General features: G+C 41.7%; 2 protein-coding genes across 7 annotated transcripts; one reads left to right on the forward strand and one right to left on the reverse strand.

Annotated features, from left to right (window-relative positions):
• Positions 1 to 13,379: 13,379 nt before the first annotated feature.
• LOC133897417 (type I inositol polyphosphate 5-phosphatase 2-like) lies at positions 13,380 to 23,545 on the forward strand. Of its 5 annotated transcripts, XM_062338149.1 has the most exons (11): positions 13,386 to 13,695; positions 13,810 to 13,909; positions 14,004 to 14,075; positions 20,100 to 20,169; positions 20,290 to 20,377; positions 20,466 to 20,570; positions 20,801 to 21,563; positions 21,663 to 21,847; positions 22,505 to 22,613; positions 22,729 to 22,877; positions 23,069 to 23,545. In XM_062338149.1, exons 2-11 carry the CDS (start codon positions 13,865 to 13,867, stop codon positions 23,277 to 23,279), a joined length of 1,797 nt encoding a protein of 598 aa, XP_062194133.1. In that variant the 5' UTR covers positions 13,386 to 13,695; positions 13,810 to 13,864; the 3' UTR covers positions 23,280 to 23,545. The 5 variants fall into 5 exon arrangements, with proteins under 5 accessions (XP_062194134.1, XP_062194132.1, XP_062194133.1 ...); XM_062338150.1 differs by lacking the exon at positions 20,100 to 20,169 and having other exon boundaries at positions 13,380 to 13,695; positions 22,988 to 23,128; XM_062338148.1 differs by lacking the exon at positions 20,100 to 20,169 and having other exon boundaries at positions 13,385 to 13,695; positions 20,466 to 20,558.
• Positions 23,546 to 27,654: 4,109 nt separating this feature from the next.
• Positions 27,655 to 30,091, reverse strand: LOC133897932 (uncharacterized). 2 transcript variants are annotated; one of them, XM_062338764.1, is made up of 7 exons: positions 29,911 to 30,091; positions 29,698 to 29,830; positions 29,413 to 29,498; positions 29,246 to 29,324; positions 29,049 to 29,158; positions 28,689 to 28,753; positions 27,655 to 28,007 (listed from the first exon to the last, which is right to left on the reverse strand). In XM_062338764.1, the coding sequence occupies exons 1-7, from the start codon at positions 30,007 to 30,009 to the stop codon at positions 27,914 to 27,916; spliced, it is 666 nt and encodes a 221-aa protein (XP_062194748.1). In that variant the 5' UTR covers positions 30,010 to 30,091; the 3' UTR covers positions 27,655 to 27,913. The 2 variants fall into 2 exon arrangements, with proteins under 2 accessions (XP_062194748.1, XP_062194747.1); XM_062338763.1 differs by having other exon boundaries at positions 29,049 to 29,167.
• Positions 30,092 to 72,089: the final 41,998 nt, after the last annotated feature.

A 72,089-nucleotide genomic window follows, 5' to 3' on the forward strand; every position in this document is an offset into this window, starting at 1 on the left:
CACCTCGGCCCGCCGCCCGTTTCCCCTTCGCTCGTTGCTCCCCTCCCAGCTGTCGTCGGGCACCGCCGCAGTCTTGGCCAGCTGTTGCCCATTCACCCCTCAGCCGCCTCCGCCACTACCAGATCCTGGATGCTGCCACCATATCCCAGTGGGTGTGGGTAACCTGTCGGGTACTTGTTACCCACTCAGGTACAAGTATGGGTAAAATTTGTACCCATGGACGGGTATGGGTATTGTAGTGGCTGCGCTTGTTTGAGGCGGGTACGGGTATCGGGTGCTATTACCTGGCAGGCTTGTACCCATTGCCTTCCCTAGTCCAATCTGACCAGATGCAACCTGGGAATCCGAGTATCTAACTATCAATTTCTTTTGCAACAATACACATTAGAGCTGTATATTTTTCATATTAAGAAGAAAATTGTTCGTAAAACTGCTAGCGCATGTATGCGTACTTGGATTACAACGTCAAACCAGGAAAGAAAATAGGCTGTACTGTAGCTAGTGCGACAAAACAAACTGAACAACTAAGTCTCTAACTTAGATTGTGTCACTTCTTCTTGACAAACTACTCTATTGTTTCTCTCTTTCCAAACGTGCCAACTGACTAAAATCACCACTGTATCAAAACCCTCTCTCTTATCTCTTGGAATATGTCTGACAATCCTTTTGGCTGTTTCATGCTGAGCATCTAGTTGGTGTGTAATACTGAAAGAACTGATTTGACCACCGAATGATTTTCAGTAGATGTTCACCTTGGTTTCGAACCAGGCAGCTTCCTTCCATATGTGTCCAGGAACATTCAAATACTTAAATACCAATGCAAACCAGGGGAAATTAAAGGTCTTATGGTCCTAAGTAAATATAGTGGTGATTTTGTTTTGTGCAATAATCTATCTTGGGTATCACCATGACTTTTATATTACGATGTTTCAGGACCATTTAGTCGCTTACAGACAAAGATGATAGCAATGTTGATACTGGCACAATGTAGCAAATTGAAGAATGTAAACAAACTGTCATGACATATCTGATGTTTTGCTCTAAACAAAGACATTGGATCATTAATGTATGATTATGGTTTCTGTTGTCTTCCAGTTGACAATGCATATGCATGTTGTGAAACTCTTATTTCTAACACTTGCACAATGCATCAAACTGAAATATGTAAACAAACTGTCATGGTGAAATCTGACGTTTTTCTCTAAACAAAGACCATGGGTCATTAATATATGATTACGGTTTCTGTTTTCATCTAGTTGATGATGCATATGCATCTTGTGAAATTGCTAAATGGGCTTGATGTGTTTTGCAGCTCCAAGAACCAGCAGTGGATGAGGCACCGCCAGAAAACAACATGTTAATCTTTAGAGGCACATAATGGGGTACCAGCTGAGTCTGAGTCACTAGATGAGGAAGTGGAAGACCCTATGATCATCGAACCACCTGTTCTTGAGACTGTAGTGCCACTTCCTGTGGCTACAGGAACTGATGGCACAAGGCACCCATGTTATGATTGGCTTAGTGAATCAGAAGATGAGGAACAACTTACAAGTCAACAACATGAGGTGCATGTTCTGAGTCTAGGAGGAGACTTGCTTTGTAAGAGGAAGCGGCCCGAGTAGATGGTATGTGTACCCTATTAACTGGTTATGTGTCCGATCTCTGATCTCCCGTACTTTGTTATCGTTGAGTTGTTACTAGCAACCAAATTACTATAAATAGTCAGTAACCTCAATTTTATCGTCATTATTGCGCTTTTGATCTGCCTGATGGCATTTATGATTTCCTCAGTTATGAACACAGATATTGTATAGATCCAATAGTGAATGCATGACTTGTGTGGTGAATTGCTACATTCATTCATATATAAAACTACTGTAAAGAAGGATGTTCTCTAATTTTGGGTGAACGAAAACACAAATACAATGAAAAAAACTCAAGAAGTTATTTATGGCCTTTTCGGCATGAACAAGGTAGTAGCCCATAAAGGTTATATGCATCCATGGACTCTTAACTTGTAATTCAAGAAGCTATGGGATTTGACAGCATGAGCCTATTTACCTTATAGCAACTACAAGTTCTTTTTTGGGGGCAAAGGCAGGAGCACATAGCAGCTACAAGATAGTCAATTAGGTTCTAAGTTCTCACACAGAAACTTGCCAGTATAGTGCCTAATAAGGCTCTGGAAGATGCTGCTGCTGTGGTGAGAATGAGTACTGGAGGTGAAATTATTGGATAGAGAAAAATCACACACTAGTGGTATCGCTGAGAAAAAGAGATTGTGATGATTTTTCATTCTATGCTGTAGTAGTGCAGGACGTATTCCGGAATTTTAGAAACCTTATTGAACCTCATCGGAACCTGGCCTTGAAACCAAAAGCCAGTTTCCCTTATGTTGCTGATCCCCCTAAATCAGGATTTCTATGTCTTCTTGTGTTGACGCGCAAAAATATCACATCAAACACTGAGCACCTCGTGTATAATTTTTCGGACCGAAACTTCCAGCTCGTATCTAACGTGTAGCGCTTAGGAAACTCTAGTTGTGACGCCACACCGTTGGACTTTCATCGTCATCCACGTTTGGAAGGGACCTGTCTGAGTGTAGATGGATAAGAGAATTATAGCAAAAAGAGATAAAAATAAAAGATAAAGTAAATTATGTTTGATTGATTGGATGTTGGATGATCTCAATCGGTCATGGCCCTTTATATTTATAGAGAGAGTTGGTCTTGCCCTATTTTGAGTTGAAATCTTTCAAAACTTATCTTCAAATCCGACTCGATCTCTTCCAAAAAAAATCTGGATCCGACTCAGATCATATCGGAAGGTTTGTTTTTTTAAAACATAGACCTCTCGGTTGGCCAAAAATATTTAACCGAATATTCCGATCCTAACATTGGATGTTTCGATGCGATCGGAAGGTCCAATTTTTTCAAACATGGATCTCTCGGTTTGGACAAAAATATTTAATTGGAGGTTCCTATCTGTTGAAATTTCCAGATCTAAAACTCCTAAAAAGATGTCAATTTTTATCAACACATGCCTCCCTATTTTTTTGATGAAGTTTGCTTACCAAAAAATATATGATATCCCCTTCTACCTTCTTAGGGCGATGATCAAAACATCGGCCATAAATCTCTCTTAGGATGATTCTAACTAATACATCGGCCATGTTTCTTTAAGCATCCTGCCACACAATAGGATAAGATTTCTTCAAATATCATCTATTAATAGCTCTAGGCAATTTCTCTCTTTGCAAGGTTTCTAACAAATAAGAATTTCAGGAACAATACTTACCACTCTGTACGGACCTTCCTAACTTGGAGACTATTTGTCAAACTTGTTGTCCTTTGATCCGACATGCAAGATAGTTTCCCATACAAGATCGCTAATTTAAAATAACTTTACCTTTACCTTCTTGCTGTAGACCTTAGCTACCCTCAACTTGTCCTTCTCAATCTCCCTCAAAGCCTACAACCTTTCATCCATCATTTCATTAATCATGTCCATCATTAGATCATAATAATCTACAGCTGACAAGTAACACAACCTACTGCCCATAAACAAGTTCATATGGCGTTACTTTAGTAACACCATATCTAGTTATGTGGTGTGCCCACAAAACCTCCGAGAAAACTTCATGCCACCTCGTAGGATGTTCCTCTATCTTTTTCTTGATAAGTTTAATCAAAATGTTATTACTAGACTCAATCTAACTGTTGTCTTGAGTATAATATGGAGATGAATTAAGAAGTTTAATTTCCAATGATTAGGAAAATTCACGTACCTGATATGATATAAATAAAGTATCTTGATCTGTAGTTAAAGTCTACGGAACACTAAATCTTTTAACAATATGCTCTAACATAAAATCAATCACCTCCTTATGTGTGTCATGTTCCTGAGAGGAACATCTTCAGTCCATTCGGTAAAGTAATCTGTAGCAGCTAAGATTAAGCGATGACCTTTAGACGATGAAGGATGTATTTGACTGATGAAATTCAAGCCCCATCCTCAGAACGGTCATGGTTTGATAATATGATACATCATAGCAGTAGGAACCAATTGAATATTACCAAACTTTTGGCATGCCTCACATCCTTTATAACACCTAAAGCAATCATTAGGTATAGTAGGTCAATAAAAACCAGCTCTTTTTAGTAACCACTTCATTTTGCACGTTGATTGATGCATGCCACATATGCCTTCATGTACATCTCCTGTAGCAACTCTTACTTCATCCGAATCCAAGCACTTGAGAAGCAAACCATCCATAGTTCGGCGATATAAATCATCATTCAACAATTTATATTTGAATGTTTGTCGCTGAATCTTTCTATCAACACTTTTACCTGGATCCTTCAAGTGATCAATTAAAGGCCTTCTCTAATTCTTAGATTCAGACACTTCAACCTTTTCTCCCACTAGAGAAGACACAACACTTTCAAGCATCAGTCTTTTAATCACCAAGAATTTACCTCTATTAACTTGATAACCAGATGCTTATTGTGCTAAGTCATTCACTCTAAAATTATCATCTTAAGACACATGATTGATAGCAAAATCATCTAAGATGGCAATGATATCTAGGCACTTATCAATATAGCTATTTAGCGATCCGTCGAAACATTGAGAATTATTGGAAATCTACTGCACAACTAGCAATGAATCACCAAAATCTTCTATATTCTTTACACCCATGGAACTTAGAATTTCTAATCATAACAAGATAGCTTCATATTCGGTTTGATTATTAGTACAAAAATAATCTAGACGACAAGATGTTTCAAAAACAACACCTCTAGGTGATATGAAAACAAGACCAACACTTTGTCTAACATCGCAAGCTGAACCATTAAAATAAAGCTTCCATGGTGTAATATATATGTAGCCGACATCTAAATTATGCTTATCATCAATCTGATGGTTAACAATAAAATTAGCTACAACTTGACCTTTCATAGATTTCAAAGATTCATAAGTCAAATCATACTCTATAAGCGCATAAGCCATTTACCAATTCTACCACTTAAAATTGACCTTTGCAACCTATATTTAACCACATTGGCTTACCATCCTACTATACAAACACTAGATAACAAATAATGCATCAACTTGGTGCAAGCATAATATAGCGATAAGCATAATTTTTCAATGAAGACATACCTTGTCTCCGCCTCCAAAAGACATCAGCTCAAGTAGGTAATTGCATGCGCCTTGCCATTAATTTTTTCTGTCAAAACAACACCAATCACATTCTCTCACGCAGCAATGTATAGCCGAAACGGCAATCTGGTTCCCAAAGCACAAGAGGAGTAAACAAATTATCTCTTGATTTCATCAAACACAAGTTGTTGTTCTGTCCCCAAGTAAATTCGGTCTCATTCTTTAACCAAAGTATGGTTGTAAAAGTGTTAACTTTCCTGGACAAATTTGATATAAATCTTCTCAAGTAATTTACCTTACCTAATAATTGTTGCATATCTCTTATACATGCAGGTACCTGAACCTTTTGTATAGCCTCTATTTTAGTAGGATCTATCTCTATGCCTTTTTTCATGTATTATAAAATCTAAAATTTTTCCAACCGATACACCAAAAGCACATTTGAGTGGGTTCATTTTCAGACTATACCGACACAACCTTTCAAATGCTAAACGTAAATCGGCTAAATAAGAAGCATTGCAACCCGATTTAACAACTATGTTATTAATATATACTTCTAGTATAACACCAAGCAAATCATGAATAATTAAATTCATAGCCCATCGATAAGTAGCATCAGCAATTTTCAACTCAAATGTCATAACTACCCATTCGAATAAACCAATAAAGCTAGAACATCAAAAAACCGTTTTAGATAAATCCTCTTCGGCCATAAAAAATTGATTATAACCAGCATTACCATCAAGAAAACTAATTATTCTATATCCTGAAACATCATTAATCAACATGTTGGCTATAGGCATATGATACTCATCTTTAGAGTAGCTTTATTCAAATCTCTAAAATCAACGCAAACTCGTAATTTACCACTACTCTTCTTCTCAATCGGGATGATGTTAGAGCTCCAATCTGCATACCTGTATGGCCTAATAAACCCAACTTTCAACAATCGGTCTATCTCTTCTTTAATCTGATCGTACATGCTAGGATTAAATCTCGTTGGTGGATTTTTATAAGGCCGAAATCCTGCTTTAATAGGCAACTGATGTTCTACCAACTCTTGGTCAAGCCCCGGCATCTCATGATACTCCCAAGCAAAACAATTGAATATTCTTTAAGTAACTCAATTACTCTAACCTTGTAATCAGCTTTCATATTTTTGTTTACAAACGTCGGCCTTAATGTAGTACCATCAGCTATATCAACCTCTTCTAATGGATCGACCGATGAAAACCTTGACCTAACTTATCTAATTCATCTAAATCCTCAATAACCTCACAAATATCGTTCTTATCTGACCAGTATTGCTCGATACGCTTTTGTAACCATTCTAAATTATTATCTCTACTCATTGATACATTACATCATTGAGCCGATTGTCACAAGTCGACTTTACAACCATAGATACAAGTCCATCCTTAGAAACACTAAGAAAATCATAATATGAACGATCAAGCCCCGATAAGCACTTAGCATCGTCATATCTCTAATCGGTCGAAGCAACCTAGGCCGAAGTGTCTGCATGTATTATTTCCACATCATCATCCACCCATTGAATTAAAAACTAATGCAAAGTAGACATAACATAACTATTTGTATGAATCCAATGACGTCCAAGAATAACATTATAGTTACCTTGCACATCAATGACGAAGAAGGCGGTGGAGAATGTCTTGCTTCCAATAGTGAGCTCCATAGAGATAACACCTTTAGCCTCATTAGAATCATTCGTAAATCCATTGAGCACAAAATTAGTCTTCATTAATTCATCATCACGGCTACCAAGCTTTTTAAAAATTGAATATGACATCAAATTAACTGCAACTCCACCATCACAAGCATTCTTGAAATCGGTTTCTCATTAATATGACCTTTTACATATAACGGTTTCAAGTACCAGTCCGTCTCCTTTGCCTTCTAAAATATAGCTTCTTTTGGCCCCAGATCCAATTGAGCCACTTCCCTTCATCCATAGCATGAAATTTTGAAGGTAACATAAAAACCATATTGATATCCATACCTTTGGTCGGTGAAGCATCATTAGTATGCACCAGCAAATCATCATAATCAAGCAATTCTTCATCTTCCTTGTCATCTTGCATAGGCACCGGCATTGTTGTTGGCGAAAGGACTGTTGCCGGGGCTATTATGACATCTAGATTTGGTTTTCATATTTGCTTCACGGGTTGCATCTATTTAACCTCATTGAAAGTAGCATCCTGCGAAATGTCAGCTTGTTACTCTATCAATTCTTGCTTGCGCAACTACTGGAATATTCTCTTCTTTGTGTGAGATAAGCTCAAGGGACACCACTTCGGTTGTAGATACTTAGAAAGGAGCTTGTTACTACATGCTTCCTTATCATTGGCATTTGGAGTAACTTGGAGAACAGTAGGTACATGTTTAGATTTAATCGGATCATCATCAAAGACAATCGGTCCTTCGCCAAGTTCTTTGGTGACTACTTTCATCGAACCAATCTCAATAGTATCAGCAACAATAGTCCTTATCTTATCAATATTATAATATGAAATTTGAGTAGAAACCCCATCCTCCTTGACTCGGTATACTTTCTTCCTAACTTTAGCATGTTGAACTTCACTAGGCCGATTTATATGCCCCAATCGGTCATAAACAGGACGTCAGATTCTATCAATTACTGGCCTTTGTGGTGCTGCCCATCTCGGATGAAAAGGAGGAAATTGTATAGGAGGAGGAGGAGGCATCCATACCATTATAACCCCACGTTGGGCAAGGAGGGAATAGCATAGGAGGGGGTGCCCATAGCAATGGCGTTGATAGCCCAAATGGTGGGTAGATAGCAGTAGTATGATCTTCTCTTGATTGATGATGATTACGCACTTCTTGCCTTAAAGGTGATCTTGGTCACTTGAACCTATTTGGCTGACTCATATGAGTTGGGACGGCCTTGTCTTTTTCATATTTAGACCAAAGTTGCTTGAATTTCTCAACCTTGTCATGTCTCTTCGCTTCATTGATTTTCCACTTGCCTACTTACGGGCTTTTTGGTTTGGTCATATTTGGCTTAGCATGGTGATCATGCCCCCCGGTAGCTAAAGTGTGCACCACAATCTTAATTGGTTCTTTGCCTTCGAAAGTTTTCTCCAATAACACCTCTCTTAACAAGTTTTTGTTCTCTCCCAAAGGTTTATGTCTTTCTTCACCAACGATTACATTTTTCCCTTTAGCTGATTCGGCTTGAGTAGGCTGAATTAGGATGCTCTTGTCTTGAAGATCAACCACATAAACTGGGAACGGTTGCTTGTCCACTTGCATCTCTGTAAATTTTGATTGTCCTTCATTGATGGTCGATTGAATCTGTCGACAAAAATCATTGCAGTTGTTAGTAGCATGAGAATACGAATTACACCATTTGCAATAAATTCACCTCTTTAACTCATCTAATAGTAGAATTACATGACCATGAGACAACTTAATATGTTTTTCTTGAAGCAAGGAATAAAAAATTATATCACACTTTGCTACCTCAAAAGTAAATTTAGTTTTTTTCTTGTCAACTCTTAGGAGGCACCGGCTTATGAGCAAAGCAAATGAATGGTTTAGATTTAGAAGATCAAGACCATTCGGCCACTCATACCGCAGCATCATCATCGTCCGAACTTTCAGATTCATATTCAAGCATATGAGTATTAGAACGATCGAGTCTTACTTTATCACTTGACATCTGAAAATTTCTAGACTCTTTAGCTCGGTTTCTCTTGGCAGAGTTTTCTGCAAAACTTGACTAATGTCCTAAAAATCATAACCTTCTAGTTTTTCCTTAAGATGAGACAATAAGCCCGAATAAACTAATTCAACCAAATCCTTTTTCGAAAGCATCAAGTTAAAATATCAGTTCTTTGTATCTCTAAACCTTCTAATAAAATCAGCAACATGTTCATTATATTTTTGTTTAACCGATGTCAAATGTGAAAGCCTCAATTCAGTATCAGCACTATAAAAATACTCCTGAAAATTTTCTTCTAGTTGAGACCACATATATGCAGAGTTGGGAGCAAGAGATATAAACCATGTAAAAATAGTTCCAGATAATAACAAAGAAAACAATCTAATTTTCATAATATCATTGGAACTAGCTTCGCCCAATTATGCAAGAAATTGACCCACATGCTCCTTAGTTCTTCTATTATCTTCCCCGATGAATTTCATGAAATCTGGGACTTTGAAACCATGGGGGGTATGAGATTGTGTCATAATACTCGGGCACAATAGCTACTTGCCCTCGTATAATTTCAGCATAATCGGCCACTGACAAAACAAGGTTAACTACTGGCTCAGGCTGTGGTGTATGCATATTCGGCACATAATATGTAAGTGAAACACTATATGCTACAGTTTCGTAATAAGGTGTTTGCACATTAGGATAACTTTCGGCTTTATAAGCTTGAGCCGAAGTCGAAGCATGGTGCTTAAAATATGGTGTTTTTTGTGCCACATTAGTTATAATAATTTGAGCGGTAATATAATTAGGTGCAACACTACCCATATAATTTCGGCCATCACGAGGATTATTTAAGTACGCATAAGAAGCACTAGGTAATGTTCTAACAACATGAGGAATTGAGCATTGACATTACCAGTAATAGGCCTTTTCAAGTTTTGTTCATCATGTATTTGTAAAACTAAAGGCCGAATCTTATCAACCAATATATCCTCAACCATCTTTTGAATACTATTAGCCATAGTTGCACCGACAGATTGATAAATCATATTAGCAACATCTTCGTGAGAGAGAGGGAGTTGAGTGCTTACATTGGTTAGTACCTTAGGTTTTTGGTTGGCAGGGGTGGAGAATCTTCTTTCTTGAATACGCCTTGCCGACTTTTCACATAACAAAAGAGGAGTGGCTGCCGACGTTGCTCCAAGTCGGCCTTGAACGCCAAGCGCGCTTCTTCCGACAACTCGTCGTAGGACGTCATGATGATATTATCCTTATTGATTTCCCAAGTAGACAAGTCTAGGGTTTTAGAATTCGGCTAGAAGATAGTCGAAAAAACTTCATCTCCAGTGGAGTCACCAAAAAATGTGTTGACACGCAAAAGTACCACATCAAGCACTGAGCACCTTGTGTGCAATTTCTTGAACCGAAACTTCTAGCCCAGATCGGATGTTCCGATCGGTGTATCCGATGGGCAATGCCTAGAAAATCCTAGTCATGACACCATACCATTGGACCTTTGTTGACCCATCTGAGTGTAGATGGCTGGCAACTTGTCCTTGGTCATCAAGATCAAGAACAAGAGGCAATGGAGATTGGAAAAGGGAATTAGAGCAAAAAGAGATAAAAACGAAAGATAAAGTAAATTGTGTTCGATCAATTGTATGTTGAATAATCTCAATCGGTCATGGCCTTTATATTTATTGCTAGGGTTGGTCTTGCCCCGTTTTGAGTCAGAATCTATCAAAACTTATCTTCAAATCCGACTTGATCTCTTCCAAAAAATTCCGGATCCGAGTACATCCCTGATTGGATGCTCCGATCATACTGGGAGGTTTGGTTTTTTCAAACATAGACCTCTCAGTTTGGTTAAAAATATTTAACCGAATGTTCTAATCCTAACCTAGGATGTTTTGATGCGATCGGAAGGTCCAATTTTTTCAAACACAGACCTCACGATTTTGACAAAAATATTTAATCAGATGTTCTGATAATAACATCGGATGTTCCGATAATGACATCGAATATTCTGATATGTTGAAATTTCCAGATCTGAAACTCCTAACAATATGTCAATTTCTCAACACCTTCTTAATATAAAATCAGCATTCTGAACTATGTTGTACTGATCTCTGTTTCAGAATAATTGACAAATTTGACTTTTATTCAACAAGCTTTGACTAACCATATCTGTTTAATATTTAGCTAAGTAAAGTGAGAAAAATATCACTAGATTTGTTATTAAAAGTACTTTAAGCATGCCATATATTCTAACTATTCGATTAAATATCAGTAGAAAAGACGATGGTCAAACATTGAATAGTAACGTCAAAGTTGCCAATTATTATGAAACAGAGGTTAGTAACATTGTTTTGTTTATTCTAATTGCTAATCCTGGTTTCATGATTTTGACAGAGTGGTTGATATCACCCTGACGAGGACAGTAGTGCTCTGTTATGACTCAGGAGCCGTAATACTGGGCTCAAGTGTCCACCAGAACTGACTTACACTGAAGGTAGCAGTCTAGTACAAGTATCAATATAGAAACATGTAAAATAATTTTGAGAAGTGCTGTTTGCTACTTTAAATACTTGGATTGTAGTAACATGAGATGATGTTTGACTAGGCGCTGAAATGTTTACATATTTTTGAAAAATATCATGATAGAAGCATCGATTAAATATTTTAGGCTTACTGGCTGCGTGAAATGTTGCACTCGCCCGAAAGAGACGTTCATAAAAAAAGAGTAAATTCCGTTGCCTGGACTCAAACCCGGGTTTCTCGGGTGAGAGCCGAGCATCCTAACCAGCCAGACTACAACAGATGATGTTTTACAGCTGAGCTGGAAGTAATTGTATCGGCCGCAAAGCCCCTGTCATTCTGGCATGACAACGATGAAAAATCCAATCCATTTTGCATAAAATATGCACTGATGAAAATTGTGAGGAAAGTTCGATTAATTATTTACACAAGATACGGCAGAAAAAGCACCACTGAAACACACACAAAAAAAGATTTTGTGTTGCGATGAATTTGTTCGGGAGCTTCGATTTTCATCATCTTTAATTCATGCAAATGTGCAACACCAAGTATTGACATGATGTCCAGCGTCAATGAATGAACATACTTAGCAGTAGCACTCCACGACCGCTTCCGGCGCCCTCGCTACTGACCCCTCCACCATCGCCAGCTCATCCCTCCTACTCCTTTGGCTCATGCCTCCTTCTTCCGGTGCGGCCTTGAGTTCCCTGACTATTTGCTACATATGGGCGAGTAGACTCGTTAATAGTTGAAATATATAAATTTTCTTCTCTATTCCTAATCAAGAAAGTAAATTATTAAATTACTGAATAGAATAAGAGACTTGATAGCTTCGATCTCGGCTCATGAGCTTTGAGCTAGGCTCGAACTCGGCTCGAATCTTAGACGAGCCAATCTTGAACCAAACTTTTAATGAGTTGAGTTCGAGTAGTTCGCGAGCTTGAGCTTTTTTGACGGACCTATTTGTAGGCTTGAGAAACGAACCTCGTGTGTACAGTGGGTTACCTTTTCTAAAGGATTCTTGGTCATCCATACAGGAAAAGTGATATTACAGATAACAACATCGCCCTTATTGTTCTTTGTCACCTTTATTCTTTAATACATAGCAAAATAAGCCAACCAATCATTCATTTTAATGATAAAAAGTCACTAGCTTTGATGTCTTAGATCTTGATCGCCGTACTTTTGTCTACTCTGTGTGGCATCTTCTTGTTAGTAATGCATGATTGGTTGTGATAATTCCCTTGTGGAAAACAATACGTATCAAGTCACAGTCAGCAATCTGAAAGCATATTTTTTAATAAAATATTAGAGGTTTACATGTCACTCCTGATGTGTCCTGTGTCCATCAAATACTTGATAACATTACATCTTACCACCAGTCGAGGTATTTAAGTTCCCATTGCAAAAAAGCCAACAACCCTGTTTTCTATGTGCCATCACCTTCTTCTCCACTATCACTTTGATGTTTCACTATGATATAGATCTTCTTCAACCCTTCATCTCTCAGGTGTCCCATTCCTTTTCACTTTCGGAACTATTCTCGCCGTCCTGGATTGTTATTTGAGGTTATCCTATTTTTTGCTTCAGAACCAAAAGCCTACCATCTTTCTATTTGCTAGAGTAAAGTGGACAAGCCCAAGGACCACACACGGTGCCCATGTCCACCAATGCTTTGATTCGAGTAGTCTTATCTTTTTTCCTGAAGCTGTGCCTGATAACGATTAATGTGTAATGGTTGCACTTCACCCGTTCATGTCATATATGCACCGGTCCATCTCTTTCCAACAGTTAGCCGGTGCTAGTGCTGGTACATGTCACTTGGGTCATGTCTTCTTGGACCATGTCACTTGGTAAGAGCTCATGCAGGACAAACGTTGGTTCTTGTCAACCAGTTGTATCGATTTTTCGCATCTACCCTTTTCTTAATTTTCTTCTTCTGAAAAAGGACAGGTTCTTATATTGATGTTTACTCCACATATTCTCCATGACCAAATGGACAGCGATGGAAGTATTCACTATGGATCTTGCACTACAAAAGTTATTCTGCAATTTGAAGGACAAGAGGCAATGGCGAACTAGATAGAAACTTAATGCCGACTTCCACCTTGACTACTTGCATCTTCCTATGTGTACTTATCTTTCACCCTTTGGTGCTTCCTTCCTAGCAGCTGTTTGGAACATACAAGCCTGCCTTTTCTTGAAGTCCAGGGAATATTGGAGCTTTGCTCGTTGCCTGCCTCGTACCATTGCTGATCATGAGAGCCCAAAGAGGAAAGCAGTCAGAGGTAATGTACAGAAATCAGTAGCTTCTGTATATGTTTGTATGAATTATGTTAGATTATTTGTGCCCTTTACTGTTCTTGGTAATGTTGAGGTATCTAACCTGACATAAACTACAGCCGTCTTGGCCATCAATGGTGATGAAAAAATGGCTAAAGATTAAGCCAAAATTAAATGATTTCAGTGGAGACGAGTTTGATACAGAGAGCGAGGATAACGGTATGGCAAACTGCAGGAGCATGGTTCTAGAAATTTCTTTGCTTCGACTCTGGATATCTCCGTTTGAAATCAGAATTTTCATATCTTTTCTCAGATGGTAGTGACTCTGGAGATGATAGCTTCTTTGAGATACATGGTAACAAGTACATGGCTAGCAAATCAACAGGTATTGTGAAATTATTGCCATAATGGTCTGCAGTGATATCTATATCTTGGTGCCTTTTTCAGCTTGACATAATCTGCATTCATTGTAATTATTTGACAAGTAGTGCTTGTGGAGCTACAGTTTTCCTTCTTGTTCGTTATCTACTTAGAAAAACCATCACCACTGTTCCTAATGGTGGCAGACCAATGGTTCTCTTGCTACTTTAGATTTGGAAGATAATATCCTATCTTCAAGCTACTAAGTTCAGACTCACACTGATACAGTGATACTTTATAATTAGGATTTAGGAACAAGAATTGAATGATGATGTTTTATGAGTTTAGTATGGATTAGAAAAGTTATAATATGTTTTTTGAAGACTCAATAGTGGGCTTAAGCCCACCTGAACATATATTGCTTCAAAACTGAAATGTATGCCGTCAGCACTTTTAGCCAAAAAAATCTAATAATATAGTTTTCATGGACAATCTAGACACCATAATATTATTTAGTGATAAATCTTGAAAAAGTTTCGGCTGCAAATATCCTTAACAGCTAAACAGAACACGGAGGGACAGAGAGTTAATCACTTATTGCTACGTCTCGCTACTGCATACCTGATTTCTTTTCTTGTCCAGTCGTACAGTCATAGTAATATTTGAATATTTCCTATAGTTTACTAAGGAATGAACATGTAGCAAACAATAGAACCCCACTATCAGAGCATCTCCAACTGACTACTCCTATTTGACTTTTTATTCCTCTTATTTAGGGGTTCCTTATCCAGATTTCATCTCATATTTCTCAACGTATTCCAACCGACCCCTCATATTTGACCCCTTATATTCGAATCACATCTATTTTATTAATATCTGGTAACTCTCTCTCCTCTCTCTCTCCCCTCTCTCCCAAATGAGGGGTTGGATGAGGAGCCCCTAGATGTAGGGGGTGAGGGAGGAGATTTGAGGGCTCCTCAAATAAAGGGAGTCGGATAGGGGGTCGGTTGGAGACCGATTTTCATCATTTTTTCCTCAAATATAAGATAGGAGGTGAGAAGAGGGCTCGATTGGAGATGCTCTCAGTCGCCTATGTTAGGTTCTATATATTGTTGTGAGTTAATCCTGAATGTCATTTTCTTTGTATGTGGTTGTTACCATTTGCATTTGCGTGAGTTAAGTAGGAGTTTAATTCGTTGCATGTTGGCTATTACTAGTCTTTAATTAGCTGTAATTATCATGTGTGATGGTGTGAGTTACGGGCTCTTGAGCTCATGTCTGCATGTTACACATTTCATTATAAAAAATCAGAAAACCCTGCAAAGCAAGCCTAGTTCAGCGCAGCACAGAAAACATTATGCTCGTGTTCTCGTGTGTGTTCGGCTCGGGATTTTCAACATTTGGTATCAGAGCCTGTATTGTCGATCCAAGTGCAGCTATGTCGATGTGGGCTCCTAGGGGCGAGCAGTCAAGGACTCCTCCGCGTCGAGGCCGCCGTAGCTCACCGACACCTCCTCCGTGCTGACCATGGCACCGTGATGATGGTGGCCGTGAGATGGTCGTGCAGTGCATCGTCAAGGAGGCATCAGGCTCGGTGGTCTACCCCACGCTCACACGGACGAACTACACCGAGTGGGCGCTCATGATGTGGGGTGAACCTGCAGGTGCAAGGCTTTTGGGAGGCAATCAAACTTGGCGGCGGTGACTACCGCGACGATAGGTTAGCGCTATCCGTCATTCTCCGCACTGTGTTGTCGGAGATTCTATCCACTCTCTCCATCAAGGACACCACCAAGGATGCCTGGGACATGATCAAGACGATGCGCATCGGCGTCGAGCGTGTTAGAGAGGTGAATGCACAGAAGCTGCAACGTGAGCTCAGCGAGATCAAGTTCAAAGATGGAGAGTCTGTCGATGAATTCACCATGAGGATCACGAGTCTCGCCAACAACCTCCGAGTACTGGGGGATGAAGTCACTGATGTTGAGGTGGTGCAAAAATTTCTGCAGGTCATTCCAGAACGTCTCCAGCAGGTCGCCATCTCCATCAAGACCCTCCTTGATCTGAGTACGATCTCGATCGAGGAGGTGACCGATCGCTTACGCGCTGTGGAGCAGAGGTACAAGCTCGACTCTTCGAGAGGCAATGGCTGACAGAAGCTACTCCTCATTGAGGAGAAGTGGCTAGCTCACATGAAGAAGCGCGATGGCGAGGGAGGATCTAGTAGCGGCGGCAATGGCAACTCCTATTGTCGTCATGGCAAGAACCATGGGTGTGGCCATGGCAACGGGCCGTGTGACGGCAATGCCATCACGTCCAGTCTAGGAGGTGGTCAGGACAAATGTCGAAACTGTGACAAATTTGGCCGTTGGGGCAAGGATTGCCGCAGCAAGCTGAAGCGGGTTGAGGCCCACCTGACACAGGGTGACGACGATGAGCCCACGCTTTTGATGGCCAAGGCTTGTGTCGCATCACCCGCCACGTCCACTCCGCAGCTGGTCGAGGTGAAGGTATTCGCACAGCTAGATCAAGAGGAGGACTGCGACGATCGGATGTGGTATCTCGACACCGGTGCCACAAACCACATGATCGAGTCGCGCGCTGCCTTCTCTGAGATTGACTCCGGAATCCGAGGCACCATTAAGTTCGGTGATGGCTCCATCATCGACATCGAGAGGCGCAGCACGATCTTGTTCACATGCAAGACCGGGGAGCACCGCACGCTCACAGGGGTGTACTTCATTCCCTGGCTCACCACCTACATCATCAGCATCGACCAGCTTGACGAGAACAGCTACTAGGTGCGGGTTGACGGTAGCATCCTACAGATCTGGGACACAGATCGACGATTATTGGTGAGGGTGAGGCGCTCCCCCAGCAGGTTGTACATGCTCAGCCTCGACATTGTGCGACCGGTGTGTCTGTCGGCAGGAGGCTTAGAGGAGGCATGGCGCTGGCACGCGAGGTACGGGCACCTTAGCTTCCAGTCCCTGGACAAGGTCTCCAAGCAGGCCATGGTGCGAGGGCTGCCATGAATTGATCACATTGATCAAGTCTGCGATGGCTACCTCACCGGAAAGCAGAGGCGAGCATGCTTCCGCAAGCTGGCGAAGTATCGCGCGGAGCACGTCCTCGACCTTGTGCATGGCAACCTCTACGAGCCGATCACACCAACAACGCCATGCGGCAACCGCTACTTCCTGCTGCTGGTGGATGACTTGAGCCGCTACATGTGGCTCAGTCTCCTCGCGAGCAAGGACCAAGCTCCAGTGGCAATCAAGTGATTCCAGGCCATGTCAGAAGTGGAGTCGGGAAGGAGATCAAGGTACTCTGCACCGACCGCGGCAGCGAGTACACTTTGGTGGAATTCGACGAATACTGCGTCGAGCACGTTGTGCAATGACAACTTACGGCTCCCTATTCTTCGCAACAAAACAGAGTCGTTGGGCGCCGCAATCAAACGGTGGTCGCCATGGCCTGAAACATGCTGAAGGCAAAGGGCCTCCTCAAAACATTCTAGGGTGAGGCCGTCTCCGCCATCGCATTCATCCTCAACCGTGCACCAACTCGGAGCATCAATGGCGAGACTCCATACGAGGCATGGCATGGCATGCGACCAACAATGCATTTCCTTTGCACTTTTGGCTCCATCGCGCATGTCAAGAACATGAAGCCCCACCTGAAGAAACTGGACGATCGTAGAAGCTCGATGGTCTTCATCTGCTACGAGAGTGGCTCCAAGGCATACCGGGTGTGCGACCCCGTTAGCAAGGACGTGCACGTGACGCGCGACATCATCTTCGATGAGACAACACAGTGGGACTGAAGCGGCCATGGTGAGGTTGATTCGGTGAGCATAGGGGAGCCGTTCAATGTGGAGTACACTATGGTGTATGCACCTGGGGCGGTGGAGATCAACGACATGGCCAGCCACAAGGAGTCACCACAGGCGCCAAGCGCGGTGGACATGGCAAACCCTGTAGCACCGAGCGTAGTGGAGTTCATATCGCCATCAGCAAACCAGAGGAGTACCTCGACGTCGATCACAATGATGCTCCACTCCGGTTTTGCACCATCGACAACATCCTCAGGACAGTCTCTCCACGTGGGCTTGTGCCACGCATTCTGGACTCTGAGCTGCTCTTCACTACGGCTGATGAACCAGCCTCCTTTAGCGAGGTAGAGCAGCATGAATGCTGGCGCCACGTGATGTTGGAGGAGATGAAATCGATCAACAATAATGACACATGGGAGCTCGCTGACCTCCCTGTCGACCACCGACCCATCAGGGTTAAGTGGGTCTTCAAGGTGAAGCGTGACGAGCACAGCGCCATCGTCAAGTACAAGGCATAATTGGTGGCAAAGTGGTATGCACAACGCCCTGGGATCGACTTCGAGGAAGTGTTTGCCTCCGTGGCACGCATGGAGTCCGTGCGGGTTCTTCTGGCCATGGCGGCACATGAAGGATGGAAAGTCCACTACATGGACGTAAAGAGTGCATTCCTCAATGGCGTGCTCATGGAGGAGGTGTACGTGGTCCAACCACCAGGCTTCGTCCATGACGGTGCCGAGCACAAGGTGCTCAAACTGAAGAAGGACTTGTACGGACTACGCCAAGCACCAAGGGCATGGAACTCTAGGCTCGATGACAGCTTGATCAAGCTTGGCTTCCAGCGGAGCACCTCAGAGCATGTCGTGTATGGACGCGGCGAAGGTGCATCTCGTCTCCTCATCGACGTGTATGTCGATGACCTGATCATCACCGGGACTGGTGAGCTTGTGATCTGCAGATTCAAGGAGGAGATGCAAAGGTTATTCAAGATGAGCAACATTGTACTTCTAAGCTACTACCTCGGCATCGAGGTCTGGCAGCGCACGGGTGGCATAACCATCAGCCAGACAGCCTACGCGCGCAAGATCTTGGAGAGTAGTGGCATGACCAACTGCAATCCATGTCAAGTGCCCATGGAGACACGACTGAAGCTGAGCAAGAAGAGTACAAGTCAGCTCATGGATGCGACCAAGTACCGCAGCATTGTCGGTAGCCTCTGCTACTTGGTTCATACACGGCTCGACATCGCCTTTGTCGTGGGGTACGTGAGTCGTTTCATGGAGGAGCCACGGGAAATCATCTCGCCGCGGTGAAACGTGTCCTGCGCTACATCGCTGGGACTCTGAACATGTGCTGCCACTACACAAGGAAGCTTGACGAGCGGCCACAACTGTCAGGATACAGCGACAGTGACTTGGCCAGCGATGTCGATGATCGTAAGAGTACTACATGCATGTGCTCTTCTTCCTTGGCTAGAGCCCAGTCAGCTGGCAGTCGCAGAAGTAGAGAGTGGTGGCTCTCTCTTCCTGCGAGGCCGAGTACATCGCCGCCTCCACCACGACATGTCAGGCTATTTGGCTTGCCCATCTGCAAAGCGATATTAACGGTGACAAGCCCGAAGCAGCACTGTTGAATGTGGACAACAAAGCAGCCATCTCTCTATGCAGGAACCCGGTGTTTCATGACATGAGCAAACACATTGATACTCGGTATCATTTCATCTGGGAATGCATCGAGGAAAGAAAAATCAACATCAAGTCCGTCAGCGGCGAGGAGCAGCTGGCAAACATTCTCACAAAGCCTCTTGGGCGCGTCAAGTTCATGGAGCTCAGCGCGAAGATTGGCATCGTCGATATCAAGTATGAGCATCAGGATTAGGGGCGAATTTGTTGTGAGTTAATCTTGCATGCCGTTTTCTTTGCATGTGCATGGCTGTTACCATTTGCATTTGCGTGAGTTAAGTAGGAGTTTAATTCGTAGCATGTTGGTTGTTACTAGTCTTTAATTAGCTGTAATTAGCATGCGTGGTGGTGTGAGTTACTGGCTCTTGAGCCAATGTCTGCGTGTTACTCATTTCATTATAAAAAAATTAGGAAACGCTGCAAAGCAAGCCCAGTTCAACGCAGCACAAAAAACATTCTGCTTGTGTTCTCATGTGTGTTGGGCTCAGGATTTCCAATATATATTTCTCTTGTTCTTTTCTTTCTTTCATTGCAGATCTATGCTTTAGCCTCTAGGGACAGAAGTATCCTAGATCAAATAATCCTGACCAGTCATGTTACAGTTGGTAAATTCATAATTTTATGTACAATGTGTATTTATGTCTATTGTCTTATAAACCTTTCCACTGTTAGAATTTGTTTGACTTTTTATGTCCTTGATTTCAAGTTGTCCACTTTTCTGCCAGGAGAGAAAATAGTTCCTCCTTTGCGAAGGCTTCAGAGAAGGAAATCAGAGAGTTTGCGTGTTAACTACATAAGTAGCAAAGATGTGAGGTTTGGCTTTTATGATTTCATCTGAAATATTCGATGTGTTCTGTGTCAAGCATCTAGTGCCTTTATATAATAGATTGGTTGCCACCAGGGTGATGGTAGGAACATGGAATGTTGCTGGAAGGATGCCTAGTGAAGACCTGGACCTTGATCAGTGGCTTTGTACCCAAGAGCCAGCAGACATGTATGTTTTAGGGTGGGTGCCTTCTCAAGCTATGGAAATGTACCTTTCGATCTGGATAAAGTAATCATGATATACAATGTTGAATTGTTGACATGTTTGTTGTATGCTTGACTGCTGAATCTGATTGACATATTATCAAATCTGTGACAATACAACTTGTGGTGCTCCTTTGGTCAATTTAACCATGACATTGTAGTTACTGTCTAGGATATCCTATTTAAGATATTTCACTTGTGTTTCAGTTTCCAGGAAGTGGTCCCACTAAGCGCTGGGAATGTGTTGGGAGCAGAGGACAGTAGACCAATACGAAAATGGGAGTCTGTTATCCGCCGAACACTAAACAAGTCTCAGCAACCCAAGACAATCTGCAAAAGCTACAGTGCTCCACTATCACCATTACTAGGACCTGTTGTTTCTAGCAATGGACATGAATATACAAAATGCGAACCTGAGGATGAAGTGACGGCAAATTTAACTCCGCATCTTAAAGATAAGCAAACTAGTATAAGTGAGCTTAGTTGCAACTGGTTGGACTGGCCAGAACATCCACTAGACACCCCATCAAATGTTTTGGTATCAGGTGCAGGGTTGAGGAGAGTCATGAGCTTCGGGCTATCTAGCACCAACTTTGTGGAAACCCCTCGAGGTCTTGAGCTACAAGATGTAGCTTTGCAAGCTGGGATAAGAAGGCAGTATCATAGCTCGGGCAATCTTGGCATGTTATGGTCTGAACAGCAGGAGAAGCTTGATGTTTTAAATTCGCTTGATCCCATATCTGATTTGACATCAGAAGAAGACTCACCTTCTGTTGGCACTGTTGAGGAAGGTGTTACTCTTGGGAGAAGAGAATCTTCAAAGTCTCGTGCGAATTATGTGCGCATTGTTAGTAAACAAATGGTTGGTATATATGTTTCTGTATGGGTTTCCCGAAAACTGAGGCAGCATGTGAACAACTTGGAGGTAGCTTCAGTTGGGGTTGGACTCCTGGGCTACATGGGCAACAAGGTCATCCTTAACCCTGCAAGATGCTCATTTCTTTTGTCTGTTGATGTATAGTATCAAATCAAGATGCTGATTTTAGTTAGCATCTTGTGTCCTGTGCAGGGATCAATTTCCATCAGCATGTCTCTTTTCCAGACTCGATTGTGCTTTGTCTGCTCCCATCTTGCATCTGGCCATAAGTCTGGGGATCAACAGAAAAGGAACTCTGATGTGGATGAGATTTTACAAAGAACAAGATTTTCTTCCTTGTTTGCTGCTGGTCGGCCACAAAAGATTCCTTCACATGAGTATGTATATACTACTTTTGTCCCCATTACACTGCCTTCTGATGTCATAAATTTGCTTTTCAGCAAACTGAATAACCAGACAACCTAATCGAGTTTGTCCAAATTATATTGCACGTGAAACTGAAAATGCAAAGGTTTTATTATGGACAACAAATTGAACTTTCCATTGTACTAAACGACTCCAGTGCCAGTTATTACCAAGTTCCCCATTGAACAAGGAACGCATAACACTCATTTGGTGAAGAACTAATGCATATCGAGGTCCCCCGTCCAACCATAACACAGCTCGTTGGAAATCTACCATATTTTTCATTAATTTTATTTATCTTGAACAAATCTAGACTCTGTCTCTTTGTTTCTGTAAGTAACTGTTATGCCATTGTCAAAATATGTGATTACATCTGTGTTATCAGGGACCGTAATTTTGCAACGAGTAGCTAGTTCAGGCCGTGCGCATTGCCTCCCAAACAAGTTCGCTGTTTAAGTTTTGTTTGATGCATGTATGTTTTCTACAACGCAGTTTATTTCCCATGGAAGGGTGTCTCATGGCAATAGGAATCACAATTTGATAGTTACATTGCTTCTAGCATGATATCATCGCATGAATGTTTTGATTTCTGGTGATTAATCAGATGTCAGAATTTCATTTTGGAACAGTCGAATTTTCTGGTTTGGGGATCTTAATTATCGCATTGACCTGCCGGATGCTGAAGTACGACAACTGGTGGCTATGAAGAGGTGGGATGATCTTTTGAAGTCTGACCAGGTTTGAGGATGAATTTTTATTGCTTCATGATTGGACAACACTACATCTCCTAACAAATAGGGTGGTCATTGGAGATTATTGAAAATTTATTAACATCCATTTGCATATATTTCAGCTAACAAAGGAGCTAATGAGTGGGAGTACTTTTGCCGGTTGGAAGGAAGGCTTGATTGACTTTCCACCAACTTACAAGTATGAAAGAAATTCAAGCAGATACTATGGGGAGCTTCCCAATGAATCAGAGAAAAAAAGATCTCCAGCATGGTTAAGTCTCTTTCTGATCATATTCTATTTGTAGGCACATATGTGTATGTACCGTTAGTCCTCAGTACTGATCAGAGTCTATTGCTGTGTTTCTGAACTTCTTCTGTCAGTATTCTGGCTACCTATTCCAGTAAATGGAACACCAATTTTTTCAAGATGCTGAACTGGTCCGTGTCTTGCAAATGAATCAGGTGTGATCGCATACTATGGCTGGGCAAGGGTACCAAGCAACTCTCGTATTGGAGCTCTGGTTTGAGCCTCTCGGATCACCGACCAGTCAGAGCCGTGTTCTTGGTGGAAGTTGAGGTGTTCGATCAAAGAAAACTTGAACGGGTTTTGAACTTCACCAATCCTGGATTTGTTTCGAAGGGGATTCATTATTGTATGATGGCTGATCCCTGAATTTCAGTCAATAGCGCTGAGGAGCCGGCCATTAAAAGTCTTGTCACGTGTGATAGCTAAAAGAACATACAGATTGTCGCGTTAAGGTTTTGGTATATGCTGGGCGCTTGAGTGAGAGGTAACTGAAGTATCGATTACTAGATTGTGCTTGTTAAGGGTATAATAGTTAAGGATATTATTGTTATATCCTAGTCTAATGTTTTCCTCTTACATTTTATATATTATCTCCACAAACTACCATTGAATACAAGTTGCTATTTTTAATATGGTATCATAGCTAGGTTTTTTTGGACGCAGCAACTCATCCCGATGTAGATCCATTCCACACCGGCTCTCTCTCTCTCTTCCCATCGGCTCTCTCTCCTCTGTTCTCGACCGCTTGTGTCACCCTTGCTCGGCCGCTTGCATTGCTCAGGGCCTATGTCCGCCGGCCGCCTGCTTTGGCTGGCCGGCTGTCGCTCCGTCTGATGGCCACCGGCACTCACCGTCGACGAATTAGCTCGGGTCTGCAGCCACCTGCAGCACATGGGTCGTGCACTCACCTACCATCCATGGGCTGTGGAGGCAGATAGTCTCCCTGTGCGCATCCTGATGTCCCACTTCCGTTGGGCTGTCACCACAGTATTCACTATAAGCCAAGCTGTTAAGTAGACCTTTGGGCCCGCCTATGTCTTGTTGATGGCTTGTGCTACTTTGTTGGTCTTTTGTTGGGTTGCTACGCTCGATGGGCTTCTGTGTTTGGGCTTGGGCTTACTGGTGGCTATGATTCGGTGGTGCTCTGCATGTGTCCTCTTCTGCATCTTGTTTTTAGTTGTTGCTCGTGCTATCCATCTACATCTGCATCATCTGTACATGCTCTTTTGTCGTATGTGGAAGATGGGTAGTGCTCTATTATGATGGCTTTGCTTTGGTCCTAGTTTCTTGGTGTTGTGCTAGTGTCTTAGCCTCATATTAGCATCTTTACAATTCCACTGTGTTAATCCAAGTTTCAGTCTCTCTTTGAGTTGGTCTATGCCATGCAAGTTCACATATTCTTTCGTCAATTAGTCGATTTCTTTCATGTCATTATTGATGCAACTTAGCCATCTAGATCTTTTTTAGCTTTGGTGACAATTTCATCTGTTGTCTCGCTACTCATCATCTTGATCTAGGGCATTCTTGTGCTATCTTTATATTTTTGTAGCTCTAGTGGCAACTTCGTTTGTTATCTTGCTACTCATCATCACTTCGTTGCGATTCTTGATTGACATTCTTTGTTGTCGTGATCACAACTCTACTTCTTTAGCTTAATTCAACAGGAAGATAAGACTCCACTCTATGATGGCTTTGAAGAGATAGAGTTTTTGGATATACTCGTCTAAGTTTATTACTTAGTGTCACCTCTTTCAAATACAACACTATTGTATATGCCTTGCATTTGAAGGGTGGTAAGAATATAGAGTCCTTATCCATTACGTATAAGTTAGTTTATTAGAGCCCTTATCATGTACTCCCACATGTACTATATATTGCCCCCATGGGATCTTGTTGAATACAAGTTGTTATACCTAACGTGGTATATAGAGCCAAATTAGGGTTAGGATTCTTGCATGTTGCAACTTCCACGCTTGTCTATCCACGCCCCGACCGATCTAGATCTATTTTTCTCATCGGCTCAACCCTTCTCGCTGGCTCCCCTACCCACCTTCCCATCGCATGTTGGCCTGCACGTGACTTCACCCACCGTTGCTCGCCCCCGAGGCTATCCATGGCTTTTTTATGCTGAGAACAGTAGTTCAAGGCGCTTCTCACCGCGTGGGAAGAGCGGCTAGGGAAGAAGATCAAGAAGGGCTTTGCCACCATCAACAGTACCCTAGCTGACATCAAGCAACAACTAGGTAAGGTGGTTCAGCAGCTGGCAGTCGTGTCCTTGTGACTTCCAGTGGTGGAACAGCGCTTGTTGGACCCTGCCAACCAGCTACCGGTGCTACATAGTAGCACGACTTTCAGTGTGCCGGCGCCTTCATTGGCAACAACCATCAACACATCCAACATCCTACAAAGTGGTACGCCGTCCAATGTAATGTGTCCTTCACCGACAACAACCCTACCTCTAGTCACCATCACACCATGCCTGCCTCCATTACCAACCGCCACAAAAATCCACCAGCTCTAACACTATCTTTCATAGGATGGTAAGAACATGCATTAGGCATGTCAGGGAGGTTTAGATTTCAGTGTCTATCAACATTTACCACATGAATGTCCTTGTCTGTTCAGGAAACATATGTCATGCATGTGCTGCCCTGCACCTTCTAGTGTGTTGTGTTGGCGCTACAACCGTTAGTCAACGTGGGGATTTCAAGGGCTTCAACCATGGATGCTACCCTATAGCTCGAGGAAGAGCTATCTCCGAAAGAGGGGAGAGATGTTATGTGTAGAGGTTGCTGTTCATGTACAGAAATTATTTTTCTCGCGTGTGAACAGTAGCGCTGCTGATTAAAGAGATGAGTTAGTTTTGGTTTTAGGGAAGAGATAAATTAGTTCGGAAGGTCAAATCAATAGAGATATGTTAGGAGAGTCAGATTAGGAGAAGTAGGAAAGTTGGATTCAGTTAGAATCGACAGGAAGGAATAAACAAGTTGTAATCAGATTGGGACTATGTAAGTTGGCTGGCTATGTATAGTTGGCACTAACTGTGTATTAGGAATCAATCAAAAAGAATTAATCTAGTCTCCTCTAATATTCTAAGTCTCTCTCATCTATAGTCTAATCTCTCATCCCTAGCAGCTGACGCCGCTCGGCTATCCTCCTGACGGATGTTTATCCTCGTTATGGTCCAGGATCACAACAAATGCTAACAGTGCTTGTGTATATTCTTGATGGGAAATGAAATGAAATCTGTGTTGTTGGGAACTTGTGTTCCTGAACAAAGTGGAGGGCCTTCGGACCGCGGAGTGATCCGAAGGCTAGAGGGGAACATACACAAAGTAGAGAAGCTTTCAATGCCATTAATGTCCTCTCCTTTGTCAATTACATTCATGCCTTATTTATAAGACGTAAATAACAGCTCCTTAGTACAATTTATGAAATTACCCCTCTAACTGCCACATTCTCGACATATTCATAGTCTTCGATCGCTAGCAGTGGCCCTCCCTCGACCATACTTTTGCCCTTTCCTCCGTCTTCGTGCCAGACTTGGGTCACCCTTCGGTTGGACTCCCGAAGGTCTCTGCTTGACAACACCTTCGACGTCCCTTCAAATGACTCCCTCGTAACATCGAGCAAAGCCCTTCGGCTGAGTGCTGAAGGCCCGACGAAAGATTCACCCGTCCCAACCGCTAAAACCATTCTTACGACACCAAGAGTCCGAAGGATTCCTTCGGCTTACGGACATGGGCTCCCTTCTAAGCCTAGACCTTTGCCCCCAACACGCGTGTTGTCATACATATGCGCTTCTGTATCACAGCTGAATTGGCTTGGATTAGCAGCGGAATCTTCTCTCTTTTCCAGCCTCATATGTATCTAGTTATGCACACATTTCCTAGTGATCAGCAAACATCATTATCTGAAAGTAACGAACTTGTAGGGCCAGAACCTGTGTTCCAGACTACCAGTATCAACTTAATGAGACTAATACATGTGAGAGAAAACTTAATGAGAGAAACTACTGCACATGGGATGTCAAACCTTAATGCTCCACTGAAGCTGTTAAGTTATTGTCATTATATACGCCCTTTGATCGAAAATAGAAGTCATTTCTTTCAGTAATGATGCTTGAAAAGTAGTTTGTAGACTGTGAATTGTAAAAAACTAAATTATAAAACGCTGAATTGTAAAAAACTTCTAGATTGTACTAAAAAACTTTGATGGACAATTCAGTAAAATAGATTTTCACAATCTGTGAAAAGCTAAGAGAGACTATTTTATATTCCTACAATTCAACAAGTGGATTATAAAAAGCTATGAGAAGAATTTATCTGTTTGTTTAAACTTTGAATTGTAAAACCTAAAAGTCATAATCCGAAGCTGAAACGAAACATACCCTTAAGGGTCTTCAATGTCACATTGACTATCCGTTTTTTGTTAAAAAAATGTAATTTCAAATAAAAAGAACTATATATTATAAAATTATTTTCATAATGGATCTAGTAAAATCAATCTTTTACTGCAAATTTACTAATTCTTTATATAATGATGATCAAAACTAAAAGAAGTTTGACCAGCACGAATCCTAACGATTATAGTTTGGATTGGAGAGGGAGTATCTCAATCATCGGCCTAGAGTGGCCAAAGCAGTTGTTTTCTATTCAGGTTTCAACAGCCAATGAACAGTACAGCAGTATGGAAGGTCTCATAATTGCGAGATCCTTTTTTGAATGGGGACATGAACAGCTACAAGAACATGCATGAGAATAGCAACGGTGCTGTTGCTGCCGTCGTGCTCTTTTGGATTGGCATAATCAAATATCTGTAAAGTGCACAGGTAATCTCCCGTCGACAACATGTAATGACATTTCGCTTACAGGAGAGACACTAGGCCCTAAAAGGGCACTCTCTTGAAAGAGTATTTTCCAGGCTCAAAGAAAGACAATGCCCACTATGCTTCTATACAAATCTCAGCATACCATGGTCCCTGTAACCCAGATAAGCGCTCAAAATTGACCAGCCCGGATGTCTCTATCTATGCGCTCCGCGTTAAATGTTCCTGGCAGCTCCCTGAAGTCTTCATTAAATATGGAGTATGCACTGTATGAAAGATAGAACAAATGTTAAGTTAAAAAGGGAGGAAAGAATAAACTGTAACTTCGCTATTACAATTTACAGCTAAATTTGGCTTGGTACTGCAAGATCTTTGCATCTAAATGGCCCTCTTCTTTTTGAGTTCTCTAAAAATGCAAGTACTAGCACTGGTGAGGTGGTCACAAAAGAAAATAGTTGATCTCCAGGGTCTTCATACAGAAACATCGGTTTGGTTGATCAGCATGGCAAGCCCAGACACACCAGAAGTGAATTACAGCTGAATACCATAAACATGCCTCGAGTTTGATAAATGACACTGTGACTGCTTTATCACCAGCTTCTGGCCAAAAGGAAAAATGTTTTGATACTGTAGTGCAAGCAGCTTTTAGCTACTGTTGAGGAAACTTTGTTTTTCACATAGAAAATATCTTTTTTTTCCAAGGAATGGAGCACATTTAAGCTGTAGACCTTTTATCCAAACGCTGACACCAAAGACAACCAATCAAAGTATGCAGGGTATCATAACATATCACATCTAGATGCTAAACAACTGATTTGTAAGAATAAGTTATTCCATGGTATAAAAGAATGCCGTGTTGGTAAGGTTTATTCTTTCTGAATGAGAAGCCAAGTTTTCACAGTCAACAACTCAACAAAAACACAGACTGAAGGAGTGGGATAACATACCTAACATCACCTTGTTGTCGTCTTCCAAGATTAAAAAGTATGATCAAGAAACCCGTACCAAGAATCTGGGTAGCCAGCAAACAGTAGCCTCTGTCAATAAATTGAAATCTAGCAACAAATTCTGTAAGTTTGGTCATTGCATCCCCCCACCCCACCCCCCAAAAAATGTACTACACAGATTGTAGAATCAAAGTTCCGCACAAAATCTAAATCTATTCCACTGGCTGGAGCTAAAATTGATATGTTCAAGTGGTTCTGAATGTGTTCCAAATGCTTAAATGTTAACTTAGTGTCATGATGAGCATGTATACTGCTGAGAATTGTTTTTTAGAGATACCGATTATTGAAAGAATTACTTACATATAGAGGTCCAACGTCGTACTTTTGAGCAAAAGGTGCCAATAGGAACCACATTGCAATGGTAACCCATGCTTTCATACTGAGAGAAAATAGCACCATCAAGAAGATATCTGAAGAAGTTAAACGCACGTTACATTTCATCACGCTATCATTTAATTTCAGCAGAAAAATAGAGGTGCACCATGCATGTACATTACCAGGTAATCTCAATTTATCCCGAAGAAATATAAAAAATTTCCTCTTAAACAAGGTTGTTGTCTGTGGTATTTTGAACTTCTACAGAAATTGAGAGAAATAATTGTTAAGGAGCATCCAAACATCCTACAAGTACATATTTCTTGGAAATGTTGTGAGATAACATTACCAGTTCTTCTTCCTCCTCCTCATCGTCTTCGTCATCACGGAGATGATTAGCAGGCGGCTTAGGTGCCACAACCACTATTAGAGTATCTACAGAAATTGCAAGAACGAAAATTTAGACGAAGTCTCATAAGATGCATCCTATTAACCATCCTTGAAGTGCCTAGGCAGTAAAACACAAGATAATGAAGGAATCAATAAGCGAAATTCGCATCATCTAGCAAACGCTGAAGAGCCAGTCAACACCAGTCAGGACGGGGGGGGGGGGGGTATTGTTTAGGTTACCCACCCCCATCGCGAAGGTTGACCCGGGCGTCGTCTTGGCGTGGGATAGTCCTCCCTCGCAGGATCAGGCGGAGGCGACCCTCTTCTGGGGCTGCGAGACGGCGATCATGGGCGACGCGGCGGCGGAGATCGGCAACCTAGAAGGAGACATCAGGGATGTAACCTAATAACCTAGGGAAGAAGAAGAAGGGTTTGGGTTTTTCGGGGTGTTACCGACCGTGATAAGCGGAGGGAGGCGTAGAGTGGTGGGGCGAGTCGGGCCGACGGCGCGCAGCATCACCTCTACCGTCTCCGGCGTGTCGGCGGCGGCAGCCATGGCAGCACTCTCTGTAGGATTCGTGCTGCAGTCTCCTCCGAGCCAATTGTTTTTTCTTTCCACCGCTAACAAGTGGTTTTATTTTTTCTCTACTCTAATCTATAGTTATAATAAAAAAGGTCCAATATTTTCAGTGGTAAATTATTAATTTTTTCGTCTCGTGCGCCTCTAACTTCGGCCAAAATTATTTAGGCCCATTATAGGAAAGAAGCCTAGCCCAGGATCATTTTTGTACCCTAATCACGGGAAAAAGGCTATTAGCATAAATTATTGTTGCTTTAGAAACAAGCGAAATCCATCTTAGCCTGACTGAGCTCTGCAAGATGGTATCAATACAAATATTTCGACATGGAAATGATGCAAGAGAAATTTCACCGTAGCACAAGGTGAACTATGTGGCACAAGTGTCAGATACCTTTTTCTTTTTTAAATGGAACAGTGTATTCTATTAAATTAAACCAGCCGAATCGCAAGCTGGCAGGTCGACCTCCACAGGACAGTTACAACCGATCGCTGATCTTATATGATAGATAAATGATGATTACTATAGAAAGTTTCTTTACTATCTGTTTTAAAACTTTTTTACAACCGGTTTTTATTAGAATCAGCAATAGATAAGTGACAGTGATAGTGTGAGCACTACCACTGTTCTATTGCTAACCAGTAGTAATGCCCCCTTCCACTACATAAAAAGGTCATAAATGACTTGTTATGGGTGATAGATTCTGCACATGTTACCTTAAACGTGTTATTAATGATCAGTCATAAGTAACGGTTTATAATTATGACCTATCACTAATAATTGATGAACAATTTTTATGTTTTTTAGATAAAAAAAAGTTAAATTTTTTTCACCTGAGCCATCCCAACGTAAGGGTTGTCACTACTCACCACGTGTCACATACTATTTTTCACATTGTTTTTATACTCTGTATTTTGTAGGAATCAAACTTGCAACCTCCGCTAACGTGCGTTGCCCCGTACCACCTCATCCTCACGTGCGTTCTGAAGGAAGTCAGATATTTTATCTTTTTAGCATTTTTTATCGAAGATCATAAGTGACGAGTCATAACCGTGATCTTTCACTTATGATAGTCATAAGTGAAGGGTCACAGTTATGACCTATCATTTATGACCACTTTTTTTTATCGAATTGTAATTTGATAGGTGATCTAGAGTGATCTTCGGTAAAATAGGCATAATTTTTATATACGGACTCCGATTTCGACGTTTTTTTACTCTACAGATATCTATATAAAAGTTACATCCATTTCTACCCGGCTCTATCGGGTTCGCCGAATTTTTTGAGGCCAAAAACGGTATGGAAGAGAATTCTCATGCCCTGAAGTTTCTGTACTGTTTTCGAAACATGCGTTTGTGTCCATAGCCGCCACTACTTGAAAGTGATATGCCATAGAGGCAATCATAGAGATGACTATATCATACGTCTATATTCATGTACTTTTGAATAATATGTTATTTTTTAAATGACTATCATTTACATATCATTAGCAAGTATGTGACTTGTTTGTGAAACTTTTTATTTATATCATGATGTTATTCTGATTTGATTCATGGTCATATATCATTGGGATGATTCATAAGACCAACACATGTATTGATTGATGATCATGTTTCACGGATCGTAGGTATAGAGATATCGAATCAATAATGTGGGCATTTATGTTAGATAACATGATGTTGGGTAGACCCACTTTGAGATACTACTGGAATTGTTATTTATGATGTACTATCAGTTGTTATCTCATATGTTGTACCTGAAGGATCCTTAGACCTAAGATTGTCACTGATTCCGAGAATATATAGTGACATACTTTGGGGCTGCCAGATGCTATTCCGTAACTGGATAGTTATAAATGTAGTTTTCGAGTTTGTCATAAGACATGTCGTGGGGGTATGAGCGATCAAGATAGAATTTGCCCCTCCATAATAACAAGAGAGATATCTCTGTGCCTCTTGAGGTAGTTGAATTGAGAAAGTGCATAGTCATGCCAATATGATTAAAGAGTTAATCACAAGGGTGACATGTCTCTCACCTTGAGCTTGATTGATATTGTGAGGCGAATGGATTGGTGCATATGTATATCAAGGTTCAACCGATATGATCTTTGTGCATACTCAGGAGTCAACATGTCCTGCCATGAACTGCTATTGACTTCAATTTGAAAAGGAATTTTCATTCATAGCTATTTGTACATGAACTAATAGGTCACACACTTAATGGGTTGGAACAAAATATGCGAATTGGATTTGTATATGGGTTTGATTGGATTGTGATCCACGAGGTATTAGAGTCCTAAAGGGCTTCCAACATGGGAACCCATTAACGTGCTATATATAAGGAGATGCATGGGGTGGGACATGTGGGGGGAGAAAAAAAAGCCACTCCGAAACCCTAGCCGCAACCCTCCACACGATCTCCTAAAACCCTAGTCGTGTGTGCGGTGCTAGCACATCATTGCTCGGCGATTCCGTCTAGTACATGTGGATACCATGTAGATCTTAAGTTGTGTGCGCTGATCTCCTCGGTGTGTAGATCTTAATGTTGTTACTTGGCTGGTCGATATTATTGCTCGCGCTGGTCACGAAGCGTGATGCAACCACTCGGAGCTGGTCGAGGATGTGACAGATCTGCTCGATGGCTAGTCGAGGAACTAGTTGAGGAGCACGACTCCCTGCTTGGAGTTGGTCAAGGAGCATGATCACTTGCGCAGGGCTGGTCGCAGACCTGATCGAGAAGCTGTTCGTGAAGTTTGACGCGTACGACGTTGTATCGGTCTACTCCAACTCTTCTTCCGCTACACTACGCGTTAAGTGGTAACGATCTATGATCTCCTACTTGCATGGTTTCTTGGGTGAATATGGTAGAAAGTTTTTGTTTTAGGCTAGCGTAGCCAACTTGTTCTCTAACACCCCTTACATCAAACTTTAGCAGAAATATACAATAGTTCATATTATAGTGGTACTAAGGTGATAAAAAATAAGAGAAAAATAAAATAAAAATAAAAACATTATAGAATCATGTTATGTACATATTTACTATATAAGAAAAAAATTAAGTTGTGATAGGAAATTGATTGGCTGGTACATCTAATGATTGATTAATTAAAATTCCTTCACCTGCTCTGTTTCATCAAACTGGTAATTAGTGACGGGTCACAACTTGACTCGTCACTAATGACTCTCTAGGATGACCTGTCACTGATGAGTTGGTCATTAGTGACGGGTCACAACATGACCTGTCACTGATGAGTTGGTCATTAGTGACGGGTCACAACATGACCTGTCACTTATGACTAATCAAGGATGACACGTCACTTATGACTAGTAATAAGTGACGTGTCACAACTTGACTCGTCACCTATGATTGGCCAAGGATAACCTGTCACTTATGACTAGCATAAAATGACCCGTCACTTATGACTGATAATAAGTGACGGGTCACAACTACAACTCGTCACTATTATCATAAATGATGGGTCATATTATGACCTGTCACTAATTTCATGTCTCATTTGTCTATTTTTCAAGTAGTGTTTCAAAAAATGAGCCGGCTCAAATTGGCCGGAGCCACCATGCGCGGCTGCTTGGTCGCTCCCACTGGCACAGCAGCTGATAATGGCGAACACCTTCACAACAAGAAAACACGACAACTCAAAGGCCGCTGCCATAACACATGTACAAACATGACACGAATCATTGTGAAGTAGTCGTCGCTGACACGAAAGTGGGCAAGTTCATTCCAAACTCGATCTGCCGAATCACGCCCCTCTTCTCGGCTACCCCCGCCGCTCGCTCGCAGCCAATCACGCTCGCTCTGTGGGCTTGCATGCAGCTCTAGGCCCGCTGCTGTGCCCACTCCTCACCGCCCAAGTGACGTCGTGGTGGATGACAGGGGAAGTTCCGACAGCGCGAGATCTGGACCTCAACACTCGCAGCCATGCTGCCATCACTGTTGGGGGAGATGAATGACGGTTGCCCAGGCGTCATCACATGGCTCATGGGCCGACGGTCATCGCTGATATGTCCCTTCGACACCATCTCTGCCTCATCTCCTCCCTCTTTGCCTAGGGATGAGGGAGGGAGATGAGGAGGCAGAGGACCGTGGCGGCAAGCCAAACTCGATCGAGATCAAATCTAAGAGAGAGGGGATGAGAAGAGATAAGGTGGTGAGAGAGAGTGGAGGGGATGGAGCCGAACGTAGCTCTTAGAAAATATCGGCGGACCCCTAGCTTGAGCGAACGTGAGGGTGAGTGATATTGGTCTTTTTTATATGAACTGGCAGTGACAACTCATTAGCACTACTGGTTCTTTTTTAAAATCGGCAATGATACTGATTTTTTTATGAACTGACAGTGATAGTTGTATCACTGCTAGTTTTTAATGATTCGACAGTGATGGGCCGGTATATATGGAGGTTTATGTAGTAGTGGATAAGACACATTTAATAAAACATATGTATTTTGGAAGTGACCTTAAAGTCCAAAGGACCGATGTTGAACTGTTGGTAGTGGTCAGATAAAATCAAGTGCAGATTTTCATTTCCTATGGTCATTTCCTACCAAAGATCAATTCTGGAGCAGTGTAGTGTAAGAACCAAAGTTCCGGTACAACAAACAATAGCCAATAGATTATATTAGTATCATTTTCACCACTAGCCTTGAGACACATGAATCATATAAATAATGAAAGAAAGATTTATGATAAATCATTAATGTGAAGAAATTGACAACCTATGCATAATTTAACTATGAGGATGATACTAATTACACTATGAGAATACATTTAAATGTGTAGATGCTAGTTGGTAGGCACGAGAAAGAGATGAAAATATTTGGAAACGGTACAAAAGTGAAAATGGTCGGAAATGATCAGAAACTACCTAAACTGTTTCAAATATCATATATATATATATATATATATATATATATATATTAATTTTTCAGAACCAGAATCGAAAATGATAAGACCGGAAAATGTTAGAAACGGATACGGAGTACCATTTTCTAGTTTAGACAGAAATGATCTCCAATGGAACGGGAATTTCCGTTACCATTTTCACCCCTACTTATTAATATCACTAATTTCTTTTCAATTTTCAATGTGAGCGATTACTTTGCTTGTTTTCCTTTTTCATTTTTAGATGTAATTTTCTCATTTTTTTTCTTTAGGGAGGGAGGTACTCACACGACTTACGAGCACTCGAGTTTGAGCTTTGGTGAACAACCTCTCAACTGAAGGCTCTATGTCGCTCAATTCTCATTAAACTAGACCAACCTAGGAGAAACTAGATAGCTTTTTATTAAGAAAAAATATGGATCCAAATTCGTGTCGAAGAGTACTCAAATCTAGGTGGTTTAAACGTACATCCACACCATCAACCAATTGAGCCTAATCACTTATTTCTAATAAACACTACTACAGAAACAATTTCCAGAGGTGGTTCATAACCGGTTTTCACATGCATTTAGAACAACTGCCTGTGATCGAAGGCCCGTGAAAATGAACGACTTTCACAGGTGTAAAATAAGTGAACCACCTGTGGAAAAGTTTTTACAAGCGGTGCACTTTAGCGTCCTCCTATAGATAGATAGATTTCCACAGGCGGGTAACATAAGGACCCGCTTGTGGTATGTATTTCATTCAAAAATTAATAATAAGCATATATTTTATTTCCTCCAGATTTTAATATATTTTCAAGATAGATTTAAAACATCACAGATTTTAACAGTATTTGAATTAACACAAGTACAATAATATTCACAATTACAATATTTTTACATCACAAGTTAATTTGCATCACAAGCCAACATTGCAAAGATTCTTTCCTATCTCACTCACAAAGCCTCAGATGGCTAGCTAATTCGCCTCCGAGATCAATGAATCTGTCACTCTTATGGATGACTTCATGCATAATGAACCGACATATGTCATGTTGCACATTTTGGATATCTTCATCTGTGAGAGAGGTGTTGGTATGTTCGATCATCCGTGCCTGAAATGAAAACACAACTAAAAGATTTGAAATACTACTAACAACGAAAACAGAACCAAATAAGAATATGTAAGTGCAATGATGACTTACGTCCTCGGGGTTCATTTTGTACCTCCAGTTTACCCTAAGAAACTCGTAAATATAGTATCCACAAAGAACGATATCGAAACCTTGCTTGTGGTACTTAAGAAAACATAACATATTCGTTAGTTCAATAAGGCTCTTCGTCATAAATAGTGAGATACAAGCATTAGAGGTGTGTCATTACCGGAAAGTGTGTACGGACATCCATCGTATCCTGCTTGGCCGTATCATATATCCCACCTTTTCATTACATACCACTTGTAGACCCTATTCGAATACCAATAAGTAATTATCAATTCATAAATGATTTTTAAGAATTTTATATATTGGGATTTTCTTTACCTTTATATAACATCGATAAGATCTTGGTAGGATTTTTGGGGGAGATCAACTGAGTCAAGGACTATGAGTTTTCTCCACTTCGGCATCAATATTATACAAATAAAGTGGTTGCTACATGAACCTTTATATTAGATTCTTGATCGACCAATTAAGTTGAATACTTATGTTAGGTTCTTGACTTATCACACTTACTTAAAGTTGTAGGGAGAAATGACGTAGTCTTTATCTTATATTTTTAGCACAGTCCTTCCTATATAGGTTGACATTTCAAGCCTACATGTTTTGGTCATTTCTCTTATGACCCTTTCTTTCTCTTTGTTACTCTTCCCCTTAATCTGGGGGTCATCAGTCCTCAACTTCACGACCAAGTTGTGCTGCGAAATTCATTGCGGATTAATGAAACCGATTGGTAACTTCAACTTTTTCGCATCATTAAATTGCATCCTACAGAACAAGTCACTATCTATTAGCTTCTATAGCATACATTGGTAGATATATGAACGTAGGGGTAGATTGTAGGCACTTACAGACATCACACGCTTATGAGATTGATGTCAAGTTTATCGCAGCGAAACAAAGAATGCATGTCCTTAAAATACACCATGAGATAGGAGTTTTCGCTTAGAAAAATATTAGCGGGGACAAAAGCAGTGATTATGGAGAACCCCACGTGATATGCCCTCATGTACCATTTGTGGAATCTCCTCATCTCCCATGGACCTTCTTAGAGTTGAAACAATGGCAGAAATGGCTTGCCATTCTCATATTTCTCATGAACATTTGGTGTAGGCAAGAAATCCAACTGTGGGGTACTTCGTGTTTTACCGGTCTCTTTCGTGAGATCGCCCTTCGCTAGAGATTCCTGAAGGGATGATGCCTTTGCTTTTGAGGACAGAAGCCACCTCTTCACCGGTGATGTTAGAGTCTTTTCGTATGGGGTAAACATGATAGGGACTCTCCGATGCTTAGGTGAATGTGCCGGAGGCGCAGACACTAGAAGCGGAGATGCTGGAGTCACAGACGCTGGAGGTGGAGGTGCCAAAGTCGCAGACGGTTAAGCACGATGCAAAGATGCCTAAGGCAGAGATACTGGGCACGGGGGTGAAGGTGCCTGAGGCGGAGAGGCTTTGGCTCTGGGGCGGAGGTGCCTGAGGCAGAGATGCTGGGACTAGGGGCGGCGGTGATGTTGGAGATTGTGATTGCTGATGGCTGAAGATGATATCCCATCTGAGCCACAGAATGAAGTTGCCAACAGCCTCATCAAGAATCTAAATACCCTCAGGTGTGTTGATGTCTAGCTTGTACTTCATGAAAAGTGACTGTACCGAGTCCACTTGTATCTTGGTGTAACTGGCTGGAATGTCTTGATTGTGAAACACATGGCCTAGAATGGTCTGATCCGTGGCAGCATCAACAGTGAAGTCTCCCTTGACTCAACTAAATACCTCTTCGGTGGGATCATAGTCGTTTTCACTTTTCCAACGTCGGCTCTCCCGATCACACGGAACAGGCCTCAGGCTGTGATACGAGCCCGAGCTTTCGCTGCTGTCAGAGGAGGATGACTGGTGCAGGCTTGGGCTCCTATTCGACCTCCTGCTTGCATCCACCCCATCTTGTGCCGGGATGCCCTTTATTGTGGGCATCCTCTGTACCAGGGCACCCTGTATTCTGAGCGGTCTCTGTGCCAAGGAGGCCTCTATTGCGAGTATCCTATGTGCTACTGGTTTCTTAGGTGGGTTTAGGCTCCTATTTGACATCCTGCTTGCTTCTGGTTTCTTAGGGGTTAGTGTCCTCTTCTATCCCATGGTACTTAATCGATCGCTGGATTATTGTTGCCTAGAAAAAACTGATATGCATGCAATGGTTCATCAATAAAATTTCTCGTTCCAATATGCCATTGTGAAGCAAGATGCAATACAGCTAAAATTGCAATGGGTAATATTATTTTACAGGAAAGAAAAGGTATTAAGGTATGTGTTTTAAACTTTTTGTGAGCACATCTAAATGGAGATCCACTAACTAAACCTAATAATCAATCTTTGTGGCAGTGATGAATTTGATCTAAAAAAAATTCATTCATCTCAAAGTCTTTTAAAAAGGAAAAGAAAAAGAAAAAACAAAATCATCCAATTATTATGGATGACATGCTAGATGAGAGCATGTATGCATTGTGCCGTCGACAATAGCATTGCAGACTGACAACTCCTTAGTATCAGTAGACAAAATAACATAAGTAAATCATGTTCTTTTTTCCTTAGAGCATAAACATGATTTCCATGGCTTTCATGGTGAAGATACATATCAATAGACATAATAACAACATATATAAAATTGCATATAAATAGTTCTATGGCCGAATTGAGCAAAAGGTGGTAAATAACAACATATATGAATTGAACAAATAAGTGTATTTTATGCATGATCAGGCATTGCCTGACCCCTATTTTAAAGGTATTGCAAAAGTGGAGAGGAAACCGTCTTGCCAGCCAATTTCAAAAATGGAATTTGAGTTTGAATGGAAAAAGTTTACCAAAGAGGATATCAAGGAACTTGCATTCCGAGAGATACTGGAGTACCATCCTCAACTACCTAAGGATTACATGAACGGCTTTGTTAAAAACAAGCTTCTATATCCCAGGGTTTTTACCTTGACCAAATCTTTTAGTTTCTTTTTCCTCTTGTTATTTTGTTTCTATCTAGGAATATTCACAATATACATCCTTAATAGCTCTTGATTCTATTTTTATTATACACTGCTGCTGACAATTTCCGGAGGCAATTTGCTAGCTTAGAAGAAAATGGAGGGAGGAATGGCGCACTCGACAGGAAGCATGTTTCTCTCCCAAGGTATCTTGCATTTTTTTGCCATGATTTGTGCTGCCAAGTATTGGTTGTGTTGAAATTGATAAAAAGGGGCAAAATGTATTAGTTACTTGATAGGCTTTATATGCTAACTTCGGATAGAATTGATCTAACATATTTTATCTTTGCCAATATTTTAGCTAGACTAGGAAGAGTGGATGTGTATATGACAATTTGTATTGACAACACTTCATTTTGTATTTAACTAATTGAAATGTTCAGCTTCATTCCTACACATCTAAACCATACTCTAATGTTCTTTAGGTTCTCAAAATTTTCAAGTAGCTATTATACATGTTACAATGTCCTTGCAGCCTTGCAGGGAAAAATGAGTGAAAAATGTTAAGGGCCTATTTGGAGAAATAGATAAAATGCGCTGGGCTTTAAAAAAAAGAGTTTTGAACTATTTATATTCAATGGAATTGCAGGATGTTGTTATTCCAACTGGCATTATGACCGAATTGAGCAATGAGCAATTCATTCCCACTGACACTATCATTCCTAAAGATGCAAACAAAACTGTCAAAATATTAGCAGCATGATGGCCTGGCATCACCAAGAGCACGATAGCACGATGGCCGGGCATCACACAGAGCACAAGAAAGGACCACGGCTTGGCCGAAGCACTAGCTACGATGGCTCGATCAGGTATAAAGGGGGAATAGCTACTCACCACTCCAGCGGCGTTGGCGCGGTCCTCCTTGGCGGCTGTGGTGGTGGTGGCTCTGGCGATGGTTCGGGCAATTCCTCCTCGGTGGCGGTGGTGGTGGTGGTGGTGGTGGCTTGGGTGGTGGTGGCTCGGACTCCTCGGTGTCGGTGGTGGCTCGGGCGGCACCTCCTCGGCGGTAGCGGCGGTGTGGCGCGGTCCTCCTCCATGGGGGCAGACGGAGGGAGAGGACACGGTTAACTTGGCAGCCTGATGGTGCGGGAAAATTTTGTCAATGGGCTAGGGTTTTTGGGGCCTCACACACATATATATATATATATATATATATATATATATATATATATATATATATATATATATATATATATATAATGGATTTCTATCCTAAGAAACCGCCTGTGGAAATGCATTTCCACAGGCGATTCACCTATGCAACCACCTGTGAAAATGATTTCCACAAGCGGTTTCTTAGGTCAACCTCCTGTGGAACCGTAGCAGTGCCGATTTTTACCTAGAACCGTCACATATTATTTTTTATTTTTTCTGGGAAATATTCTTCTATTACATATTAAGCTTCTTAGTTAATACATGCCCTAAATATAAATTAAAGCATATTATTACTCTATACATGCTCTCGATATAAATTAAAGCATATTTTTTATATCATGCATACAAGTTCTTGATATAAATTAAAGCTTATCCTATATTTATACAAATTTCAGGTTCTGTCATATTAGAAAATAATTTGCATAACATGGCACTTTTTACCTTGAACTGTTTCCCTACACCATCAAGGCACATGTAGGGCATCACAGATCTATCGATGGTTGCTTCTACAAGTATGATCTTTTCTGGATCTTTGAAAGGCCGCACGTCATCGAACTGAGTGTATTCTTCCTCATCTTCCACATTCTTATCTCCAACAATTCTTTGTTTTTCGGCAACAACTACATGCTTCTTTTCATCTGCAGGGTCGATTATATAGAAAACATGTGCGACATGATCAACGAGTATCCATGGGTCATCTTTGTGGCCTGCAATGCTGAGGTTGACAGTTGTGAACCCGTAGTTGTCCACCGTCACACCATTTGGGTGTTTGACCCATTTGCATTAAAATACGGGGATCTGCAGATTCACTCCAAAGTCGAGTTCCCAGATGTGAGAAACCGTCCAAACAGTATTCTAATTACTCATCAGGAGGATAATTATTTATAATCACAATCTCCATGATTAACCATAATACCATACCAGTAGTCCCGACATATGTTTTGTGCCCAAGATCGAAACACATGCCTTACCAACATATAACATCACAACAAGCTTAAGAAAGAGCACGTAATTAACATTATATTACAAGCCTTTAGAGGATCATCATTTTCAACAATTTCCAAGAAAAGATTAGAGAAACTACGCAACAGAAATAAAACCTATTGACAACAAAAGAAGGGTAGAGCCATTTGCCCTGAGGCACCACCCCGAAACACCGTCACTCCAGTAGTTTGCACTACTCATTCCTGCCACCAACATCGATGGGTGTGAAGTAGCCAATAACCAACTCATCCTCACCTACAGAACCTGAAAGAGCAGCGTGAGTATGAAGGTACTCGCAAGACTTAATCCATATAGGGTACATATAGATAACCCGACTCAAAGGATTATGCATTGAGCTGCTAGCAAGGAAAAGACCACAAGGTTAAGTAAAATAACATGCGACTGCAACCTAGACACATATGTGTGAGCATCTATACTTAACCAACTATACCTTTCCAACCTGTAAACCTCAACATAAAAATGAACGTATGTGTAACTGGAACAATAATTAACATATCTGTAAATATAGCCATCTCAACCACATACCACACCAAAACCATATTCGTAACTCTACGACAACTGCAAATGGATAGAAGCATGCTCATAACCGAGAGTGTGGCAATACGAATTGTTCTTACACCCTGCAGGGGTACATCTTTACCCACACGACACGAGGACCATTCGGCTTATGCTACTTGCTAAAGTACACATAAGGGGGTACTCGTGACAACCTTTCTCATACCTGTAACCACTACTGGCACATGCCCCTATGGCACCGGGGTTACCGTGAGCAAGTCCCGGCCATGCTCTGGCTCCCTGACATCTTGCTTCTCCTCATTCTTTTTCTCTTACGCGTCATAGGGCTGCAAGGCAAGTGTCAGCACGGTGTATAATAATTGGCTTACCTTACCATTAGATCAGCATATGGTTAGTACAAAAAGTGCTAGAGCCAACTGCAACAATGGTCGGTGCTTAAACGACACAAGCGGTCTATGGTGTCTGGGCTCCTCTCCCGACCTACCCAGGGGAACTCCACATCTAGGCAGGAGAAACACCCCTAAAACTACCCACATCGCCTCATCACCACAACTCATCCATCTTAACCTCGTAACCATTATTGTAAACAGTAAGTAAGTCCTAGGCTCGTGAACAACGGATGCACCGTTGCTCAACTTCTACCGAGGACCTAAACAGTGCTAAGCATTTCGATTAACCTTTGAAACTAGACACCAATTACATAAAGGCTATAATGATATGGATGAACAACAACTCAATGTAGATGTAATGCAATCAACTTAGGTTCTACCCATACAAACCCAACATCGACTCACTAACATGCAATATACATAGAGCATAATTTATCAAATTAAACTCCATTCAATTTGAACCAAAGGGTGCAATATGCTTAGATGCTTGCCTTGCTGCTCTGGTGCCTGCCTGACGCTACCCGCATAACACTCGCAGAACTTCGGTAGTTTGGCGTTGTCCTTGATCACGCCCGCATCATGCTGCGGTCCTTCATTCACTACTGAACAACGGATGCAATGATGAGCATGAATGACATACAATGAAAGATACTCCACAATGTATGACAATAGTGCAATGCATTATGCCATGAGTTTAAAGCCTCAAGGTTTTCTTATTTTGGATTATTCACAAACATTTAATATTTCTTAGATTAATTAAGCTTAAACCTATTTTATTAACCAATGAAATTCCAGTACATATTTCATAGCTCCTAGTATTTTTAACATGTAGATTATGCTCATACAAACCTAACAAAATTTGTTTCACAATTTTTGGTGCAACATACAATTTCCTATGTATTTTTCAAGTTCCAGCCGATTTAACACTTGATTAATAAATCAATTTTGCTATTTCTGAATTAACCAGATTATTAAATGGCCCTAAATCTTTTTGCACCGGCGGGGAGCTAGCCTCAGTTGCTAATAGTGAGCCTAGCATTTTGACAACAGGTCAAAATCGACGCGCGCCACAGCTACATAGCACGGGCGGCCTCGCTGGCGGCGAGAGGCGGTGTGGTCAGCTAGCAGAGGGCAGAGGAAGCACCAGTGTGACAGGGGGAACACACCTGTGGCACATGCGGTCGATGGTGATGGCCAAACAGAGGCCGGTGGCAGCGCACAATGATGGTGACACGGTGGCGGCTCGTTCCAAGCGTGCCAGCGGCGAACGACAGCCCAAACGGCCCGGCCGAGGGTACCTACGGCGCCCTAGTGAACTCAACAGCGTGGTTATTGGCCGATGAGCTCATCTACAGCTCAGCTGGCGATGTGTACCGAGGCGGTAGTGGTGGACGGCTCACGAGGAGACCCGTGCCGATGTCGGGCAAAAGGAAAAGGAGCGTGTGCTAAAGTCTCAATGGGGAATGGGGAAGCTCACCACATAGTCAGTTGGGCCAGAGAGCCGTGGCATGGTGGTGCGAAAGAGAGGGGCAAAATGGATGCGCCGGAGCCGAAGAAGATGAGGGATGACACGTCGGCTGGCGGTGAATCCAGAGGGGAAAGCTCTGGAGAGGTTCCACGGAGCTCAGGCCCAGCCGAATGGAGCTTGGGCTCAACGGATTGAGGCTCGGGTGTAGAAACGTGGCTGGCAGCGTGCGGTGCGGTGCTCAGCTTGGCTCTGCTCTGGGCACGTGTGAGAAGAATGAGGGAGAGGGATAGATGAGCGGCCAGGGGGATAAGGCTAGTGGCCATGTGCTCGAGGTCAAGGAACTTAGCGCCGACGACGTGTGTTAGTGGGTGGCCAGTGGCTGCAAAAGTTGACAACAGCAGCCGACGAGAGAGCAGAGAGGTGGGATGGGTGATGAACTGTAACCATTTAGGTGAAAAAGATATCCCTCCTTTCTAATCCATTTGGAGATCTTTTCATGGTCCAGAATTCACGGGACAAATTTTGTGTGAAACTATAATTCTTGCAACCCATTTTAACTTGTTTGACCCAAAAAGCATGAGCCAAATTTGAACTAAAATTCTTCAAACATGCACCCTTTTCTAGCTTGTTGTAATTTTTATGCCTTCAAAATTACTCCCAAAAATTTAGGAAAAATTACTAATATTCCTCACTTATCATGGGCTAATTTCTAAAATTATTTCCAACCCTATGTTGTATAGCAATATTGTGAGTTGCTTCACAAGACATCAATTATTATTCAACTTAACCATTTTGGGTAAGCTTTAATTGAATTAATTACATGCTCAACACTTCAATTATGTTGTTAATGATTCTCACGAGTGCTCAATTATGTGCTTACAGACTTTGGGTTGTCACACCAGATTTCATATACGAACCCATAGTAGCTGATCTTTTCCCCTATTGTGTCATAGGCTTTTATCCGATTGCCGCTATTTTGGGCCGTGCACTTCTTGTCCTTTGCTTTGGTATAAAATGTGTACCCATTAATGTCATACACTTGCCATGACGTAACTAAACTTGATGGGCCACAAGCCAACATTTTCACATTTTTTTCATCTATGTAGAAGACATCTAGAAGGTTTTGGTTCTTGAACCATGTGGTGAAGCGACACTTGTGCTCTTTCAAGATCCAATCATATGAGCGGCCTTGATTTTCTGTGTAAAGCTCATTTAGGTTTTTCTCAACGTACGACGCCACTATCTGGAGCTGCTGCAAGATGGTGAAATGTTCTTCTTCCACTGCTTTGTAATCATGATCGATGAATCTTTTCTTTCCTTTGGTCCCTCTCCCAGACAACCTCCCCTCATGTTAAGATACAGGTAAACCAATCAGTTTAACATCTTTTATGTAATCGATGCAACACACAACGACTTCCTCAGTACTATAGCCCTCGATCATGGAACACTCTGGGTGAGCATGATTCTGCACATAGCCCTTGATAATGCCTATGTACCGCTCAAACACATACATCTAATGTAAGAATACATGGCTCAATGCAATTATCTCATTCACGATGTGAACCAAGAGGTGTACCGTGACATCGAAAAAAAGGATGGAGGGAAGCACATCTCAAGTTGGCACAGAGTCTCTACTGAGTAACTATGTAGAGCACCTAGTTTTTCAGCATCGATCACCTTCTGAGCAATTGCATTGAAGAAGTGACACAACCATGTGATGACCACCTTTATGTATCCTGGCTTGATATAGCTGATTGCAATGGGGAGCATCTGTGTCATCATCACATGACAATCGTGAGACTTCATGCCGATTAACTTCAAATCTTTCATCAAGACTAATTTCTTGATGTTGGATGAGTAACCAGTCGGGACTCTCACCCCACGTAAGCACTTGCACAGTGCCTTTTTCTCCTCAGGTGTCAGAGAGTAGCTAGCCGAGGGAAGATAATGTTTCCCATTTGGTCTACCTTCAGGGTGTAGCTCTGGCCTGATTTTAAAATGCACGAAGTCCTTATGTGACTTGATTCTATCCTTTGTCTTGCCTGGTATGTCCAATAAGAGGCCAAGGATGCTATCACACACATTCTTCTCAACGTGCATGACATCGATGCTGTGGTGAACATCCAAGTCCTTCCAGTAGGGCAAATACTTAAAGAAAATCATCATCTTCCATAGCATGCCGGTCGGCATCTCACTTTTCTTTCTCTTTTTACGCTTCGGCAGCTTCCCAAAAACAACCTTGATGCTCTTGACCATTTCAAACACTAGTGCCCTGCTATGAGGTTTTGGTCCAGTACCTTGCTCAATCGTGTTGTCAACATGTTTCTTCATCTTGTGGTATCTATGAGTTTTGAGCAAGAACCATCGGTGTAATGTGTACACTACCTTATGTAAGTACAGAAGGTACACCGACGCAGTTTCATCCAAGCACACTACATATTCTTTCTTCCCTTTAACCTATCCTGATAGGGAAAAAGGGCAGCATAATCACTGATGGTAATGAAAATCATGGCTTTCAGCGTGAAGTACTATAGTCGAAACTCATCCCACACCCAGACCCCATTGTTCCATAGTTTTGCCATATCTTCCATCAATAGTTCCAGAAACACATCTATATTATTGCCAGGTTGTTTCAGTCCTTGGATAAGAATGGATAGCATAAGGTACTTCCGCTTCATGCATAGCCACGGAGGAAGGTTGTAGATGGCTAGGACCACTGGGCAAGTGCTATGTGAGGAGCTCCTATCACCAAAAAGATCCATTACATTGGTACTCAACGCGAACCTTACATTCCTTGTTTCTTTAGCAAAATCTAGATACATGGCATCAAACTTTCTTCATTGGCTAGCATTAGTGGGATGTTAAAGCTTAGTTCCATCATTCTTGTGCTTATCGAAATGACAAAGCATCAGTTCGGAGTCCCTAGGGATCGAGTACAAATGTTGCAAGTGGGAGATCACTGGCAGGTACCACGTCACCATGACAGGACTTCTTCTCTTATTCTCCACGTTGGAAGAAATGTCTTCATCGTCACGACTAGCATTACTCTTCTTCTTCTTCACGTTGGTGGAAGCATCTTCGTCCTCACAATCATCATTCCTCTTGTACTGACTCGTATTACACATTGGGCATCTATCCAAGGCTTCGTACTTTTTATGGTAGAGAATATAATGGTTCGGACAGGCATGTATATTTTGCACATCTAATGACAATGGGCAGATAAGCTTCTTCGCTTAATAAATGGTGGTGGGCAAAGAGTTAGGCTTCAGAAGCATGTTTGCCAAGAGACTCAACAAATCCGAGAAACTCTTGTCGGATCATCCATTGCTGGCCTTCAACCTTAGAAGTTAAAGAATCGAATGCAACACTGTCGGAGGATGAACTCCTCAAGCGGGGATCCTGGGAGACTCCCTTTGAGATTCGGCCGGGGGGATGATTCTGAATCTACCTCGTACGTGAAATAAATGCGAGTATATGAGATGTAGGCGGGACGGATGATTGATTGCTAGTGGGAGTAAATGCTCGAGGGATTTTAGACAGGTTCAGGCCGCATAGAGCGTAATACCCTACTCCTGTGTGTGTGCTATTATTGCTCTGGGAATGCCTCTCTGTGGATCTCTAATGTTACAATGTTTTCTGTCTAAGTCTAGAGCTTCGATCTTGGTGAACCACTGCTTGGCTTCTCAGATTTGTGCTTGAGCTTGAGCTTCGGTCTTCTAAGACGTCCGTTGAACTTCTGAGAGTTCTCTTGTTACTTTGTTTTTTCTCTTCCGGGATGCACCTCCCCTTTTATACTGCTGGGGAAGCTTGGCGTGGCCAGAAAGGAGGGCACGAGTTCCCATGAGCCATAAATGGAAAGCAACCATCATGGGGCTGTAGCTTGATGTTACAGGGGTGGAAAATCCGCCCTTGGCCGGTCTTGTCACCCATTACTCCTGTTTTTAGCCGGTGCAGTGGGGGGTCCCATCCGGCAGCCACCGAACAACCCCGTGTGCCTGCCCGGTCAGAGCCGGCCTAACACAGCAGGGGGGCAGGCGATATGCTTTGAGCCCAGCGACGACATCTCCCAGCCATTTTCTTCATGGGCCCCGCAGGGTGACGTGCGATGGGACCCATCGCATTAAATGACCCCACGCCCCTGCCAGAAGGTGGCAGGGGTTGGCGTACTCAGTACGACAGGCGTGGGGGGGAGTGGTTGGAAGTGACAGGCCACACTCCCTCTTAAATACAGCATTGGGCCTTCCAACGATTGACACCTCACCGCTGAGCCCTTGTGGGGTCCACTGGCAAGGGGCTTCACAGGTCCTCGGGGAACTGTGGGTGCTCGGGGACCACTGTTCATTTCCCCGAGCACCCTCTCCCGGATATGTCTCTGCTTGGATCGTTGGGGAACTGTGGATGCTTGGGGACTACTGTTCATAGCCCCGAGCGCCCTCTCCCGGAACTATGACTTCTCAGGTCCTCGGGGAACTCGGGTACTCGGGGGCCACTGTTCATGGCCCCGAGCGCCCTCTCCCGGAACTTGTACTTCTCAGGTCCTCGGGGAACTATGGGTGCTCGGGGACCACTATTCATGGCCCCGAGCACCCCCTCCCGGAACTGGGTCTTCTCGGGCCTCGGGGAGATAGTCCCCGAGGGAAGGCGCCATGTGGTATTCTGCTGTCTTGGCCTCGGGACTCGGGGACCCCTAGTTCTCATGTCACCGACAAACACCGTAAACTCCTTATCACAGCACTTCGATTCCTCATGCAAAAGTTCCTTCGATGCCTTCTGTAATGCCTCAAAATTATCTAAACATCTCATGTCCCTCAAAACATGCGGTTCTGCATGGCGCAATATTTTCTCCAGATCAAAATCAGTATCATCATCCATCATAACATCAGTTTCACCTTTAACTCTCTCATCATCAACATCCACTTGATCAACAATGATGTCATCGTTTGGTTCGTATGTACGTTGTTCATCGTGATTGTACCAGCATATGTAATCCTCGAGAAAACCTCTCAAGATCAAGTGTGATTTGATTATACTTGATTTGTCTCATAATTTCTGGTTCTTGCAGTCAGAACATAGGCATTATATTTCCTTTGTCTTCTTAGTCAAAGCATCCTTCTCGGTGGTTTCAATAAAAGTAGATTCCTTTGATATATATTTCTCCATGTCTTGGTGCATTGTACATACATGTTCTGTCCATCTTTAACTTCAACCAAAAATAAGATTAATTAATTAGAAAATTAGAATAAAAAAAGATTTTTATGGCTCAAAATAATGTGAATTCAGTACTCTCTCTCCCTCTCCTTCTAGATCTAGATCTATCCTAAAAATCCCCATTCATGATAAAATCTCCTAGAGGCTAAAACAAAATCAAATTCTAACTACATTTTTGAAATATAATGTTAGAATCATGTGAATCTACATAATTGAATCAATATTGGCCTCAAATTTTTACTAATTCGATGATCTAAATGGCTAGAACTATGCGCATATCTAGATCACATATAAACCCTAATTAAGCCTTAAATCTAAATCTAAACTTCAAAAAGATGCTAGCTAGGGATGAGATACCCTTACCTTAGATGGCTCCTCCAAAGAATTCAAAAACAAAATCTTCCCCCTCTGTTTTTTAGATCCGTGTCCGCCTTTGAGCTCTACTGTTTGGACACAATGAGCTAGCTCTCTATCTGAATGGAGCTCGTTGGGAGGCACTATTTGTAGAGAGATTATCACAATAGGTTAATATAAGGAACCGTATGTGAAAACTAATTTTCACAGACGGTTCCTTATATCAACCGCCTGTAAAAATAGAGTCTATTTCCGCAGACGGTTGACATAAGAAACCGCCTGTAAAAATAGAGTCAATTTTCACAGGCGGTTGACATAAGAAACCGCCTGTGAAAATTAATTTCTATAGGTGGTCCACAACCACACAGGGCTGTAGCCTAGTACTCAAGCGGTTTGTCATATGAACCGTATATAGAATTCAAACCTATGTGTCTCGAAAAATAGTTTTGTAGTAGTGAAAGAAACTAAATATCCTCTTATTACAAATGTGTTTAACGTTAGTAGCAACAAATTAGCTGGCTTAAATAACTGATTGTCCATGAAGTAACCATTACTTTCATTTCAAATCCCAGATAGCATCTAGCTAGGGTACCGATCGATTGATGATCTGCATGGAATGACTGCTTCACGCACAACACGTAGACTATTTTCTTAATTAACTTAGCCATATGTATTACAACGACTAACTAACTAAATGTGGCAAATCAGGACAATTAAAAAACTAGGTCTCATGTCGATTCAAACCGATTATATGTCTTCAACATCTTCAATTACCAGGAGACTGATCATTAGTTACATTGCGTGCATGTTGGAGATATATAAGCATCAACTAACTAGCAATTAATTGACATGTTCGAGAAAACGATTAATCAATAACAAATATTTATATTGTTATCCTATATATATAGAAATAACAAAGGTAGCTAGACCCTGAGGCAGGGGTCAGATGGTGAGAGTTATGTTCGTGTCGTCTCCAGTTTGAACTTGGGTGGCTTAATTCTTCTTATAAGACAATATGCCACGTTCCTCCTAGTCATTCTTGTTTTGTTTCCTGGTTGAAAATGTACTATAAAGAAAATCCATTACATCTTGGGGGCCTTTTCTTTTCGTGTGTGTGACATGCTATCGGATCAATTTGGCAAAAAAGACGTCAAATTCAGCTTATAGACGCCAGAAGCTCCTCAACTTGGCTGAATGCAAATGTTTAACGGTACAACAACAAATTGACTGGAATCCGGATCCGCATGTGTCCTGTCGTGTGATTATAAACTAATTTAGTAGCCGTTGATTTCAAGTAACTTTCCATTTCCACCTTTCGGACTGACCAAGGGTGGCAATGGGTCAAGTCATATCGGGGGCTGTGGGTTTTACACCTGGTGGGGATGGGTTCGGGTGTAGCAATTGCCCCGTGAGGCTATTGGGTCGGCCCCCTGACCCGAGTCGGGTTTGGGTTTGGGGTTTATTTTGCATCCACTGGTGCTCAACGGGCTCTGAAATCCTAATGCCCATTAGTCCATTCCCACGTTCGACCCATTCGGCCATTCCCACGTGCGTGCTCGGTGCTCCTTACATAGGTGAGTACCTCACTGGTCACCACAGCAGAGCTCATGGCCGCCCGTCCCGCCGGCGAGTACCCCTTCGTTGGCATACGCCATCCTACGTGCGGCGTGCTCTGGAGCGAGTGCCACCCAGCCGCTACTCCGCCATCCCACCCCCTTGCAATCCCAACGTCCCGCGTTCCCTGCAGCTTGGTTTGACCATGCCGTCCTACCGGTGAGGGGGAGTGCAGCGAAAGGCTATGCTAGTCTCCACTCCCCAAATTCGGTCAACGGCCTACTCGGCTCGGTGGCCGCGACGGGAACCGAGGGCGGCAACGGAGACGCGAGCCGAGAGAGGCGGCGGCCACAACGGCGAGCTGAGGGCGGCAACAACAGTGGAAGATTGTGGTTGGGTTTCGGGTCCCCTCGCTTGGGTCTCGGGTCCCCATCGGGGCCATGGGCGGGGGTGGATTTATACCCGATCTGATTTTTGGGTTCATGTCGGGTTCAATGTTTTAGGTTTGGGGTCGGATGCATTCTTGCTCCACCTAGCCCCGACCCAACCCATTGCCACCTCTAGGATTGACTGATGTGCACAGAATGACCGTCGATTCATCTGAATCTATTTTTTTTATAATGAAAGTTATATCGACTCTTATTGTTATATAAGAGGATACAACCAGATAAGAGTTCGCTCTTGGCCTTTGCATAGCTATGATGCACATAACTACCTCTGTTAATTAAGGGAAAACCGAGTACAAAATCGCAAACACAACGAACACATTACTTAGCAAAACTAGATCCAGAGCTGCATCACGTAACCAGCTACCTAGCTAAACTAGGCTAACAACGCCGCTGAACAGACCAAAGCTAGACCAAAGCTGGCCACCACCCAGAAAACGCAGGGTAGAAACTCCTAGACGATGCCTCTAAGGAGGACAAGACGCCAAATGTGTCGCCATCGCCTCCCATTTGGAAAACCAACATTGAGTTTTCACCCGGGGAACCTCCTGAAGAATGCACGAAAGCACCACAACACTACTTCCAAGGAGGGAATGACGCTCGAGGGTGTCATCAGCCCTGACATTGACATGAAGCCAATCAGGGATTTTCGCTCGGTAGTTCTGCACCCAACTAGGATGAAAGGGGACAAAGCATGTGAGCAGCCGAATCAACCCAAGGAGGCCAAAAACAACAGTGAGCACTGCCTAAGCCCCCACTAGAACTATGCCTCAACCGCCAAAATCTACCTACAACAAAACACTACTCAATGTAGACCCCGCCGAGTGGATCTGGCCAACTATCACAAAGATCCTGTGAATCTCTATTGTGAGGATCCTAGTAGTGGGCCACAAACATCTGGTCACCACCACGAAGGAGTCGGCCACCCACGCACCTCATAGAGCAGCGAACCCCGTGACCCCAGCATTGTCGCCTATGCAATGCGCGAAGATGGTGCACATGACGGGGCTATGCACGCGGATATGTGGGATAGGTGCCCTAGGCATGGCAAAGCGCATGAGAAAGAGTGGACTCAATCTAGACTGCACAACAATCTCAATCTGGATATGCGAGATGGTGAATGCATGGTCGCTGCCACCCATGGAAACATACCGCCACTACCACAGAACAGGCAATAGGTAGCGGCTCATTAGTGCCGGTTATACAGGGACTGACACTAAAAATGTACGAGTGCCGGTTCTTATTCTTTCGTGTGTGAACCATGCTAGAGCTACTAAGAATCGGCACTGATACCGACTATCAGTGCCAGTTCATAACAAAAACTGACAGTGATACTATCACTATCAGTTTTTGTTATAAACCCGTAGTGAATCAGGCACTGGACCCAAATTTATCTTTCAATCCCGTAGAAAACGCGTTCACGTCTGATCCTGAGCGCTCTAAAAAATCTAAGTCCTGCACGCTCATCTGTCATCTCCCCTCTCATGCCCTTCTCCCTCTCCTCCTGAGTGCACCACCTCTCGCCCCTCTCCCTCTCCTCTTCCGCCTCTCTACTCTCCTCCCAAGCGCACCGCCTCTTGCCCCTCTCCCAAAGAATCAAGTCCATCCTCTCCACTCCCCTCCCATGGCCACTGAAGCTGCCATTATGGAGATGGCCGCGGTCTCTTCTTGCAATGACCTGGAGCCCACCGCCACCCGTACCCACATCCGCTACCATGGGCGCCACGAGGGCTGGGGACCACGTTGTTAGTGGTTGCTAGGTCCGCAAGGGCTGGGAGCATGGGCCACCATGCAAGGCACGATGATATCCACAGTAGGAGGCGGCGGTCTCCGCTCAATCGCGTCCTCCGTGGGGTTGTCAGCACACTAGGCTGCGATGCCATTGTAGCGGGGAGGCGAGTAGGCAATGTAGCGGGCTGACGCTGCAACGGTGTGGGCGAGTAGATCCGTGGAGGGGCTCGCTCACTTATGGTGCACTCCGACAAGGAAGGGAGGAGGGGGTGGTTCGGATCTCCTACTCCTACTGATCCGGAGGGGAACTCGACGGTCTTGAGCTTGCCGGTGAGGTTGGAGACGAGGGGCGTGCGGCGGGTCTAGGGGCGCAAGCGAGTTCTTTGTGTGATGTTGAATTGATTTTGGACTAAATCGATTCATTTATGTGATGTTGAATTGAGTACAGGGGTGGAATCATTTCATATGATGTTGAATCGATTTTCTTATGTAATTCTATCAGTTTGTGTGATGTTGAATCATTTTTTATGATTTTGGATTCTATCAGTTTAGCTGATGTTTAATCAGTTATGACACTGAATTTGGATTCAGTGGAAGCCGAAAGCCTGAGCGGCTCTTTCGCCAATTTTCTCTTTTTAGATTATCTATAAATGACAACACTGTCATGTGATCAATCGCATTGGTATACATCACAACTAGAAATTGGCTAATGTGATGGGCCACTATAATCAGTTTTATTTTTAACCGGCTGTACAAAGATTATCACATATAGTTCGTTAGCTCCACCGAGCTAAGAACCGAGTATAACAACCTATTGTAATGTAGTGCATACTGTAATAATATTGAGTATACAAGAGCATATATAGATTAATTACAACGGTAACATGTGGATTGCTCCAGTAAGTTATAGGATTTATATATCATTTAAGTTTGAACTAGCTACATCATGAGAACTAGATGCCAATCAGCTACTGTTTTATGTACCTAGAGAGTTATGGTTAGTTGATGTGTAACCTAATTAACCTGTGAACGCAATTAGCTAGTTAGTCATGCAGAGATTGAACTACTTTGTTATTGCAATTCCAACGGTTCAGTTGAGGCATCAGATCCCTCCATGCTACCGGCACGAGACCAAGCAGCGCGCCAACGAATTGAATTCGACTAGCCGTGTAGTGCAGTAGCACCTGAATATTGGTCTGAGGTCGTCTTTCTTGTTGATTGCATATCTATCCATCTGAAATGTCACTTTCATTCTTTGGCTTCACTAGTTCAAATAGAGAAAGATTGTTTCTTATGTATATCGAAACACGATTTCCAATTTTTCCCGACGGTTGTCTTAGTACCAGGAGCCGATCATATACGGTCGCATTGCCGGCACGTTTGTAGATAAGCATGCATGAACTAACTAGTAATTGACTAGTTTAAGAAAACCATTAATGAACTAACAACTATATATATATGGTATTCTATCGGAAAAATAAGTAGTAGATAGGTAGCTAAGCATGACCAACGTCGTCGTTGTTAATGCTTGTATAAGTTCAACCATGTTAGTTGATCCATCTGACATTGTTGTCCCTACCGGCACGGCGGCACTCTAATTGTATATATGGCTAGATCAGATGATGCATCAGAATTGGGTGTTGAAATTTTTATTGAACCATGAGTACATATTATGATCCAAAATTCAGTTGCAAGTTGACAATGGAGCCCTCCACTGTGATTTATTTTTCTAAGGCCAAAAGCCTTCATTGTCCACGATCAACATTCGAAGCATTGCTCCCAGATGACTAGCTCAGCTCGTTACATGGGAAACACATCGATTTCAAGTAACCATTAATTGGTTAAAATTTGTGATTATTCATCTGCTGCTGGAATATTCTAGAACTATTTTGAATTTACTATATCGATGCAAACAGATTGGCCTACCTCAGTTAGCTAGGACCTTGTAGCAAACAAGGAATGGGTGTTTGGATGAGAGGGACTGCTCTGGTAATTTTTAGGATTTATATAGTTCAAGTTTGTACTGAATCATGAGAACTGAATCCTAATCCAAACGGTCCTGAATCAGTACTGTTAAGAAAGTTAAAAACATCGATGCCAAGCATTGATGGTAAGGAAGTTGTTGATGATAAAATTTAGTATTTATAGTGACCATTAAGGGGATGATTGGTTTAATCGGCGACTAATGAAAGTACTTGCGATCACTGAATAATATCTGTGATCGGTGCACAGTACCTCTGACCATGAACAGTACTTGTGACTAGTGAGAAATACTGCGACCAGTGAACAATACCTCTGACCATGAACCGTACCTTCAACCAGTGAGCAGTGCCCCAAACTAGCGACCAGGCGACACGGACAGATGTTTAGATCAAGAACGTAGTTGAATCGAAGAAGACCGAACTGCAATAAAGGGTACTTGGGTAGATGTACAAGAATTTATGTGGTTGACCAAAAAAGATATATTAGTTATAGAAAGTTTGGAGATCAGAAAGCATAGCTGAATCATATCTGTAATTTTTATTCGCTTTGTATTAGGAGTCCTAATCTTATCAGTAATTTTTATTCAGTTTGTATTAGGAGTCCCTTTAAATATAAGAGGGTCATGGCCGATTGAAATCATCGACCAATCGATTAAACACAATTTACATTCCCTTTCATCTTTTGCCCAACCCCTGTAGTTCCGTTCTCTTTTCCAATCTACATTGCTGCCTATTCTTGACGGCCATCTGCACTCCAATGGGGTCCCTCCCGAGCATGAGTGATGACAAAGGTCCTACGACACAGTACCACGACCGGGGTATCCTAAGTGCTGCTCGCACTATATTATACACGAGGTGCTCAGTGTTTGATGTGGCATCTATTCACGTCAACACACTTTTTGACGACTCCGTTGGGGATATAGTTTTTCGACTATATCTTGGCCAAATTCTTAAACCCTAGGTATGTCTACTTTGGAAATCAATAATGATAGCATCATTATGGCGCCTACGACGAGTTGCCAGAAGAAGCATGTTTGGCTATCAAAGCTGACCTAGAGCAATGTCGGCAACAACTACTCTCGCGCTACGTGAAGAATCGGCAAAGTGTATTCAAGAAATAAGATTCTCCACCGTTGCGGATCAAAACCTTAAGGTAGGAACCAATGTCAGTACTCAACCCTCTCCCTCTCATCAAGAAGTTGCTGTTATGATTGATCAATCTATTGGTGCAACTATAGCTAATAGTGTTCAAAAGTTGGTTGAGAGCACATTGGTTGATAAGCTTCAGCTGTTAGTTTTGCAAATACATGAGGAGCAAAATTTGAAAAAAATTGTTGCTAGTAATGTTAATACTTTAATTCCTTCTACTATTATTAATACATTACCTAGTGCTTCTTGTGCTTACCCTAATAATTCTCAGGATGACCAAAATTACATGGGTAGTTTGCACCTAATTATATTCCTTCTTATGCTATTAAAACTAATGTGACACAAAACATCTATCAAATACCATCTACTAGGCACCATGCTTCAACTTCAGCTCAAAGAGCCAAAAGTTATCCCAATATGTAAACACCTTATTATCAAGTCGTAGGATAGTGTTCCACCTATACCGTCGCAAGGGTCAGGAACTCCTTATGGGTCGATACTTGAACAAAACTTCACCACACCACCTCCTATCATGTCTCATGTGCCAAATACGTCTATGCCACAACTTGATCCAATAGCTAACCCTAATCGGATTATGGCTGATTATATCAAAATCATGCGAGAACAAGTAGCTACTGTGCTTAGAGAATAATTCAGTTTGGAGGTTAGAAGAAAAGTTCATGCATACCAAAAACCATATTCCGAGCATTATGATACAATCCCATATCCCCGTGGTTTTAAGGTACTGATTTTGTAAAGTTTATTGGGGAAGATAATAGAACAACTAAGGAACATGTGGGTCAATTTTTTGCACAATTAGGTGAAGCTAGTTCCAGTGATGTATTGAAAGTTAGATTATTTCCTTTATCATTGTTTGGAACTGCTTTTATATGGTTCACATCCCTTGCTCCTAATTCTGTACATGTGTGATCTCAATTAGAAGAAAAATTCTATGAATATTTTTATAGTGCTGATACTGAATTGAGGCTTTAATATTTAACATCGGTTAAAAAAAAATATAATTAACCCATTGCTAATTTTATGAGAAGGTATAGAGACACAAAAAGTCGATGCTTTAACTGGACACTTTCTGAAAAAGACTTGGCTGGACTAGCTTATTTGGGTTTATGTCTCATCTTAAAGAAAAGTAAAAAGGTTATGATTTTTAGGATATTAATCAAGTCTTGCAAAGAGGTCTAACATAAGAAAGCTGGGCTAAAGAGTCTAGAAATTTTTAGAAATTGAGTGATAAAGTAAGAATAGATCGTTCTAATGTTCACATGCTCGAATATGAATCTAAAAATTCGAACGATGATGATGTTGATGTGTGTGTAGCCAAATGGGTTTGGTCTTCTAAGTCTAAACCATTCGTTTGCTCTGCTCTTAATCTGATTCCTCCTAAGAATCAACAAGAAGAAATTAAATTTACTTTTGATGTAGCAAAGTGTCATTATAAGAAAAACAAATTAAGAATTCTGAGGGTCATGTGGTTCCACCGTTAGAAGAATTAAAGAGGCAAGGTTACTGTAAATGGCATAATTTTTATTTTCATGCTACTAACAATTGCAATATTTTTCGTTGACAGGTTCAATTGGCCATTAATGAAGGATGATTGAAGTCAAGTGGATAAATAACCATTCCCGGTTAATGTAATTAATCTCCAAGAAAAGAGTATTCTAATTCGGCCAACTCAAGCCGAATCAACTAAGGGGAAAATTGTAATTGTTGATGATGGAAGGCCTAAACCTTTCGGAGAGAACAAAAACTTGCTAAGAGAGGTGCTACTTGAGAAGACTCCCCAAGGCAAATAATCAATCAAAATTGTGGTGAACACTTCAACCACCGAGGGGCATGGTAATGCTAAGCCAAGGATGATCAAACCGAAGAGCCTAGAGTTTGGTAAGTGGAAAATTAATGAAGCAAAGAGACATGACAAGAAGTTCAAGCCAACTTTGAAGCAACTTCTATCTAAGTATGAGAAAGACAAGGCCGTCCAAGCTCATGTGAGTCGGTTGAGTGGGTTCAAGCAGCCAAGATCACCTTTGAAGCATGGAGTGCATGATCATCATCAACCAAGGGAAGACCGTGCTACCACTCCTTATCTACCTCTTGGTCCGACGATGTCATGGCCATGGGCACCTCCTCCTTCAATGCTTTTTCCTCCTTGTCCAACTTTGGGTTATAACGGTATGCAGATGCCTCCTTCTCCTATGCAATTCTCTCCTTTTCATCTGGGATGGACAACACCACAAAGGCAGGTATTTGATAGAATATCACATCATGTCCATGATCTATTGGGGCATATAAATCAGTATAGTGATGTTTGACATGCTAAGATCATGAAAAAATATACTGGGCAAAGGAGAGTGGTGTTTTTACTCAAAATTCAGATTCTAATATTGATAAGACAAGGACCACTGATGTTGATATTATTGAAATTAGATCAATGAAAGTGGTTTCCAAAGAACTTGGTAAATGATCGGTTGTTATTAGCAATAATTCAGTTAAATCTGAAAATGTGCATACTGTTGTTCATGTTGTTCCAAAGACCAACGATCATGAAGCAAGCAGTACCAAGCCACTAAGTACCTATAACCGAGGTGGTGTCCCTCAAGCTTATCTCATGCAAAAAAAGAGAAGATTGCAGTAGCTATGCAAGCAAGAATTGATGGAGCAACAAGCTGAAAAATTACAGGACTATGCTTTCAATTACGTTAAACCAATGCAACCAGCAAAGCAAGTTTGGAGGCCAAAGCTAGATGTCATAGCATCTCCTACAACATCCCTTTTATCAACAGCAACACCAACGCCTATGCAAGATGACAAGGAAGATGAAAAATTACTCGATTATGGCAAATCACCAGTGCATGCTCATGATGCTTCACCTACCAACGGTATGGATGTCAATATAATTTTTATGTTACCTTCATAATTTCATGCTATGGATGAAGCTGAAGTGATCCAATTGGATTTGGAGCCATAAGAAGTTATTTTTTAGAAGCTAAAGGAGACAGATCGACATTTGAAGTCATTATATGTTAAAGGCCATATTAGTGGGAAGCAATTTCAAGAATGCTTGTTGATAGTAGAAATACAGTTAATTTGATGCCATATTTAATTTTCAAGAAGCTTGGTAAAGGTGATAATGAGTTGATGAAGACTGGTGTTATTTCTATAGAGCTTACTATTGGGAGCAAGACATTCTCCACCGCTTTCTTCATCATTGAAGTGTAATGTAAGTATAGCGTTATTTTTGGATGTGATTGGATTCATGCAATTAGTTTTGTTCCTTCTACCTTGCACAAGTTTTTAATTCAATGGGTGGATGATGATGTGGTGCTTTGGCCAATGCTTTAGTTGATTGGAGATATGACAATTCTAAATGCTTATTAGGTTTTGATCTTTTGGATTATGATTTTCTTACTGTTTCCAATGATGGATTGTACTCGTGGTTGTAAAGCCAACTTGTGACAATCGGCTCAACAATATAATGTATCAATGAGTAGGAATAAAAATTTAAGAATGGTTACCAAGGCGTATGGAGCAATATCGGTCAAATAACAATGGTATTTGTGAAGTCATTGAAGACTTATATGAGTTAGATAAGTTAGGTCAAGGTTTCTTGTCGGCCAATCCATTAGAAGAGATTGATATAGGAGATACTACTATACCAAGGCCGATATTTGTAAACAAAAATATGAAAGCTGACTACAAGGCTAAAGTATTCGAATTGCTTAGATAATACATTGATTGTTTTGCTTAGGAATATCATCAGATGTCAGGACTTGACCGAGAGTTGGTGGAGCATCAGTTGCCTATTAAAGCGGGGTTTAGGCCTTTTAAGCAGCCACCTAGGAGGTTTAATCCTAACATGTATGATCGGATCAAAGAAGAGATAGACCGATTGTTGAAATATGGATTTATTAGACCATGCACATATGCAGATTGGATCTTCAATATCATTCGGTTGAGAAGAAGAGTAGCGGTAAGTTGAGATTTTGCATTGATTGTAGAGATTTAAATAAAGCTACTCCTAAAGATGAATATCCTATGCCTATAGTTGACATGCTAATTAATGATGCTTCAGGATATAGAATAATTAATTTTCTTGATTAATGCTAGTTATAATCAAATTTTTATGGCCGAAGAAGATTTATCTAAAACAACTTTTCGATATCCTAGTTTTGTTGGTTTATTCGAATGGGTAGTCATTACATTTGGATTGAAAAATACCAGTGCTACTTATCAAAGAGCTATGAATTTAATTTTTCATGATTTGCTTCGTGTCATTCTAGAAGTTTACATTGATGACATAGTTGCTAAATCGGATTGTAATGATTCTCATTTAGCCGATTTACATTTAGCTTTTGAAAGGATGTGTCCGTTTGGTCTGAAAATGAATCCACTAAAATGTATTTTTGGTGTGTCAGGTGAGAAATTTATAGGCTCTGTAATACATGATAAAGGCATAGAGATAGATCCTAATAAAATAGAAGCTATACAAAAGGTTCAAGCATTTACATGTAAAAGGGATATGCATAATTTTTGGCAGTTTGTATTTGATGAAATCAAGAAATATTTGTCTACACCTCTGGTGCTTCGGGTGCCTAAAGCTGGATTGCCTTTTCAGCTATATGTTGTTGCGGGAGGTAATGTGATTGGTGCTGTTTTAATACAAGAAGCTGATGGCAAGGAGCCTGCAATTACTTACTTGAGCCGACGTCTTTTGGAAGCGAAGACGAGATATGTCTTTAATGAAAAATTATGCTTGTAATTGTATTATGCTTGCATGTCACACCCGGTTTTAATGGACAAAACCAGATGTGGCTTATGTGTGCCCAGGATGTTCAACACACATAAGGACGTCACAGGTGAAGTAACAAAAGCAATACTTTATTTATTTGAAACGTTCACCTCTTACAATAAAAGACTTTTCCTAAGCAAAACTCAAAATTTAACCTAAACGACATCATCTAAACGACGGCAGCGGAAAGAAAGCATTGGCGACCAAGACTCCACAGACATCGACTGGAAGATACGCTCCTTAGAACACCAGGTCGTCGTCTTGGAAATCCTCGAAGTCTTCCACTGAGCAGCATATGTTTTTGGTAGGAGAAAGCAAGGGTGAGCACATAATGTACTCAGCAAGTGTGGAAAAATAATGACATGCAGACTTATATCAAGAATAGGCTAACACAAGGTATTATTTGCGTAAATGCGAGTAATGAAAAATAACACATTTGGACTCAAAAAGCATTAGACATATATTAAATGAATGTAACCCAACAATCCATCATCTAGCATGCAAGGCTCCCCACCCTGCGTATCACATCTGTCTTGTGCTCCCCGCACTAAGACCAAGACCACAACATCTAGTACTCCCTGTACCAGAATCAAAACCAAACCACCATCTAATCATGTGAGGATCCAAGTCTCTCATATCCGTGAGCACAGCTGTTATAACAGGTTTACACTATGCAGAGGTTGTCCAACTTTACCCACGAGTCAGTGAATTCCATGTTGCCGTGTTTGCAAGACACTTAACACACGCCAGTGGTGTGTCGCCAAGAATCACTGTATGACACTTTCCACTAACCAGAGACTAATCCAGTGCATGTCTGCCCACTAGGTTTCACCGCCAGGCTTTACGTGAGCAACCGCTCCTACCCAGAAGCCCCCTTTTGTGCTGACCCAACGCACACTGGACAGACTCTAATCAGTATGTCACACTTTACCCATATCGGCCTCGTGGTTGGTACGTTACTTCTTGGGTTGTCGCTCCACGAACCGGTCCTTACTTAGGTTACTTGAGCAAAGACTAATCCAACGTCATAACCATGACAACCATCACCAACATCCCTATGCTCAAGGCCTAAGGCTCCATGTTGCTAAAACATTATCATATTAATCATCATTACTGCATATGTTCATTAGTCAAAATTATGACACTTCCCAATATCCCAAAAGCAAGGCTAAGCAATCTACCCATAAAAGACTACTAACCATAAACCATCTAGGTTCCAAGGGATGATAAGGGAAAATCTAGGGAAAACCCTAACATAGGTGACTACCCATCATAATCACAGACACTGCATGCAATTTTGTAAAACAAAACATTTAAAAACATAGGTTCAAGATGATCAAGGACACTTGCCTTCTCCTTGCTGCTGCTCAGTGTATTCTTGCGCCTGGTCTTGATGTTCTTCAAATTGATCCGGGACGTTGTCGGCTAATCGCACAATTACCGGCAAACAAGCAAACAAGATACACTAAGAACAAAGCATAAAGCAAAAGAACAACGAGATAAAAACTTGCTAACAAGAAAGAGCACTGAAAAACGAATCCATCGACGCAAGAATCGCTTAAATCAGAGTTACGATGGAAAAGTTAGGGCTAAAACAAGTCTAGGGTTAAATCTGGAAAAAGGAAAAGGACTTAAATTGAATTATCAGAAAGTCCAGGGACCTTTTTGTAAAAACAGAGGGACCAAAATGTAAATATGAAAAAGTATAAGGACCTAACTGTAAAAAGACAGGGCTCTTTTGTTATTTCAGAAAAGATCAGGGGATAAATTGCAAAATTTACCAATTAAAGGATTTATCAGGAATTATTTTCAGATTGAAAAACCTCCTTTATGACGTGGCTGCTGACTGGTTGGACACATGGGCAAAAGGGATGAGTTGGCAGCTGAGGTGGCAGGGTGACGGGGCAATACGGCTGACTGGTTTAAAGAGTAAGCACGTGGCGCTACGCTACTGGTTGCTGAAGGGGTACGATTTAGATCTAATCTCGATCGTTGAGGACAGATCCGACGGTACGGGGAAGATCGGGCGGCCGGAGGGGAAGGACAGGGCGGCGCCGAGGGGTTCACGGCGGCGCACGACCGGACATCTCGCCGGAATCGGCTAGGGTTCGCCGGCGACGACGATGAGCGGCGCAAAATGTTCAGGGAAGCGCGGGGAATCCGTTTTGGGGCTTACCTCGGGCTTGGCGGCACAGGAAAGCGATCGGCGACGGAAGGGGCGGCGGCTGCCTCGGAAACTCGTCGGAGAGGGTGCTCCGGCGACGCAGGGGCCAAGGCGACGGCGGGAAAAGCTTCAGCAAGGGCAGGCGCGTGCAATGGTGGGCTCGGGTTGCGTGGTTTGGCTCTGGAACGGCGTAGCGGCGAGGGCGGACGAAGTGGCGGCGATGGCGGCTCGGCGTGCTTCGAATCCGACGATTAGGGCTCGGTTTTCGGCGATTTGCAGATGGGATGAGTTCGGGGAGGGGGCGGGCATATATATAGGCGGCTCGGAGGTCACGGGACAGCGCAGGACTCTTAAGGCGGCGTCGGCTTCTCGCTCGGATTCGGCGGCGCAGCGGAGTCCTTCTCGGAGACGACGGATCCGACCGGCGGGCCCCACCTGGCGGCGGCACAGGGGAAAACGGAGACTGCGCAGGCGTCTTCGGCTGGCGCGCGAGAGCACGGCGCGGGTGGCTGGGCCGGAGTAGGGGCGCGGCCCCGGGCGGGAGGGAATCCGGGCAGATGGGCCGAGCTGAGATGTTGGGCCAAAACAGCAAGAGACAGCCCGAGAGAAGATTTAACCTTTATCTTTTCTATAGAATTCAAATCAAATTTCAAATTCAAAAATCCAGACAAAATCTCTTCAAATAAGTTCATCAAGAAATCAAATAAAATACTATTGGCCTAATTCAGCATGAATGCACAATATTTACTTATATCCTATGTCATTTTCCTTTTCTTTCCTATAAAATAGGGTTTTCTCTCTTTAAGAATAAAATAATTAAATTCATTTGAACCTTAATAACCATTAAGAAAAAAAAATTTGGAATTAGAGAAAAATTAGGGTGTTACATTGCACAACGTTAAGGCATTAGTTGCTATATGGCACTTGTATAGTAGCATATCAAGCCGATGTTGTTAAATATATGTTGAGAAGACCAATTTTGAGTGGTAGAGTTGAAAAATGGCTTATGCACTTACAAAGTATGATTTGGTTTATGAATCTTTGATATCTATGAAAGGCCAAATTGTAGCTAATTTTAATTTTGACCATCGAGTTGATGATAAGCATGATTTAGGAGTTGGCTATATATCTATTAAACCATGGAAGATTTATTTTGATTATTCGGCTTGTGGGGTTGGACAAGGAGTTAACATTGTTTTTGTATCAGCTAGAGGTGTTATTTTTGAAACATCTTGTCATTTAGATTATTTTTTACTATTAATCAAACTGAATATGAAGCTCTCGTGTTAGGATGAGAAATTTTAAGTTCCACGGGTGTAAAGAACATAGAAGCTTTTGGTGATTCGTTGCTAGTTTGTAGCAAGTTTCAGGTAATTATCAATATTTCGATGGATCACTAAATAGCTATCTTGACAAGTGTCTAAACGTTATTGTTGTTTTGGATGATTTGTTTATCAACCATGTGTCTAGAGATGATCATTTTAGAGCAAATGATTTAGCACATCAGGCTTCTGGTTGTAAAGTTAATAGAGGCAAATTCTTTATGATTGAAATACAGATGCTAGAAAGTGTTGATCATGGTATAGCCGAACATGAATTTTTGGGTTCGGTTGTATCTTCTCTAGCAGGGGAAAGGGTTGAAGTAACTGAATCTAAGGATTGGAGAAGGTCTTTCATTGATTACTTGAAGGATCCAAGCAAAAGTGTTGGTAGAAAGTTTCAGCGGCAAACTTTCAAATATACATTGTTGAATGATGATTTATATCACTGAACTATGGATAGTTTGATTCTTAAATGTTTGGATTCAGATCAAGCAAGAGTTGCTATGGGTGAAGTACATGAGGGTATATGTGGCACGCATCAATCGGCACGTAAGATGAAGTGGCTATTAAAAAGAGCTGCATTCTATTAGCCTATTATGCTTGATGATTGTTTTAGGTATTATAGAGGATGTGAGGTGTGTCAAAAATTTGGTGATATTCAATTGGTTACTATTGCTATGATACATCCTATTGTTAAACCATGGCCATTCCTTATGTATTTTATCAGTTAAATACATCCTCCATCATCTAAGGGTCATCGCTTCATCTTGGTTGCTACAGATTATTCTACGAAATGGGCTGAAGTTGTTCCTCTCAAGAATATGACACATAAGGAGGTTATTTGTTTTACATTAGAGCATATTGTTTATAGATTTGGTATTTCGCAAACTTTAACTACGGATTAAGATAATTCATTCATGTCACATCAGGTACGCGAATTTGTCAAATCATTTAAAATTAAACTTATCAATTCATCTCTATATTATGGTTAGGCCAATGGTCGGGCCGAGTCTAGTAATAAAAGCTTATTAAGAAGAAGATAGAGAAACACCCTAGGAGATGGCATGATATTCTATCAGAGGCTTTGTGAGCACATCTATATCTAGACATTATGTCACTAAAGTAACACCATATGAACTTATTTTTGGACAAGAGGTTGTATTACCATTGAAGTGAATCTTGGTGCTTTGAGATTGGCCGAACAAAATAACCTGCCAGCTATGATTTATCATGACCTAATGATGGACATAATTGATTAAGTGACAGATGAAAGGTTAAAGGTTTTGAAAGAGATTGAGAAGGACAAATTAAGAGTAGCCAAAGCCTACAATAAGAAGGTGAAAAAAAGTCACTTCAGATTAGGGATCTTGTGTGGAAAACTATCCTACCAATTGGATCAAAAGACAATAAGTTTGGCAAGGGGTCTCTAAGCTAGGAAGGTCCATACAAAGCTGTAAGTATCGTTTCTAAAAATTCTTATTTATTAGAAACCTTGTAAGGAAAGAAATTGCATAGAGCTATTAACGGACGAAACTTGAAGAAATACAATCCTAGTGTATGGCAAGATACTTAGAGTAGAAATGATGTAAAATTTTTTATGGTTGATGTTTTGCTTGTCATCGCCCTAAGGAGCATCTGAGGCCGGTGTTTTGATCATTGTCCTGAGAAAGGTAAGAAAAGAGGTAACGTATTTTCTATACCAGTTATATCATGCATTTATATTTTTTATTAAGCAAGCTTTACCAAAAAATAGGGAGCCACGTGCTGATAATAAGATTTGGTATTTATAGTGACCATTGCAGGAATGATTGGTTCAATGGGTGACCAATGAGCAGTACCTACAACCAATGCACATAATTTGTGACCAGTGCGTAGTACCTCCGACCATAAACAGTACTGGCGATCAATGAATAGTACCTCCAATTAGTAAACAATACCTCCAACTAGTGAGCAGTACCCCTGACTAGCGACTAAGCGACATGGAGATATTTTCAGATCGAGAATGTAGAGTATTAGGAATCCTAATCTTATACAGCTAGCACATGTCGCCCTTTAAATATGAGAGGGTTATGGCTGGTTCAAATCATCAACCTATCGAGCAAATACAATTTACATTACCTTTCATCTTTTGCCTAACTCCTGTAATCCAGTTCTCTTTTCCAATCTAGATTGCTTCATGTTCTTGATCTCGATGATCAAGGACAAGCCATCGGCCATCTATGCTCCGACGGGATCTCTTTCGAGCGTGTGTGACGACGAAGGTCTGACGACACAGCACCACAACTAGGGTATCTTGGGTGCTTCTCGTCGAATATTGCACATGAGGTGCTTAGTGTTTAGCATGACATCTTTTCACGTCAACAGAAGTTTAAGCTTATATATATGTACCTAGAGACGATGATTAATAGATTAGATGAGTGTAATTAGCTAGCTAGCTGATCAATCATGCAGAGGCTCGATCAAGGACTTTGCTCATGCAATTGTCATACACGAGACAAAGACCAATTGTCCTGCACACCAACGACTAGAGACTAGCTGTTATCTATACACGCTCTGATGCAGAGCAGCATCGTCATCTCTACCACAGTGGAAGCGGTTTTGTTGCCTCCATGGAGTTGTCGCTGCTGAATTGTTCTATTGTTGATTGCATATCTATATATCTGAAATGTCATTTTTAAGGCCTAATTATTTAGTTGTTCTAAGATGGGGAGCATATATTATTTTGAGTGAGGTCTATTATTGGCAGACATAGATCAGTTTCTGAGATAAATGTTTGTTGGCTAAATTCATACTAGGTGGCAAAAGCTAAAGTATGGGGATTGTTTATTTTCGTGCACACGAAAGCTGAAGATTTTGCCTTATCAAATATTTTGTGACATTAATCTGCAGATTTGGTCATATCATATCAATGCAAATTGTTAATAAACATAGCACACAATGATACGATGTGCAGGTATTTTAGGTTAAGAAAAGGCATTTGCTAAATGCATGGCAAATGGATGATAATTCAACGATAAGAAGGTTGTTCAGTCGAGTGCAATTTTTTGGGGAAAAAAAGAAAGAATAGAAGAGGAAGGAATAAAAACGAAGCAACATGACTTTGATCTTTAATGTGGTGCTATATAAATTGCCGGCCCATACTAGAAGGTGTCAGACTAGGGATGACAATGGAGACCCATCACCCGATACCCAGAGGGTGTTTACTCTATTACAGTGTGGGTTTGTGACCCTTTCTCTCCCATGAGTCTGTTAATGGGTGTTTTATTCACTTATCGGGTATAGCGGGTGCGGTTCTGTTCTCCTGTACCCCCATACCTATCTACCCTATGGCCCCCATGAAACATGAAAGGTGAGTTCAATGTAGTTTATCATATAAAAAAGAGAGGGGGAGAGGAAACCCTAGCTTGCTGGAATGCTAGATGATAGAGATGTTAGACTTATAGTTGATCTTGTGTGGTGCTGTTAATTTCATTAACTTAAGCTAATGTTGTGTGTGTTGATAAAACATGAATTCATGTTGCTGTTGCTTATGTGGTTGTGCAGCTTGTGCTGCTTGTAACGGAGTGTTGGTCATCCATTGGGTACTCATTACCTGTGCGGGTGTGGGTTTGGGGAAAATGAAAGATTTGAGTGTTGGAGAACCGGTAGGCTACACTAGCCTAAAACAGAAATTTCTACCGCGTTCAACTAGTAAACCATGCGAGTAGAGTATCATGGATTTCGTTACCACTAGACATGCAATGTAGTAGAAGAAGAGTTGAAGTAGGCCGATCCAACGTAGTGTGCATCGATGTAGAGGAAGCAGCTCCGATAAGCTCCCCAACAAGCTTTGACAAGCTTCGAGTTTCACCATCGCACCTTACTGTCGCTGATCTGATTAGCACCGTAACAACAGCACCGCTTCTATGGTATCCACATGTCCTGCGGTGGAACATCAAACGCTGGTGTGCTAGTATCGTATGTACAACTAGGATTTCAAGAAGTTTGGTGAAGAGGGCGCGACTAGGGTTTTGTAGTGGCTCAACCGTACGTGCCCCTCCCCACACCCGCCTTATATAGATCCAACTATGGCCTCCTACGTTGGAATCCCATTAAGACTCTAGTCTATCATGGATCACAATCCGTTTAAATCCTCTTACGGATCCAATCCATGTGTTATGTTCCAATCCATTAAGTGTGTGACCTGTTAGATCATATCGGCTCAACCTTGATATACACATGAATTAATCCTTTCACCTCACGATACTAGTCAAGCTCAAGACGGGACACATGCCATCCTTGTAATAGCTTGACTATTCACTCAATCTTGTAGCGGATTATTCAACTCGTGATTAACTCTTTAATTACATTGGTATGGCCATGCACTTTCTAATCCAACTACATTGAGGGGTTCAGAGATATCTCTCCTATTATATAGGAGGGTAAAATTCCACTTTGATCACTCACACCTCACAATATATTTCATGGCAAACCCAAAAGTTACCTTTATGACTACCCAGTTACGGAGTAGCGTTTGACGCCCCTTAAGTATGTCATTACACATTATGGAAATCAATGACAACCTCATGTATAAGGATCATGTAGGTATACCATTTGAGATAACAATTGATGGTACATTATATAAGAATCCCAATAGTATCTCAAGGTGTGTCTATCCACACTACATTCTCTAATATATGTTCACATTATTGATTTGATATCTCTATCTTTACGATCTGTGAAATATGATCATCAATCAATACATATGCTAGTCTATAAATTATTATTGTCCAATATAATGATATAAGACTAGGGATTATTTAGAATAATATCACAAGAAAACAAAAAGCTTCACAAACAAGTCACATACTTGCTAATCAATGTAAATGATAATTATCCAAGGAACTGAATAATATATTATTCAAAAGTACATAAATATAGATGTGATATAATTATCTCTATGATTACCTCTAGGGTATATCACCAATACCAAGGTGGGGTGGATAGGGTAACGAGGTATTTTACTCCTTCTGGGGGTGGGTACAGGGGTGGGTACAGACGTGATACATAGAAGTTTTCAAATATTCTAAAAATTTCCACACATATAGGTGATGCAATGATCTACATCCACACAAAAACTCAAATGAAAATTTGATCATTTTGAGAAATACAAAAATGACAAATTTAGGTGCATTTGCGCTAGAGTACATTTTTTTGTCCTCTAGTGCAAATGTACCTGAAATTTGTCTTTTTTTATCTCTCATGTCAGATCGATTTGCAATTCAATTATTGTGTCGATGTTGATCGTAACCTTACCTATAGCTGTGGAAATTTGTAGATTTTTTAAAAACTTGTAGGTAAGGTTTTTACTGAATTTGTATAATTTTAAGTTTTTGAGCCATTTCTAGATTATATGCTCCCGTGGGTATGTTTACTACTACAAAAAGGGTCATTACTATCATTTTAAAAACTGCATTACTGCCAATTTAACATCACTAATAATAAATATCAGCGCCAGTTGGATCCTGAACTAGCAGTGATACAAACTATCACTACCGGTTCTTGAGCCCAATCTGCTGATTGATATATTTATCATTGTCAGATCCAGCTATGACCTGCAGTGATACTCAATTCTAGAAAAAAATTAAATTTAAATATATAGTCAATAATTTATCCGAGTTTATATTACTAATCTCCAGAATTACTAGTTTAGATCATACTAATAAATAATTAAGTCACTAATAATTATTTGTCTCTATAATTGTACACCAAAAATAAAAGACATGGTCGCGTGAGCAAAAAAACCCTAAAACCAACATGTGCATCTACCATGACCACTTGGGGTTGGCCATGATGATGAAGAAGTAGCCATTGTCGTCGTCGTCACTATCATCCTCCTCCTCCTCTTCGCCGTTGGCCTACTCCTCGTCTTCCTTCAATTCTCCTCGTCCTTGCCATTGTTCGAGCTGCTTTGGAGCCACTTCACATTCGGTTCATCGATAAAGTAGTCTCTAACATCATCCTCAGAGGGGGACCCTGTCGATCTAGATAGCTCAGACTGCGCTCATCCGAGCTCTCTGACTGCGTTGGAGCCTTGTCATCGGACGAAGGCACGGGGTGGGTGGTGCGGTCAGAAAGTGGTGGCGGAATGGTCAGTGGAGTAGCCAAAGTGGGAGATGGTGGTGGAGTGTCCATCGCGAGGTGGTAGCAAAGACGGCTGTGGAGTGAGCGATCGACATTGGAGTTAAATTTAAAGGTGTTTGGAAGAAGTTGAGAATGTGGGGGGCTGGGCTGGAAGCCATATTGTTTTGGGGCTATCACTGTTGATGCGTAATTACAACAGACAATGATAGCCATTATCACTGGCGGTTATTAAAGGCACGCCTTTTTGTCAGCTGGTATCACTACCAGCTCGTAACATGAACTGACAGTAATATTATCAGTGTCACTGCTGGTTCTTGTTGGATCGACTTTTCATGTGCCCCATGAGCTTATGAACTGACAGTGATAAATTACAACTGCTTATTATAATAGTACCAACAGTGATAATACGACATATATGACCCTTTCTATAGTAGTGGTTCTCCCGTCCCCCATCAAGTTTTGGTGTCCATTGCCATCCCTAACCACCCATTAATCAAAATTTGTTGTTTCTTCCCACAACATGCAGCAGCAGCACTAACATCGCAGTGTCGGTCACTTAGTGACGATGACCTTTAAGGTGCTCTGCCCCTTTCTCTCACTTTATTTGTTTGGAAGCGACTTCTCATTTTTAACCTTTTACTAAAATGCCTCGACCTTCAGCAGATCGTTCACAAAAAGTAATAATAGTACTTTGCCAAAAACCAAAAATGTTGTTAGCTTGTGGGAAAGATGAATTCAAGCCACGCATTCCAGCAAGCTTAGGAAATAATTATCACCATACCTGAGCCATTTCTTGGTCGGTGAAGGCTTCATGGGGATCAGGAGGGCACTATTCTCTTGCTCCCCGACACTAGTGGGGCTAAGGGAGTGTCGCCAAATGAACTCACTGGAAGTACTGCCTTCCCACATTCCTATGCCAAAGGCTAAAGCATGCCCAAAAAATAAAGAACAGGCACGACCACAAAGGATCTGGGTAAAATTTCAACTTACTAGAGTCGGGGTTGTTGTTGAAGTCAACATAGGGTTGGTGGAAGTGAAGAGAGCAAGAGCAGTTAGCATCAAAGCCTAATGCCACCCGCCATCGAACCTACTCCCGCGAAGTTGTCACCCTCTAGCACCATGCCGCTGTCGAAGGATGTGATTTGCATCATGTCTCCACCACTCCCGCTCGGACCCCTACTCCCACTGATAAGAACATCATTCGAGTATGCAACTAGGGCTCCCATGTTCCCGGCCTTCGGATTGCACCCTCCACGTCCGGGAAGCTGTCCAAGCTAGAGATAGCCATCACCACAGGTACTACTACCCAAAAAGAAAACAAGAATCAAGAGGCCTCTGGTGGAAACAAGAATCGAGAACAATGAGAATGATCTTGCAGATCCCTTAAATATTGCTACTTGGGATCGAGGAGTACCTATCTCACCTTCTCGGGCTGGATCCAATCCTTCAAGAAATTGCCAAGCGTCAGTAATCCTTGACTTCAAAGGACTAAGGCAACGCTTGATGAAGTCCATGACAACATCATATGCCATCAGATTTCTCTCATTCATGTGCCATATCTCCTTGA

Source organism: Phragmites australis, chromosome 17 (genome assembly GCF_958298935.1).
Source record: "Phragmites australis chromosome 17, lpPhrAust1.1, whole genome shotgun sequence".
Lineage (NCBI taxonomy): Eukaryota > Viridiplantae > Streptophyta > Magnoliopsida > Poales > Poaceae > Phragmites > Phragmites australis.

Excerpts from the sequence above, each read along its gene's own strand:
- LOC133897417 (XM_062338147.1), top strand. The coding sequence starts at position 13,666 with ATGAGAGCCCAAAGAGGAAAGCAGTCAGAG. Across the intron at positions 13,910-14,003 it reads TACAGAGAGCGAGGATAACG|ATGGTAGTGACTCTGGAGAT; the intron begins GTATGGCAAACT and ends ATCTTTTCTCAG. Across the intron at positions 22,614-22,728 it reads ATCTTTTGAAGTCTGACCAG|CTAACAAAGGAGCTAATGAG; the intron begins GTTTGAGGATGA and ends CATATATTTCAG.
- LOC133897932 (XM_062338763.1), bottom strand. The coding sequence starts at position 30,009 with ATGGCTGCCGCCGCCGACACGCCGGAGACGGTAGAGGTGATGCTGCGC. Across the intron at positions 28,754-29,048 it reads ACGACGTTGGACCTCTATAT|ATTCTTGGTACGGGTTTCTT; the intron begins GTAAGTAATTCT and ends CTGGCTACCCAG. Across the intron at positions 28,008-28,688 it reads CGACAACAAGGTGATGTTAG|TGCATACTCCATATTTAATG; the intron begins GTATGTTATCCC and ends TCTTTCATACAG.